Raw genomic sequence first — 72,089 nt, 5'->3', positions numbered from 1 at the left:
AATTAAGTTTATTGAACAAAGTGATATCACATAGCTTGAGTGTAGTGAAAAACAAAGTAATATTATGTAGTCGGAGTGCAGTGTCAAACAATAAACAAACTACATCAACAAAGTGATATTATGTAGTCGGAGTGCAGTGTCAAACAATAAACAAACTACATCAACAAAGTGGTATTATGTAGTCGGAGTGCAGTGTCAAACAATAAACAAAATACATCAACAAAGTGATATTATGTAGTCGGAGTGCAGTGTCAAACAATAAACAAACTACATCAACAAAGTGATATTGTGTAGTCGGAGTGCAGTGTCAAACAATAAACAAACTACATCAACAAAGTGGTATTATGTAGTCGGAGTGCAGTGTCAAACAATAAACAAACTACATCAACAAAGTGGTATTATGTAGTCGGAGTGCAGTGTCAAACAATAAACAAACTACATCAACAAAGTGATATTGTGTAGTCGGAGTGCAGTATCAAACAATAAACAAACTACATCAACAAAGTGATATTTTGTAGTCGGAGTGCAGTGTCAAACAATAAACAAACTACATCAACAAAGTGATATTGTGTAGTCGGAGTGCAGTGTCAAACAATAAACAAACTACATCAACAAAGTGATATTGTGTAGTCGGAGTGCAGTGTCAAACAATAAACAAACTACATCAACAAAGTGATATTTTGTAGTCGGAGTGCAGTGTCAAACAATAAACAAACTACATCAACAAAGTGATATTATGTAGTCGGAGTGCAGTGTCAAACAATAAACAAACTACATCAACAAAGTGGTATTATGTAGTCGGAGTGCAGTGTCAAACAATAAACAAACTACATCAACAAAGTGATATTGTGTAGTCGGAGTGCAGTGTCAAACAAAAAACAAACTACATCAACAAAGTGATATTGTGTAGTCGGAGTGCAGTGTCAAACAATAAACAAACTACATCAACAAAGTGATATTATTAAGTCGGAGTGCAGTGTCAAACAATAAACAAACTACATCAACAAAGTGATATTGTGTAGTCGGAGTGCAGTGTCAAACAATAAACAAACTACATCAACAAAGTGATATTATGTAGTCGGAGTGCAGTGTCAAACAATAAACAAACTACATCAACAAAGTGATATTATGTACCTTGAATGTTTGCAGGGTCTATCAGGAATAGCATGTAACTGTCATGTAACTTGCTTCCAGTACTCACACTGAGGCTCCATGTTGTACCCCTGGCTCCACTCTGACTCCAGACCCTGACTTTCTATCGCTCTACATCTGTAGCTGTGACTGTCCCGGGAACTCACTGTGAAGGTGTAGGGGGAACCAGGGGAGGTAACTGTGATGTCAGTGTTGTCACGCTGCCAGGTGTAGGTCAAGGTCAGACCATGGTCAGCTGGGACAGTGGTGGAGGTGGAGTTGCAGGTCAAGGTCACTTGCTGGTTGTAGACAGGAGTTGTGGACACTGGACGGACAGGTGTTGTAGGCTTGCCTTTTACAGGGATTATTTAATGTTATAGATCATGTGGTTATGTCACAGTGCAGGTGTATATTACAATATATGCTAAAGATGTTAATGAGTCTACTATGTTCGAATGTACCTGAAATACTTTCATATGAAATGTCTTGTGTTAACTTGTGAAATAATATAAACAATTTAACAATCTGTAATGTTAAACAACACTGACTCTGTGCAAGTGTATTAATAAATTCTACAGCCTTTTGAGCAATCTGTGTAACAATCTGTTAAAACGTGACAACACACATGTGACCGACATGTCATGATATCTTGATTTCGGGTGAAATTTCAGAAGCCGTGAAGGTAAGGATGTGACAGCTTGACAGTGTAAACAATCTTGTAGTTACACGATTATCAGATGTGATCCTTGTGATGTGGACTCGATGTTCTGGCCTTTCACACGGATTATTAAATAGGTTATATGTCATGTGGTTATGTCACAGTATAGGTGTATATTAATATATACGCTATATGTGTTGCTGAATCCACTGTGTACGAATGTGCCGGAAATATTTTCATGTGGAATATCTTGTGTTACATAATTTACTTTAGTTTTACTGTAGGTTATCCATAATAATCGTGAATTATGACAAATCATCCTGGAAGTACAGCATGCATTAAAGGAAGCTGAGAAAATACAAGTTTCTCTTACAGACCTAACAGTATATATTTAACAAAACAATCATCCCTTTCCATATCTCTTCCCATTCTCTATCAGCCTATACTCATCCCACTCTCCAGCAGCCTATACTCATCCTATTCTCTATCAGCCTATATGCATCAAACTCTCTATCAGCCTATACACATCCCATTCTCTATCAGCCTATACTCATCCCATTCTCTATCAGCTTATACTCATCCCATTCTCTATCAGTCTATACCCATCCCATTCTCTACCAGCCTATACCCACCCCATTCTCTATCAGCCTATACTCATCCCATTCTCTATCAGCCTATACCCATCCCACTCTCTATCAGCCTATACTCATCCCATTATTTATCAGTCTATATTCATCCCATTCTCTATCAGCCTATACCCATCCCATTCTCTATCAGCCTATACTCATCCCATTCTCTATCGGCCTATACCCATCCCACTCTCTATCAGCCTATACTCATCCCATTCTCTTGCAGAGCTACAGCTGAGAATATGGTTTGTGTTTATCAGCCCATCTTGTAACTGTCCAGTAAACTTTACTCTTTAGAACCAATGTAGCCCAGGTGTGTGCCCACACAGGGATCTCATGTGTAACTGTTAACCTTCTTTAGACAATATACTGAATGCAACTGTGAACTGTTATACTATTGGTAACAACATTAGGGACTGAGACCACACTGCTTTCAATAGACTAACATTTTGATTTATAATGCAGTGGGGTTTAACGACAACACTTTTTAACCAATCAGATCCGAGAACATACCTACTTTTTATGTTACAATCCAGCACACACAGGGATCTCCAAGTTACAGGATGCAAATACTCCCCCATCTCCGAAGCCCTGATGCAGACCATATGTGTAACGGTTGACAATCAAACCCAATGCAAGGAAGAGCTTTAGGCTAACGTAAAGAAGAGATTTAGACTGATGTTAAGAAAACCCTCACTTTAATGAGGGACACATTGTTATACACGGAATAAATACAACCGAGAACAAAACGTGTGTACAATGCAGCAAATATTTAATGTATTTTAGAAAACAATACATTAAATGTTCTCAAAACAAGAACATGATATGTCATGAGATCTCCATAAACTTGCGTTTTTACGGATATAACTTGTTATTACAAATATTGGTTACATAAGTGGTGCCAGGCAGGAAAGTGTGGTATGTCGCGGCCAGGGATGGAACCCCCGACCTTCCGCTCTACATCAAGACCATGGGGGCGGTCCATATATCTCAAGAATGAATAATGTCAAAGTATGCGTGGTGCTCGTGGGCTGCCTATTAACAAATTGACTTACTTTGATATACTTTTCTTTTTTAGGGTTAATTGCTTCTCAGTTGGAACCTGGTCACTCGCAGCTTTTCAGGTAGGGAATGATAAGTATGGCTTATGTTTGGCAACCATAATTATCACACATTGTGACCCTCAGCTATTAAATCCTAACTTTTCTTGTGTTAGTTCTCTGTAAGCCCAGGCATCCTCTGTTTGGTAGCCATTTGCCGACGTCAGCACAGATCGGCACTATGCAGTGCATACTTTGTTTTTATTAGGATGCATTGTAAACCTTGTGATGTGGCTTTCTATTTGCGATATGGTGTATATAACAGTCGCATCCTAAAATAGATACGAGAATTGCGACGTATCCCAGAACAGCATCGTAGTCGTAAATAAAATATTTCATATACATGAACGTCTTATATGCTTCACTATGGTACTTTCTGATAATCTCTTACTTGGGGTCCCTCCCCATTAGATGGAATGCCGGTCGTATGACTAAATACAGAACCATTGGTATGAGCACATAGAAATCATAATCTTGTTATCAGGGATATTTCTTAGTGAACATAACGAATAATGCACTCAAAACTATCATCCTCGAATAAATGTCATTGTATTATGATAAACACCCTGGACTCATTCAGTAACATAGATGTATTTGGAATGTTACTGTAAGTTAGTTTGTTCATACATAGCATGGATACAATCGCTCACTATGAAGAAAATATTTTCTGCAAGACAATTGATAGTTTTATGGCTGACAGGATATGCATAAGGTCGAACACGTGGTATAAAATGGCCTAACATTCCTACGATATATCAAAATTAATGATGTATATTTTGGTATAAAATTCACTTTCACTCTGTGGGATTACGTGTTGCACCATGAAAGAATAGGCGATGTATAGGCCTGAGTGATTTTACAATAATGTGTGGGGAGCATGCCTATACTTTATCATTGACGAAGTAAGACGCATATATGCCGTAATATGTGGGGTTCTAACTTAGATATAAAGCTTACTCGCATATAAAGATGTAACGAATTGCTGTCTGAGTGGATTAAATTAAGGGAGACCATGCAACTTATTAATTATTATTTAAATAGCCACTCACCCAGGACAACAAGTTTCTGTCCACAGTTCTGTATCCCAGCAGTAGCCCCTCCAGCCCTACACGTGTATGTCCCTGCATCAGATGTCTGGATGTTGCTTAGGGTGAAGGTGACATTCCTGGCTGCTATGTTCCCCTGGTACACCAGTCTGTCTCTGTAGCTGCCAGTGGGGAGGAATGTCCCAGTACCTGTCACTATGAACACAGAGACACCAGCAGGACTGACAGTGTAGAAACTGGTACCTGTCCCCAGACCTCCCTGTGGAATCTCCCAGCTGAACCTGGCTGTGTCAGACACTGCAGACAACACTGGACTGGCACTGGGTGCACCTGACACAACACCTGCAGGAAGAAGTCATTCACGAGGTAGGATTCTGCACTACGCCAAGTAGAGTCATGATGTGATGGGTAAAATGGAAAATATTCTTTTTACAAGTACATAAGATCATTACTGTTTCATCTTCAATCATCACAAAATAAAAGATGTAAAATGTGCACCATCACGCATATGTCTGACACGAAAGACGTACCTGCAATCAAATATAATACAGTAGCAGCAACTGTCTTCGTCATGCTGTTGTCAGGCACCTTGGTGAGACCTGGAATGAAGTTTCATCGTTTATCAGGTGGTTGGATACTGTTTTGAGATGTTATTATAACCCCTAACTCCTAACCCATTATCATATAATGTCACAGTCACTTACATACACCGTTACACACACTCACACACACACACACACACACACACACACACACACACACACACACACACACACACACACACACACACACACACACACACACACACACACACACACACATACATACATACATACATATGCATTATGTTTCTAGGTTTGTCAGCATCATACGATCGTCACTGATTATCTCCGACGATAAGGCGTACGGACATTGGACTGGCCCTCTACTCTGCTGGCATGTCCTCGATAGAGCACCAGTGGGATGTTCTCGGGATGAGAGTAAACAGTAGACCCAGCACCCGCCAACGTGGCCGAGCTTGGGTTAACTCTTCAGGTGGAATGGCAAGGGCAATTGTACGCAAATTAATCAACAGTATGTCACCAAGGTGTCAGGTATGCATTAACCAACATGACAGACACTACGTTTACCATTCTACGCGCATGGGGCTCAGAAACAAAAAGAATAACAAGAGTTTGCCACTAACGTGGCTTTTTCCCCCGCCCCGGCCTGTTGCAGAATTTATGACATAATTAAATCTAAACAAACCCTGACCTTTTTTAACCAAGGTGGAACTTGTCATGGAAATTGTGAAAAAAAGAAGACCATCTTGTTGCCATGGAGACGTAAAAAATAAAAAATTCTAAAATTTATAAATAGCAAAAGGCACCAGTTCAGTATGTACCTGACAGACCTGCAAAGTTTGATGAAATAATATTGAACGGTTTATGAGTTATGCTCCGGAAACGAAACGTGACGGACGGACGGACGGAGCCCGTTTCTATATACCCCGCCAACTTTGTTTTGGTAGGGGATAATAATAAGGTGGAATCTGAACATCGAACCACGATCATTGGATGCCTAAGGCATTAAGTGATGCCTTTGACAACAAGGCCCGCTTCCTTACTAGAAAGACAACTAGTCTGATATGAATACATCAGTTGTACAGTACGTACTGGTACAAACATATCTGATCTTTAAGAGGATATTTCTGAATACATTCATCGGTACGTTCTTCTCATTTCACACGTGCATATATTTACTTACATGCTTGTGTGAACAGGAGTATGCGACTTCAGTATTATGGACTAAGGGACACAACTCTGCATAACCCTTAAACCACAAAGGTGCTCCCACTCACATCAGTCTGTGTTCAGTAAGCTGTCAGCACCATACGGTCCTCACTGATTATCTCCGACGATAAGGCGTACGGACATTGTTATAATTTTTACCCTTCACCTAAGATCATTTATACATAGGCGACACATGTGTACAGAGAAAGGCAGGATTGACGTACATGAGTATTTTGAGCTACTGTAGGTTATTTATGTCATACAGAAGAAGCGTTTACAGTTTGTAGGTTCACAATGTAAACACAAATAAATTAGATGCCTTGTGATTAGATTAGAAATATATTTTGTACATACCTGCTGAGACTTCACTTTGTAACGTATCAATCGTTGCTTCAGTCGTCGTGTGTGACCGGGTAGCTCAACACGGAAGTAATATACAAGGTCGTGTTTACATGAATACCAGTCGCTTTAAACTAGTTCAGTAGTGTCTAAATATAGCTGAGTCTCTGGCTTACTGTTACATACGTGATTGAGTGAGTGAGTGAGTGAGTGAGTGAGTGAGTGAGTGAGTGGGTTGGTGGGTGAGTGAGTGAGTGAGTGAGAGTGATTCAGGGGCGATATGTAGTACATTGTATACAGCCATATGCATTGCCGTGATCTAGTTAAGAAGGGATAGTTCCGTTTGTGTACAGCCCAGTTATTGTGTGAAGATGGACTGTCAATACAGATACAACTATATCGTCAAGGTAACATTAGAATTGATTTTGAATATTGAAATAACGTTTATTCATCTGTTTACAATCAGTTATACAAATGGTTTACAAATTTTATATCGAAGCAACATACAACATGGGAAACATATGTATTTTAAAGACTGGGCTATCAGCCAGTTGGTAGAATATAGAAGTAGAATGATATAGGAGAAAGTAGAGTAGTTATAATGAACGATCGTCCAACTCGGTCAATTTCATTCAAGACTGTCACGTTCTTATTTGGGAAAAGCCCAAGTACCACACTGTTGATAATTTAGAGTAATTTCATGGGGAAAATCGCTTATTACAATACAGTTCAAGGATGACTGAAAACGCAAATAACACTTTACAGACAGACATGTGTCGTAATTAACCCTTCACGTACATATAACTCATACACATTACAGAGAGAGTGCATCTCAAAGTACATGAGTATATTGAGTTATTGTGGGTTATTGCTATACATTGTGACACACAGAAGAAGCGTTCACAGTTGCTTGGTGCAACGAGGTAATACAAGTAAACATAGACAAATAAGATGGCATATGATAAGGTTAGAAACATATACTTAGCACATACCAGCGGAGTAAATGGTGTAAATCGTCACTACAGCCGTCTTGTCAGACCGGGTAGATCAACAGGGAAGTAATGTGCAGGTTTACTGTACTGTCAAAGTATAGCCTTGTCAATCCAATCATATACAGAGTTAGTATTACACAGTAGTGATTGAGTGATGGAGTGTGTAAGCGGGTGGTTGGGTGGGTGTGTGGATGAGTCAGTGAGTCCGTCAGTGAGGTGTGTGCGTGGTTGGGTGAGTGGATCAGCGAGTGAGTGTGAATGGTTTAATGCCGCTTAGTAAGTATTTCACTTATATTATGGCACTGCAGCTTGTCAAGCTCAAGATGATACACGTATTTGACCGTCACCACTTTGGAGAAACCCATAGGCATGGATATGGTGGTGACAAACCAAGAGATATAATCAGAGAAATCGATTCCAACCCACGATCGTAGCCTTTGTACGCCTACGTACGTATCTATACACAACGAACAGCAGCGGCTGACGACCCATGTCCCCTTCTATCTACAGACTCAGGGGCGATGTATGTTTTATATGTGTCGCCATCACAGGTTATCCGTGTTCGTTGCTGTATTAGTCAGGGAATGTTATATTTCACCATTCCGTCTTTTTGTAGCTTCTTCTGACCATGGTGGCTGATTAAACTCCATGGTGTAGAGAGATGGATGTTGTTCATTGGCGTGTGGTATACCGTCTTTAAGTTATGCAAACAAGGTTCCGATTGTGTACAGCTCAGCTATTGCATCAACGTAGACTTTTACTATGTTTACATCTATTCAATCAAGGTAACATGTTTATGAAAATAGAAATAACTTTAATGCATCGTGTATCTTGTCTGGACTTCATTAAGAATGTCAATAAACAGTTATACACATGGTTCACGAATAAAAATACATTTATTCTGAAATTTAATAATACTTCTTTCAATACATATTCATGACAATATCTCCTTGCGCTTACGGTCGTGATTCACAATTTCAACATGCAGGATAATGTACAGCGCACAATAGATGTTTGCGTGTTTGTTGGGAGCATGACACTCGTACACGGGGTTTTGTAAGGTGAAAATCCACAATGAATGTTTAGCTATTAGCTATTGGGTGTTCATAAAATCGCATTTGTTGAGTCGTAACTAACGCCCACTCAATGCCACGGCTTGCTGGGTGGGTGTGCTGCTAACAGGAATAGCGCGAAACGAAGTTGGCAGACATTTTAATGTTCATTGAAAAAACAATTGTATCTCTATGGAGACATCCGGGCAACACTCTACATCCAGGTAACACTCATGACTTGCCACGGGCCGGTCGTCCACGTGTGACTTCACGTCAGCAAGTCAACCGTCAGGCACGCCTAGCTTGGTGTAGACAACATCTGAGCTACAAAAGACCGGGACAGTGTAGTCATTACAGATGTGTCCACGTTTCATCTGGAGATCTCCGATGGTCGTTCAAGGTCTCTACAGGCATCCAGGAGAGCGATACGTCGTCAGTATGGGGATGGTTGTGTAAGGGTGGATTCCCAACTCTTTGGAGAACACAAATCATCATTGATAATGACATTTTGAATGGCGTACGCTATCGGGATGACATCATTCAAGATCATGTTCTACCCTCTGTGCAATGCAGGCACGTAATGTGTCTGTACTGCCATAGCAGGCTGTCTTGGATGAGATTATTGAACGCCCACGACAGGATCAGAACCAGTCGGTAACACTAGGTATAGTTTGGTTGACACTTGGAACAACATCCCCAGGCTGTTTTCAATCATCTGGTGTCTTCAATGCGCCGCTGCCTTGCCTGTATCAACGCAACTGGTAGTCACACCATGTATTGACATTGTTAACTGAGTTGTTACACCACCTATTTTAGGGCGTGTCACTCTGTTTCCTGTTACTAGTATTAGTTTGTCAATAACTTTGTCATAATAAATCATTGATCAGGAGAAGGGACAAATAATTTCATACTTTAAAGTTTACACTGTTTCTTTCATGCTGATGGGCTGAATGGGTAGTCACGTGATCGGATATTTGGAGTTCATACACATGTGTACGGACAGAAAAGTTCACACGAAGTGAACATTTTTTCTGTGAAATTGATCGTGTGAACGTTTGCCGGAACTATGTTCTATGGTTTCCCCGAACTCTCGATCGGTATTTACAATCAACTCGTTTTTCTATTTTATTTTTCCTTTTAAATACCTGCATTTAGGGGCATTAAAATTAATTATGGTATTTTTGCATGGTCTCGTTACATTTTATCTGACTTCAAAATACATCAATGCTTTGGTTCTTGTATTTGTTGTCGTCTGCTACATGAAACAAAGTGGATTGTCCTTACGGTGATTTTGATATGGAATGGCTATCTATGAATACAAGTTACGCAAGTGAAAAAAATGATATCTGCAAAACTACCCAGGTGAACTAAATTGATTTATTGAGAGATATTGACTTTTATGCATTGTTTTAGGAAATGACTGAGGAATCTAGCATCAAGACAATTATGACTGGCAACAATGTTGTAGCCCCCTCAGATGTGGCCGCTGACGCAGAGATCAAATTAAGCGACTGCTAGTGAACGACCCCAATCAAAAACCCGATTTCGGAAGAAAACCTCCAACATTTAGAGAAACAGAGGCACAGCAAATCAACCATGAAAAACAGACTAAATGGGCTTTGAAAATGTTCAACGGTAAGCCAAATAAAATTAATAATCTAGCGTTCAATAAATAAGACATTAAAACGTAAGGAATAAATCTTTAATTTACAGTAAATACTGAAAAAAAACTTGCCTACCCGTTTAACAGATTGATAATGGGAGAAAAAAAAATATCCGGAGACTGGATTATATTCTGGTTTGTGAGTTGGCCTACCTTCTCAGTGCATTCTACGCCGAGACGCGGCGACACATGAGGAACCATGGCAAGGCCCCAGTGTCCAATAGAAACACGATGAAGAATATAAGAGCTGCTTTCAACAGAAATATCCGTCTGTTGGGTCGCCACATAGACATAATAAAGGACAAACAATTCCAACGTGCCAATCACCTTCTTAATTGAAAATTAAAATCCAGTGTCCGTAACGGTCTATCTATGCTAACACATGAGCCAATTATTGTCAATGGCGATATGATAAAAATTGAAGATTATCTGTCACACGAGAGTCCACTCTGTGTTCTGTCAAAAGCTTGGTTCCACATCGCTGTTCATTTTGTTTCACGTGGCCTAGAATTTCACTCTCAGTTGAGACCTGGTTCTTTTGAATTTCATTTTGATGACGAGGGTCGCGAATATACCGCAATTTCACACGACACAATCCAAAAAAACACACAGAGGGGGTTTGAATGACGCAGAAAACAACACTACCGACAAACGCATGTATGCTTCTGGTACGTCATAGTATCCCGTCGCAACCTTGAAACTTCTCATGTTAGAATTGCCTCCAAATGCAGAAAAGTTGTTTTGCATTCCCAAATCAAGTGCCATGGTAAATGGCCCTGTGTGGTACTCGAGTAAGCCCGTGTCGGAACCTCAACTTGGTTTGATCATTCGCACAATTTCCAAGGAAGCAGGTCTCAGCCGGGCTATACTCCTCACTGCATTCGTGCAACTGCCATTCAAGCGCTAGCCAATGCAAATGTTGAATTGCTTGTCAGGGCATAGAAATGAAGCTAGCATCAAGTCATACAGTAGATCTATCGCAGGTGACAAAAACACCAGCTGAGCAAAGTATTACAGGAGATCACACACGACAAATCCCAAACACTCAAAACAACACACCCTGACTTTGAAACAAAAAACAGTTTCCAAGCACTCCGTTGAATCCCTACCAGTCCACAAGCAACACCTTCTCAAATCAGTCATATTCCCAATTTGCTCGTGCCATGGGAGGGTTCATGCCTCGGGGTGTTTTCCATTACTGTTCCATTAACTTCACATTAAACAGCAGTAAGTACATTCCGTCCTCGTGATCCCGTTCGATTTGAAATACACCTCTTCACAAACTTCTATGACGTAACTCACGTAAGGTATAAATACACCATTGAAGGTTGACCTTGCCTCAGTGCATCGGGTCATGTTTATATTTATATTCACTCTCCTGTTACATTTTTTGAAGATAAGATTAATTCCAATCATTATTTGTCCATTTGTTCAGAGAATAAAATTATGTTGATGTTGACATAATTTCGGCTTATGTTGTATATAGTCAAAGAACTATTTTTCTTTGCGTAACCGAGTATGAGTTGGGAAAAGTATGTGACCGAGAGCCGGCAAATACTGATCAAGTAACATTGTTGCAATGTTCTTCAACCAGAGAACTTCAAAGTAAGCAATCAATGTGTTCAATATTATTCAGACCAGTAAACTACAAAATATGAAATTATAATGAAAGTTTAACCAGCGCTTTTAAATCGTTCACACTTCAATGAAACCATCCAAACTGGCGTTCAATTCTTAATAACATAACATTCACACCACCTTATAGGAATCAGTTATTTGTTTCGGTTGGCATACATGTGTTAGGCTCGCTGACTTGGTTGATGCATGTCATCATATCTTAATTGCGTGGATTGATGCTCATGATATCAATCACTGGACTGTCTGGTCCAGACTCGATTATTTTCAGACCGCCGTCATATAGCTGGAATGTTGCTCAGGGCGGCGTTAAACAACAAACAAACAAACCAACATGTTTAAATTAATATATGTACATGTAGGTATGTGTGAACGCGGTAATATCCTTATCATAATTATGTGTTAACGCAATATAGTTTCAAGTTAGAAATCAACAAATTTTCAGCTCTGTGTGTCATACACGAACTATAATTCCGTTGTCATGTAAACAAGCCTAATGTGCCATTTCCATGTAGATTTGTAGTGATGGTGGTTCCTGAAAGCATCTAGGCCGACCACAGCTTTGCTGGCGGTGATCTGACGTCCAAGCTTGGTTTTTGAAAACAAACACTGCAGGCTTGTTCAAAGAAAAGTTTTGATATGGGACCGTTTCAGATGGCTGTGGGTTCCTCTATAAGAGCGACATGTGGGCGATGTGATGCCTCTTTTCTTGACTTGAATATTTTCTACGTGCAATATGCGGTTTTGGATGCATATCTGTTAACACCAAATTCCCGCCATCTTACAACACCATTCTGGACTCAAGAACAGAGACAGGCCTCTAGAACCCATGTAGAACTGTAGAATCCACTAGACATGACCCATTGTATTGACTTTTCTTAATTGTAATCCTAAAACTGTGTCTTTCAGTGTTGTGTTTTATTTTGTGTTCATCGTGTGTTGTCCTTTACTAATTTCGCAAGTTAGTTCTGCATTAACCGATTTCTGGGTTAACCTCTGAGTATCAGTTTGAAGGTCACATTGTAACACAAGTGTACCGATGACACTATGTCTTATAGTGAAACGATAAGCGTAATTTAATGTCGGTTGGAAATGTTTTCTATACTGGTGAAATCAAGGGGCGTTGGTATGATCATGACAAACTAAGAATCTTTATAAGGACATTTCTTAACTTTGGGTAAATCACTTTTGAAATGAACCATTGAATGTTAATATTTTCCAAGTAGCAATTCATATAATAAGAGATGTATCTAATTAATAATACACACATACACACACACACGCACGCACGCACGCACGCACGCACGCACGCACGAAGACACACACACGCACGCACGCACATACACGCGCATGCAAACAAACGCACGCACGCACACACACGCACATGCACGCGCATGCACACACATACGCATACGCGCACTCAAATGTGACGGCAGCTAACACGGCAGTGACGTAATACACGGGGACTGAACGAGAGGTGACGTGTTCACCATCAGCTCCATCCACAGCACCATAGTGGCGGATACGTGTCAGGGGAGTGATAGGCGCGATGGATCTGCATCTTTACCAGTGACACTGGAGGTTCAGCGTAAAAGTGTTCATAAACCATGGTTTATTCTCCCTGTAGTGTTCTACTGAGTAAACAACTCACACTCGTCGTTCCTTTCTTGACTATACTATCTACCTGGTACTTTGGCGGTATTATATACATGTATGGAGTACGATGTACGTTTTACTGTTGACAGCATTTTGCTATCTGAAATAAAACCCTTCGTGACATCGTGATATTAAGTAATTAAGTAATCAAAGTCGCTGTTTCGTGCATTTATAAACAATTAGTAAATCATCAGCGCTGGGCAGCCAGTAAGATTATGTATCAACATAATTCCATCATATTTACATACATCAGCAGGATTCGAATATGTGAATATGTACAGTAATGTTGAAACTCACGTTGCAAAAGACATAGTGTTGTTTAAACGTTATAACAATATGATGCTATATAAACAACTACTCCAGACGGGGTCAATATGCGAAAACAAGGACCTGAGGAGCCGATTTGAAGACCCGACCTGAGGACCCGACCTGACGCATGCGGCCTCAGTCCTGTCCGGCCACCTCAGGGGTCGGGTCCTCAGGTCCATGTTTTCACATATTGACCTCGTCAAGAGTTATCTTTCGTTTTCTTCTACCGAAATTCACTTTAAAGTTTATAAAGTCTTTAAACCGTGTTCTGTTTCATTACAGTAACTCAGCTGCGAACCGTCAAAAGTTTGTACCAGACGTCATCTTGTTTTCTAGCAGACTATTCAATATTCATCACGTGACAGGTCTATATTCGAGGTCAGTGTCAGTCACATGATTTCGGGATCTACATTGAAATGAATTGTTTCGTCACGTGGTAAGACTTACCAATGGAATTATCTTAACAGAAGTATAACAACATGCAATAATACACATGAAAAATGAAAGTTTACGTGAACACGCAAATAGTTTCATTATATGGCATATGTAGTCTAGAAAGAAACTGAGCATTTGTGACTGCAGTTGTGACCAGAGTTGACTGCATGGCACTTGCCTAGTAGCATGTACTGACATACTTAATATACAACATGTACCTACTCTATGAGATATACATGCATACAGGTCACTGTTGTAATTCATAAATCTATCTAAAGGAATCCCACTTTCAACGAATATTAGTAGAAACGTTTAACGTTGAACCAAACGATAAAGAACGCACTTTGAATGAATTGACAACGCATGTAATTAATATTCACTTACTCGTGTTGATAAAATAGCACCAATGCATGATAGACTTCATCATTATTCATGCCTACTGTACATAAGGGATACGTCAGACACAAACACGAGGAACGTGGAGACTGAATTCAATGTTTATTTAAACCTGATAAGGTGATGGAGCAACATGAGAACATTCAGCTGTGTTGCTGGCATGAATTGCACAGAGGTACAATATATACATTTACAAATATGTACACTATATACAGTGAAACATCTGTGTGTCCTCATGGTGTACAAGGAATATATATATATATATATATATATATATATATATTCATCGTGAATTGGTATACCTACATATGTGTATATATGTAGGTATACCAATTCACAATGATTAAAACGTAGAAAGTTTTCTCAATATACCTTTATTTTGAACTGTTAAAAAGGAGATTTATTTTGTACCTGTGAATATGTATGTGAAGGTATCTAAGGATTAGCCATTGTTTCTCTGTTATAACTATTGGACAGACAAAAATATAGTGGCCACCGACATCATTGAGGGTCATAGGACTTAAACAGGAAAATGTTCCATCACGAATGGCTTCAGCAAACAAGCAACTACTTGTGAATGTTTCAGTGGTTAAAGCACATCTGAGATCTAAGGGAACGTTATGTGACGCAGATGTATAGGGACTGAAACGTACGCGTCATTCCCAGTTACTTGAAACATGTGTCATTGTAGCCAATATTCTGGTAATATTCCCCCATCTGATTAATGGAGGGCTTCTTGACGTAGGAGAAGTATTTAAATTAACGTCATTGATTTCATGCGTTCACATATGGAGAATCTGAAACAGAAACAACTCAATTTTCAGTGAGATGGCACATGACTCTTCATATATCAGTATCCAAATATATTACTAGGTAAAATGTTTTAATTCACATTTTAATATAATCATGGTTCGATGTTTTACATCGTCAGAAATATTCACGGTGACTTGCATGAATTATTTAGTCTAGGTCACACAAACCGGTGGCTGATAGCATGAGCCATCGGGGTGTAATGCGATGTAAATTATTGTAACCACCCGACCATTACGAGGAGCATGGGTTGGCGGGGATTCATTCTTTCCTTGATTCCTTCTCGGAGATATGTTTTACGTTTAACAATACACGTCCCTTGTTTAAAATGTAATGCCATGTAAATTTCCGTCACAACCCGACCATTACGAGGAGCATGGGTTGACGGGATTCTTTCCTTCCTGGATTCCTACTGGGAGATTCCTACTGGGAGATATGTTTTACATTTAACAATTTATTTCCCCTGCTTACGATTGTTTCCACCTTGATCATACCTTTGCTAGTGTAATCAGCATTCACATACGTGTCAAGTTTGACCTGTTCATAAGGTTGTCCTGATGTCCGGTTAAGCTCTTCGTAGGTATTGGCACTGTCTGAAAATAGTTTTCATTTGCATAAAATAACCACAAGCCTGCAGAGATTACAACAACGCAAATGGAAAGACAGGGATCGAAGGGTATGGCTATTTGATCATTGTCAAAAGGCATTTTGAATGTTTAAGGGAATAGCTATGCTTCACAAAAAGCTACAATGCTCGCAGAATTCAACTGTGCAATTGCATTTGGAATACATTGAGATGGTGTAGATTAAATGATAAATACAGATGAAAAGTGTGATACAAGTTCTGTCGTCAGTTTTTGAGAGCTTGAGATCTATACTTGTTAGCTAGTTGAGTGGAATACCTTTGGAGTGAATAAATCCTGTATTTTCGTACTTCTTCAGTTCGGTGTAAGTCTGTTTGTCATCCACTCGATCTTGCAGGCCAGAGTACGGGTTAACACCTAAAGTACAGCAACAAAAGGCGTATTACTTTAATACGCATTATTCAGCTATGCTAATGCAAAATATGTTGTAAAGCTTCAAATTATTTTCCTTTCTCATATATACATGTACAGTAAACTACGGTTATAACGAACATGCTTATAACGAACTAACGGATATAACGAACTAATTTTTTAGTCCCGACTATATGCTGTAGTTATGTTGTATATATACTTATAACGGATTACGGTTATAACGAACTAAAATTAGTAGTCCCTTTGAGTTCGTTTTAACCGTAGTTTACTGTACTTTGAACATAGACATACCTTCGAAATGCGTCTGTTCAGTCTGATTGACTTGGATCCCCGTCCTGCAGCAGAAACAACACTCTCAAAAGGGTATGGAATCCACACACACACACACACACACACACACAGACACCCACACACACACACGCACGCACACACACACACAGACATACAACACAGAGAGATATGAGTGAGAGATGAGAGAGAAGATAGGGTAGGAGAGAGAGAAATTTAATTACGATCAGAAAGGTAAAATTATATGTAGTTGTTAACACTGACAAGTACATTTGTAAATGAAAACTTAAAAGTGAACTTACGCATTCTGTGTGTCTGTTGAGCCTGTAGAGGTAAACAAGATGATGTCATGCCACTTCCAAGCTTATCATTGTGCCATTTTCATATGATAGAGCAAGTTAAAATATGACATAGGTTTGCATGTGTGTTGGTGTGGCATGCTGTGTTGCTCCAAGAGACTCTGCATTAATAAGACAGTGTTGATATCTTGTGATAAGGTTACATACCTGTGTTAGTTTCCATATCTTCATCTTCGGTGTTGTCATGCAGCAACTCTTTTTGTTTTGCTTTTGTGGACTTACCTGATTTCTGTAACGTGCAATTACATATGCATGTGTATCCTTTCCTGGACATGACGACAACAACGACCACAACGGCGCCAGCCAGCAACAACACACCGACTGTGACTCCAGCTATTAGTCCAGCTGGTGAAGAGGGTGCTGGGGTTAACACAGAAATAAACATATAACAACACTGATCCAGTGGATGATAGTTAGATGACTGCACGCAGTATCAGTTCTGTATGTAACGCAGATGCGCATGCACCCCATATTGACAGAAACATATGTGCTATCCGATTCGGAACTGTTAATGTATGCGTTTTACGAAAACGCCTTGGTGACCCCGATTGTCACACATTTGTATATTTAACAGACATACTATGCCTTCAAGAGACTAAGACTGATGATTTAGATGACTCACTGTGTTCGGTTTAAGTGATCTATATTTTATACTGATAACGATGTCTTCATTGATGTGGTTTATTTACCCCCAGAAGGATCTAGATGTTGTATGTTTTACACGTTGGGACACTCTACACTTTCTATGTCTGATGCATCCAAACATATCAGGAGACTTAAATGCCAGAACCAGCAGCCTGTGTGACTACACTGCATTTGATAAACACATGATAAATGAGTAAGGGATGAATGTCGATGACTAAACGTCGGTTTACGAACCCGTCGAATTTAGAGCATAAAAGAAGTTGTTATCTATAAATTGTGTCTACTTTGTCTTCCGTCATTCTCTAAGTAATGACTATCAAACAATTAATTTCACGATACATTGATATAAGGAGTATATGTGTCGAATGTGTTTGGGTGTATTTCGATGATGTAAAAGGTACTATATCGTTTCTCCAAGACATTCACTTTGAACAAAATGCAAATATCTTCAGAACATCAGCACATGCTGACACTCCTGTCACACATCGGACACAGCAACATCCTTAACCTCCTGTTGACCAAGACGACGTTCCTATGTATTTAAAACCACTGGTTCTTGTGTTGTGTATCTTCAGCTATTGTTATGTTGTTAACATTAATAAAACATGTGATGCTGCCTCCAAATATCACTTGACATTATTATTATTTGTTGGGTCATCTGATGGCCTGTATTGACACCTAGGTATAATGGGTGTTCAGAAACTGGTTTCATAAGGGATCCTTTCTCGGTTAGAATAAGTCGGCTATTTACCGTTTTAGGTATGTGGGCAGTAAACAATCAGTTATATGTTTTATGTTTAGTACACAGGCGGATATGCAAACTCATGTTCACGCCAGTCATGCTACAACTAGGGTATGAATATTGACATAGTCAGCAATATTCCAGATATATCTTTGCGCCATGTCAATTATGTCATGAATCCAATCACTGAAAACACCATGACACACAATCAACCAAATAACAGAATCTGACCAACCGATTCAAATCAGTCATGTGGTTGGGTGAGGTGAGGTGAAATGGGGTTTAACGTCGCGTCTAAGCCTATTGCACCTGTATAGCGTCGTGCATTCACGTGTATGTGTGTGTGTGGCTGCTTGTACTAGTCCGGACTGACGCCGATTTATAGTACTAGCCGACTCAGATACAGTATACTGACTCCGATCCGACCAATCCTTGTTTTAGCCCCTCAATGTCGAGCGCCAGACAGGTTAACAACAAGTACCATCTTTGAACGTCTTTTGGTATGACGCGGCCAGGGATTGAACCCCAAACCATCCATATCCGGGCGGACGCTCTACCATTAGACCACGGAGGCGGTCCATGTGGTTGGGTGGTGATGACAAGTTCTACAGTACTTTCAAAGTTTCTTCATGAATACATCATATGAGTACGAAAAGGTAATGAAGAAACATAGTCTTACGTAAATATTGTTACAAAGTATTAAAGGGAAAGTAGCATTGCTCATAGCATTATGAAGACATAAAAGATTCAAACCATTCAATCACACCCTGCCAAAACCACAAACGCAGGTTTTCATAGTCTGGCATAGATGCTGGGTGTTATTTTTTCGGGGATGTATATGTCTCAAGTAGCAGAAAACTCTTCAGCGGCGACATTAACAGAACAAAAAACAACACCTCTTGAATAATAAATAGTATCAAATATGCAACAAATGTAACTTCTTGAGAGATGACGACTTGAAAGTTAAAATGAGACTGTGTCAGACCTACGTTCAACTCTCTTCTCCGTAAGTCCAGTGACATGTTCAGTGTAGGAGCTGTTCCCAAACTTGTTGCTCGCCACAACCCTCACATAGTACACAGTGCAAGAACTGAGATCCCTGATGACTGACGTTAAGTAATTCCCCCTTCCTGTCTCTTCATGACTTTCTGCTGTCTTCCAGTCTTCCTCGTCTGTGCTGTACTCTACAGTGAATGTCTGAGTGGCCCCGCCATTGAACTCCTCCTTCCAGGAAACACGTAGAGAGAAGGGGCCTTCTGGGTAGACGCTGACGTTTGTTGGGGTACTTGGTGGTCCTGGAAACAATCACAGTTGATGCAAATATATATCATGCCTGTGTTAACAGTGTGATGTATGTACAGCCATAGTGTACCAGGCTATACTCAAGTTGAACAGAAAATACATTATTCTAACCATGCCCTTTACAAAACTGTTCTCAGTATGCATCCGAAGGTTTATATATGTAATACACTATGTCAGTTTGTGAAAAAATTCAAAACTCTTCAATGGTGCACTTAAATAGGGTCAAAGGTCAATAGGGGAAAAACGTAAGGCGGCATATTGAAAATAATGGTGGCATATGTGTGAAAGGTGAAGTCGAAGTGTTCTTCCCTGAACTTTACGTAGATTGTGATATCAATTTACAATATTCGTAATATGAAACAAGGATCATGGTTAAATGGCAATATAAAGCCTATAAAGAAAATGGATGGGTGTTCCTGTGTGTGAGAGAGAGAGAGAGTGTGTGTGTGTGTGTGTGTGTGTGTGTGTGTGTGTGTGTGTGTGTGTGTTTCTGTGTGTTTCTGTGTGTCTGTGTGTCTGTGTGCCTGTGTGTGTGTGTGTATGTGTGTGTGTGTGTGTTCCTGTGCCTGAATTAGAACGTCGATCTGAATCTGTTCAACGTGAATGGTAGGGTGACAATGCAGATTCAACAACGCATAATTGATAAATAGAGGTTATCACGCGAGTGTGTTTGGGGATGGTAAATATCCTGCATTAGGAATAAACATTGTATTTAGCGAGCCTTGGCGAGCTAAATACATAGTGTTTATTCCTAATGCAGGATATTTACCATCCCCAAACACACAAGCGTGATAACCTCTTTATCATATAATGTCATTCTTTAATTCTGTGTTTCAATATATCGCTTTCCCCCTCTCACAAACATTACCGAAACATTGCGAGTTTTCCTGGAATGCGCGCATTAATATTTATTAGGTCACAGGGTAAGTGATGTGTCAGTCGGACAGTGACAGTAGCCAGTATAACTAAAATCTGTTTCTTATACAGTGGCGAAGCAACATATACGCAAAACAACAGTTGTTTTAAATTGCCTTTCGCGGCAATCCATCGGTCTATTCGCTAGAGTAACTGCCCTTTGTCAAAGGGAAACTACTCTAAACCTAGTCTATGAGACGTCACGGCCACAGTCAGATGTTGTTGACAGTCGGTCTGTTCTGTCATAACGTTAAGAAGTGTAGTCAGATGTACACACGGTGACAAAACGAAACAAGGTAACAATTCAAACATATTTCGTCCAAATTCAACTATTTTAATTTGGGGAGAAGGTTTCAAGCCGCAGAGGTCTACAAGCACAGATATGGCTACTGATCCCGCTTGGCTCGGCCTCGTGCCCTCGCAAAATTGTTTCGAAATTTATATCTCCAAAGTTGCCAAAACTTATGAAATGCCTTAGCTACGTCACAGTAAGACACTGATTTTCAGAATGTTAGACTGTTTTTTTGATAATGATAGCAATTATCCCTGTAGTTTATCCAGATTCCCGATGGTTAATTCTGACTCAATCGCCGAATGACGAGGGCGACGCTATGTTTGTTTATAAACAGTGAAAGTAGTCCTACTTCACCTTTGATATTTGCATCTCTATCCGCATATGACCCCAACGGATATCGTTTTTATCCGTTGGCTTTATCCTGTCGAGAAACCTACCCATTATATGATAAACGAAAATATCCTTCAGGCACTGCAGTTGCAATGTGTATGCAACTGATGTCCCTGAAGTCCTGCTGTTTGAAGTTCGTAAGGTGTAGACCATTACAATGCTAGACAATTACATGATATGTTTCACACCCATCTCTTACCTTCAGACACTATGCTGAGTGTGTATGCCACCGATCTGCCTTCACTGTTGTCCACTGTAAGCCTGTAGTCCCCGAAGTCCTGCTGTTGGAGGTTAGTAAGGTGTAGTCTGGCAGTGACTGAGATGTCGGAGACAGGGCTGGAGGAACCAGTCAGGTCCTGGTTGGTGCTGGTTGTTCTACTCCAGGTGAATGTAGGAAGGGGGTAGGCCAGGACTGATACAGACAAGTCCACGTTACCACCCAGTCTAGAGGCGTACTTTAGTTGCTGGGGCAATGTCTCATCTAATCGAGGTGAACCTGAGAAAATGAATGGAATTTCAAACATGAATAAAAGGTTTGTGAGCTCAACAACAACATATTGTCGTAGTCGACTCCTTTTCTAATGATATTGTCATGTCCTTTTGGCCCGAGTAATGCAACATTCTTTATGTGAAACGTGGCAATATAGAAGAAAGAGGATCGGTCAATGTTCTTGGGGGAGGATTTATTGACTATCAGACGAGTGACTACATCCTCCAACAGGATACCCAGACTGGGAAACCCAAAGGAGTACAATAAACACAAAGAATTATGACAAGGTTTATTATATGTAGAGGTAGACGTAATACAAGGGAAAATACGGATTCCATAGTGTTGACAAACATGTTACCACCGAGTGGCGATTTGAAAGAGAATAAGTTGGCTTGAGAAACCAAGTTGGTCAACAAGCATGCAATCGTGCGTGACGCAGATGTTGGGAGGTGACCATGGTGATGTTAGGTGTGTCCGGGTGAACTGATTTTAGAAGTTGGAAATCCTTGCCTAGACACGGTTCCACTTAAGATCGAGAGATGAAAGAGTAATTGATAGTGTGAGATAGGATAAGTTTAAAAAATCATCAAATTAAATCTTGTTGTTACCCGATTCGCTTCCTACATATAAACACCTTTCCTGATATGTGAACTTATATGAGAGTCGTTTGTCTTTGTGTCACCTAAATGTCAGATATTTGCTAATGAAACCTGTACCATATTAAAATGAAATACCAGGCTTGAGTTTGTAAACTAATCACCATTAAATCAGTAATTACTTTTGCAGGACATTCTCAATTCATAATGAATGATGTTAGTGTCGATGATCATTGTTAATAATGCAGATAGGCAATGACTTATGGCAATCATCTTGAAATAACCCATTTGAATTATAAATATTTATTTTTAGTATATGATTTCAATTTGCCGCAGCCCATGCTCATAAAGTTTAGGAAGCGTCCTACTTAGTAAACCATATTACAGCAAATGTTTATTTGAATTGTCAGATACATTCACATGTATATGTCTCAAATGCCTGAAATAGTATGCATGTTCTAATTTTCATTAAGACATCTTTTACTGGTGCTGTTCCAAATTTACCCCGGGTTAGGAATTAGAAGATAAAGGTGACGTAAACATAAATGACTGCAAAACAAATTATTAATGAATTACAACATCTAAGGCGTTTGTCGATAAAGTGTATGACATGATGATGTGGCATTCATATGTTGTTAATCGCATTCTGCCCTTAGACATGTGACTTTCAGTTGCTGAAAATGAAATACTTACATTTGACCAGCAACTCCACCCACTGGCTGACAGGTGCCCCGATGTTGTTAGTGGCAGTACAGGAGTAGTTCCCTCTTTGTCTACAGTCTGCTGACTCCAGTCTATATTCTGCTGTCAGGGAGTTATCTGCCCTTGTCAACTCCTCAGTTCCATTCAGTAACCTGATGACTGACCTTGGATTACTATCAATCTGGCATCTCAAGGTCACTGGATCAGACTCGTTAACTGTCATTGAACCACTGCCAGAGTTGGCGGTAAACATACTTACATTGGCAAGATCTGAAATTTAAGATGAACATAAATGAAAAAAAGTAGAAACTGGAAGACATCAGGAAATAAATGTGCAATGTCAACTTAATTACGTTCTTGGGTCAACTTAATTACGTTCTTGGGTCAACTTAATTACGTTCTTGGGTCAACTTAATTACGTTCTTGGGTTAAACTAAGTTTACTGATTTTTAAATAACTTGTTAAAATATCTACAATTGCCGTTCGAATGTAGTCATATAACGCAAAATGTTCACTGAAATAAACCACTTCGGCAATTGCGTGAATATACAATTCTTGTTGTTCTGATTTGCGTTGATGATATTGCAGGAACATACATTTACAATTTACCATTTGTAGTGTTACATTCACCTGAATGATTGTCTTCAAAAACGTATTTCTGAGGCTTTAAATATTCACTTTCGTTTTCAAAATGCCTAAAATCCTCGAAAGTGAGACATTTTCCTAGTTTGTATCAAGCTGTCATGCAGGTACATTTAGACATAACAGCAATATATGTTGAACTGCAAATGATTGCAAACTAAAATTGGCATTAATAAACCATCACATTAAAGTTGGAAATTGTATTACAAGTATTTTGAGTACTTTAGCTTTGTGGTTGTATCAGATAACAGGAGTGTGAAAGTTGCCCAAATACTTTATACATTAACATTATTTTCAGACCACCTCAAAAGTGTACAGTTTTCCATGTTTCAGAACTTTTTGCACGTCAGTTATTCGTGTTCAATATTTACACACAGAATATCCCAACACCACCAACAGTAAAACAATAATGAGAACTATTAAGCACTTCTAATGGTGGCAAGGTTAGGAACAAATATCTTTTATTTTAAATAAACCATGGCCTAACATTAAACAAGCTTCAAAGGATACACACAACGTGGTGATTAGAAAGCTTGTTAATTTGCTTATGTCAGATTGAGTGAGTGGCGGGTGTTACCGCTAGAGCATGACATATCGACACCTCTCGCAATTTTCAGTGACCCATTCAAATAATTTCCATCACAGATTTGCCTTTTACATCCCTTGGAATCTGTTTCAGCAAATAATTCGAAACTGATTATTGGTTTGATTTAAACATTTTTTATTCAGAAGAGATGAACGGGTTTGGGGGACAAGTTCTTCCATCTTAGATTATTGGTGCAGGTTACACTTCATCTTTCAAACTTTAGTTACTTCTGTACACCGTTTATAAAGACGGAAGGCTTGAAACCTCCACTTCGGCCTCACTTCCAACTTTCGTAAAGATGTTTTAGAATAAAGAAACATTGAAAGCTCGAATTTTCTGCCAATTTTCAACTAAATTTATATAATTTCATAGTTTGGAATCTAACAATTACGGGGCGTTTGTTTCGCTTGTTTACTCTCGGTTTGTTAAAATTATTAATTACAATTGCTCTTAACTGGTTCTGCTGTTGATACCCGCAGTTAGCTTAGCACAGTGACTTTTAGTCAACATCCCGGCGTTCCCCAAAATTCACTCCTTTTGTTGAACTGCCATTAGGACAAAATGAGATATATGAAGTTGTTCATAATTAAATCCTCCCAGGGATAAATCGAGGTATTCACACGCACGCAAGCACGCAAGCACGCAAGCACGCACGCACAACACACACACACACACACACACACACACACACACACACACACACACACACACACACATAACCCCACCTTCTGCATCCACACCTTCTCAAAACACAACAGAGAAAGTTGCTGTTGATGCAAGTACATACAGTAGTTTAGAAAATGACATAATAAGAATATTGTTTAAACGTAATCAATACAGGTTGTATCAGCAAGATTGCTCAAATTTAATGTATGTGGCCTATTTGGGTATATTCCACCGAGAGTAGCTCATATATTTATTTTATATGAACGGATACTGTTGTACAGGTTTGAAACATATTTTTGAAAGTTCCAACAGCGACAATCTTCAACACTTGGCTATTTGGCTCATCCGTGAGTGAGTGAGTTGGGTTTAACGCCCCTTTTCACAGTATTCCAGTTATATCACGGCGTGTCAGCTTAATGTGGGAGGAAAGCCCGAAGTGACGCAGGTCTCAGACATTAACAACTTCGGTGAAACCCACGAGCACGACGGGTATGGTGCTGACAAAACTAGAACATAATTGGGGCGATCCGGAATTCGAATCCACAATCATAGGTTTCTGGTGTGCCCAAAGGACGCAACTCTGCACAGCGCCTTAGACCACTGGGCCACCCGTGCCCCCTATTTGGTTAAAGTAAATGGGACATTTGCTTACATTATGTTTTAACATCAACAACAAGTTTTGTGTTTAATAACAATAAAAAGGCATTTTAGTAAATGATGATAGCACTTATACGTGTCTTTTAGCTTGCAAAAAACTCAATATTTATAACATTTCGTAATTTGGGTAGCAGCATTCAAAGGGAAATAAATTCAAAAGACAAGAGTCATATTTGATAGTTGTACAATAGAATATAGCCAAGTTATCCACATTTCATTCGTTAGTATACGTTGAATTTAGTCATTTAGAAATGTCATTCGACTTTCATTAAATTTCAAGTATTCTATGAAATGTTTGGTGTTATCTCTTCATAATTGATATATCATAAAACCAGAGCAGATAGTATTTTAGCATCTCGATTCACTTTGACAATACCCAAAAACCTCCAAAAATCGTACTATGGTGAAGCTCACTGTGCATAGAGACAACTAACAGAGCTTTTGTCATTGTAAAATAATATTCCTGATGGCTTGTATACCATTAGTAAGAAATTTCCAGGAAAGTGCATTGATAACAAAATGGAACTTGCAGTCGTGTACAGTTTCATATATATGCGATGACTGACAAAATGGCAGATGCAGATCGCGCATTATTTTCACTTTCTAGTACCATATTAATATTTAAATAACGTAACTATTGTCCATTTTATGCACCAAAGAGAACTAAGCCCTCACCTGTCTACTTGTTTATTTTAGACAGGAACTCAGTCTATTATAGCTCGTCATGTGTGAATTAAGCTTTAACTGATTGACATATATATTACCCGATGCAGAATTAATAAAAAGTGTTTTGACTTAGAAGACAGTAAACGTTTGTTCGGAAATTTTCATTTCTGATATATGATATAAATGTTGCCAATACTGCAATTGCATTTATATATCAAAGCACATAAACTTAAGATACCATCGAGTGCCGTAAGGGAATGTATGTCGTAATAACCAATTTTCTCATTTCTGACAGTAGGTAGTTCATAAACGAAAGATTTGACCACCATAACATAAACTTCCGAAACTATAAAACATAATAAAAAGTAAGGAGCAAATTAAATCTTTTTTAAGTTTCCTTTTTTCTGAAACATCCTCACGAAAGTGGGAACTTTGACGCGAAGTAGATCTTTCGCGCTTTCCATCTTTACAAAACGGTTAACAGAAGTAAGAACTTGGAAGCAGTGGTGAGTTTTCAAAATACCATCTTCAAAACAGATTTTGGAAATGAGAAGTTGGAAGCTGAGCTTTCGCGTTTCCATCTAAAAGAAATAATTTCAGAAGTGAGAGGTAGGAAGTGGTGCAGAGCTTATGTTTAAAAGATCAATTGTCAAGTGTTACCCGGACCATTATTCTGACGTTGACGTTTCATATGTTCATACACTGAACATCTCAGCCACCTCAACAGAGTCAAATATCACTACAGATGTCCCCACACTAGGACTTGCGGTGTTCGTAGCTGGACACATATGTGTCCAGTATTCTAATAATGACACTTACACTGTACATCCACTGCCACCTCCACAGAGTCAGATCTCACTACAGATGTCCCCCAACAAGGACTGAGGGTGTTGGTAGCTGTACACACATATGGCCAGTATTCTAACAATGATACTTACACTGTACATCCACTGTCACCTCCACAGAGTCAAATATCACTTAGAGATGTCTCCACACGAGGACTTGCGGTGTTCGTAGCTGGACTCACATGTGTCCAGTATTCTAACAATGATACGTACACTGTACATCCACTGCCATCTCCACAGAGTCAGATCCTATTACATATGTACCTACGTTGGTAGCTGAACACACATATGTCCAGTATTCTAACAATGATACTTACACTGTATATCCACTGTCACCTCCACAGAGTCAGACCCCACTACAGATGTCCCTACACAAGGACTGAGGGTGTTGGTAGCTGTACACACATATGTCCAGTATTCTAACAATGATACTTACACTGTACATCCACTGTCACCTCCATAGAGTCAGATCCCACTACAGATGTCCCCACACAAGGACTGAGGGTGTTGGTAGCTGTACACACATATGTCCCTGTCTGTGATCTCTGTATGTTACTGATGGTCAGAGTAGATCCTGTCTGAGGGGTAAAGCTGCTGTCATCTTTCCTTGTCCATGTCACAGCTGCTGTAGGTTTGGAGTCCACAGAGCAGGTCACAGTCAGAGTCTGTCCCTCTGTCACAGTCTGAGTGGAAGCGGCAACTGACACGGATGGACCGTCTGGGTTAGAAAAGGTGATATTAGGATGTAGTGAGCACTCACACAAACATATGACCGTTTGTTTATGTTATATTATTGGTATTAAGTGGTCGACACATAACATAATGTTTACAAACATTGCAAGACCCCTCCTTAGTTTCATGCAATTTAAACAAACACTGAGTATCACACAGGCTCGCCACCATCTTTCCTCATTGACAAAGAATCCGCCAGCTACTGTACTACCAAATAAACATTGCACGAGCCACAGTTGTGAACGAGTTACTAGTGAACATAGCTGATCAGTACGATTTCTTTATTCACTGCATAACATAACTTTATCATATCGTCATGTCAGAATGATGTGATCAAATTGGCTCACGTTATTTTGGAGGGAGATACTTTTTGGAGCGGAAGAATAAATCCTTTATACCTCGCCACGAAGAAGACATCATGAATGTGGAGAATTAATCCCTTATACCCGCTTCCCAGCCTCACTCTTCTCCCTTGGCACACGTTAACTGACATATCGGTAAGCATGTCGGTAAGGCAAATTCCTTGAAGCAGCATCACTCGGGATACATATGGTTTTATGCGTCCCTAGTTAGATGTTATACCACTAGCCTCCGTCTACAATTTACATAATCAATCTGTCATTTTATATACGCTGTACGACTGTCATCATATTTCATACGTTATACTCTTGAGGTGTCACACATTGCAATCACTGTAAAATATATTCAATTGACAAAAGGGGGCGGGATCAGCAGTGAATATTCTATCATGAGAATGGAACACCGACTGTTGAACTAAGAATTCCAAAATGTGAAGGGTGTTTGAGTATATATATCATCTCAGTGTAGAGGGTATTTGTGACACTGTATGCGTATTGCGCTTTGGTTGATGGGAAAATATTTGTCATCATTCGAACCTGACTGCTCAAGTCCTGGGGGCACGGGTGGTCCCAGTCGTCTAAGGCGCCAGAAACCTATGATTGTGGGTTCGAATCCCGGTTCGCCCCAATTATATTTCTAGGTGTGTTAGCACCATACCCGTGCTCGTGGGTTTCACCGAAGTGATTAATGTCTGAGACCTGCATCACATCGGATTTTCCTCCCACATTAAGCTGACACGAAGCGATGTAACTGGAATACTGTTAAAAGCGTCGTTAAACCCAACTCACTCACTCACTCACTCCAGTACTAATTGAGTCTGTTAACACCATCCGCAGGAAGAGCTGTGGATGCTCAACATCTTTCGCGCCCCTAATTAGGAATTTAATGCTGATAGTTTGTATTGATCTCAAAATGCTTGTCCCTATCCAACTGTAAATACTACAACCATAATTGTTACCGGCTTACTGCAAGATTCATGAAAAATTGGATCTGTTTCACTGACTTTGCAACCATTGCATTTAACAATGGCACACTCCATACACATTGCTAATGTATACATTGTGATTATTTAAATCGGTGCATGCAACAAACTCTCGTATTATAAAGGTAATCGATGCAATCACTGAACGAGTATATTGTGAAGATGTTGGATACGATTGTAACAAGTTACACTCATTTTCTGAACCTCCCATGTCACTGATGAATTATTGTTACGCTGATATCGTCGTTCTCCTGACAGCTTATTAAACACCACACTTACACTGGACCTCCAGTATCACCTTCAACGCAGTATACTAATTGATATTCTTCCACTGAAAATAAGCAACACCTTTAGAATTTAATATTAGTACGATCTTTGCCGTAGGTCACATTCCATGTTTTGTAAAATCCAACAGGATAAGGAACGAGCCACTAACCTAAATGTGCGAGCTAATACACAAGTATTCACGAATGGCAGGGTTTTTAATAATGTGTTCAGTGACTTTGTTACAGGAAAGTGTGAGAGAGTGAGTCGATTGTTTATAATTACTGTGAAAGATAAATATAACGAGTAAACGTGGATTGGATGGAGGTCCCTCTGCAGTTTTCTCTTGGCAATATATTCGACACCAAACTTCTTTGCTCTTCTGTCTTACCGTTTTTTGTCTTACAAGTAAAGAATATCATATTTGTAGGTCCTTGTTCTCCCGTCCAGTGCATGATTCTCGGTACGTGCGCGCGCGAACACCTGCTGTCATCTCATTTTTTAAAATTTTCATTTCACATTCATTTTTATCAAGACTACTTGAAACAAATCAATTATAAATTACCATTTGACATTCGATACTAGCAGTTCTCTGATGATTGACGAATTACAACATTTAAGCTGAACCTCCAGTGTCACTGGGGAATATTTTGATCCCGCCGAGGTTATTGTTACCCTGGCAACATGTTGACTAACTAACGTACTTACACTAAACCTCCAGTGTCACTGGTCACGATGTGGATCCGGCGAGGCTATTGCTCCCCTGACAACATGTTGACTAACACACTTACACTGAACCTCCAATGTCACTGGCGAAGATGTGGTTCCACCGAGGCTATTGCTCCCCTGACAACATGTTGACTAACGCACTTACACTGAACCTCCAATGTCACTGGCGAAGATTTGGTTCCACCGTGGTTATTGCTCCCCTGACAATATGTTTACTAACATACTTACGTTGAACCTCCAGTGTTACTGGTAAAGATGTGGATCCACCGAGGCTATTGCTCCCCTGTCAACATGTTGACTAACATCCTTACACTGAACCTCCAGTGTCACTGGTGACGATATGTTTCCACCGAGGCTATTGCTCCCATGACAACATGTTGACTAACATACTTACACTGAACCTCCAGTGTCACTGGTGACGATATGTTTCCACCGAGGCTATTGCTCCCATGACAACATGTTGACTAACATACTTACACTGAACCTCCAGTGTCACTGGTGAAGATGTGGATCCACCGAGGCTATTGCTCCCCTGACAGGTATAGGATCCTCCACTGGTCCTGCTGACGGAGCTGATGGTGAACACTGCACCTCTCGCTGATTGGATAACAGAACTGTTGTGAGTCCACGTGTATGACGTCACTGCCGGGTTAGCTGCCGTCACTCGACATGTCAGCTGGACATTCTGCTGACCTACATAGACTCTGTGTGGCCGACAGGTGGCGCTCCCTTGTGTCTCTAGAACCACCTCTGCTGGATCTGTGCAGCAATAAACAAGTGACAATCTGACATAGTCTAACAACAAAATTGCCACCTCAAAGTCACTTATAGATAATGAAAGTCTGGGAAATATGAGTTATTAAGATATGTGGATCATCAATAGTATGGCAAACACTATCACATGTGACATGCTTGACAGATACGTGTGTAAGAAACACTCGTTGTTTCAAAAGAACGATGAAAATATATCAACTCACGAGACATGCACAAATTAAACCAGGCAGTTAACATTACAGTTTAATCGCAAAGATTTGTCAATTGAAACTACATAGGAAGTGTCAGTATTGTCAGTTTGTGGTAATAGTTCATTGCTGTTCATATGACTGGAAAGTTTGTACAGATAAATGTAATGACTGGATCGTTCAAAATGAAACGATCGTTCAACGTGCATTTACTAAAATAACATGGTCCTCTATCTAGTATTGTAAAAGGAATTCACATGTAGATTTCTGTTTAGCTGTATATAGTCTTATAATGTTATTTCGGGTTGTTTTCAAAGGCGTGTCTTGTTAATGGGTAGTAAAAACATGTGAGTGATGACATCACAAGTGGAAGTACAGTGGGAACTTATGCAATATGAACAGATTACAGGACAAAGGTCAAGGTCGGGAGACCTCAGTCCCGTGTGTCCATTATACATGCCAACCACTGCCTGTAAGGTCCTGTTCACGGTCGAAATCATTGTAGGGAAATGCAGCTCACGCGACCCGAAATGCACGTGCAAACTGTTGTCTGAGGTTCAGGATGATGCTATCATACGTGACGTTCCAACTCTTCCCATTGGTGTTCTATGGTGTTCAAATCTTGATGTAGATTGCCACGACAGGACATGTTCATGATGTTTCCGTAGGAATGCTGCTGTTACACATGCGGTATGCGATCCTGTTTAAAGATCAGTGAGACTGATTGAAACAGTAATCACTCATATCACAGCATGTTAGCTTTATGTGGGAGAACCGCCCGAAGTTATGCATATTTGATTGATGATTACCAGTTCATGGTTCGTGATAAGACTGAAAAGTTGCATCACAATAGCATCAGGCCCTAAAGTTGTCTGGCACATGCTAACGTCGAGTTCCACCTGAATGGGAGACTGTCGCACACATTCAAGTATAACTGGATAAATGGCACTTTCCAAAGGGCATTGTGTGTTCATACCTTTCTGCAATGGGAGTCTTGCCAATTTACACTTGTCAGAGGGGTACACAAAGTATGTGATCCAGACTACCAGTTGTCAGAATGTCATTTTTGTAGAGGCATCGGTAGTTGAGTTGGTTAGAACGCTGACTTTGTGCTGTGATGGCGATTAGGTGCCTCACTCTGGCAGTGTTGGTTCGAATCTGTTCTTTACTAAGAAAGTATTTTCCAAAATATAACATTTGTTAATTTGACCACTTCCTAAATGGCATTGTGTGTTTATATATCTGCACTAAATATCAACATTGACCAACACTGTCCCCTGTGTGGTCCATATACTTACATTGAAAATCAACACTGACTGTAACACTGTCACCATTGTAGACTATATACTTGCACTGAACATCAACACTGACTGTAAGACTGTCGCCAGTGTAGCCTGTATACTTACACTGAAAATCAACACTGACTGTAACACTGTCACCAGTGTAGACTATATACTTACACTGAACATCAACACTGACTGTAACACTGTCACCAGTGTAGTCTATATACTTACACTGAACATCAACACTGACTGTAACACTGTCACCAGTGTAGACTATATACTTACACTGAACATCAACACTGACTGTAACACTGTCACCAGTGTAGTCTATATACTTACACTGAACATCAACACTGACTGTAACACTGTCAGCAGTGTAGACTATATACTTACACTGAACATCAACAATGAGTGTAACACTGTCGCCAGCGTAGCCTGCATACTTACACTGAAAATCAACACTGACTGTAACACTGTCACTACTCCCATGTGTATTAGAAGGCTGACATCTGCAGGAGCCTGTCTTAGATCTGTCAGCTTGTCCCTGGAGCATGGCTCCATTGCTGAAGGCTGTTCCATTGTGTAACCACCTATAGCTACATCCGGGTCTACAGAGGACGGAGCACGTGATTGATGGAAGAGCCTGATGTTCTGTCACAGTGTAGGAGGAGGTAGAGGGGGTCAGGGAGATCTGGTAGGGTCCATCTGGAGTACATAGTTATGTCGCATATCAGAAATATTCAAGCCTGTATCTTAACGCGCTTGGGACAGACAAAACCTTTGTTGACTCTACCTGCTTTTTGCCAATTCCATGATAGTTCAAAGAAGGAAACAAATATTCCGCGAATCAATCTGACAGAATTGCCACCTATTAAATATGTTATGAACAATATACCTTGTACAGCCGACTGAATATTTTCTATCGGTTCATTTCTTTTTTTGAGTGGTGGGGTAGCCTAGTGGTTAGCCTTAATCAGCCTTATCGGTAAGAATGAGAAATGTTTAAAATCTGATGTTGCCTCACGGACTCGTCTGATATTTGATTTGAGATCTATAAGACATAGAATATACAATCTCCCAAACTTTTGTAAATAAAAACAATTCCTGGAAGATTGAGTGCCAGTTTCCCCTGTAGTTCCCCTTATTAAGTAGTAGTGACTTATAGATCTTGCACTGTTGTAAACTGCATCCACATAATATGAGCCAAATTAAATCACATGGCTGGTGTGCCGTGTCAAACAATAAACAAACTATACAAAGAAAGTGTTATCATATCGTGGGATGTCACATGATCAACAAAGTATATGAACAAAGTGCCATCATGTAATGAAAAAAACAGTCTGTTGAGACGAGACACTATTTCACAATAAATTATGTTCAACATGCGATCAATAAATCAGATTATATCCGAGTATAATATTAAAACAAAGATTACACAAGTGAATATGAATATAATCAACTAGGCCCCCTAACCGCCGATGCCATTTCAAAATATCATAGTTTAAAACTGCTTCCTATCTCTTGAGAGCACTCGTTTTTCATGTTTGCAATTACATGTGTTGAGACTGACCATTCGAGATTCATTAGAGTGAGACATGAATAAGCAACGTGTTGACAGTACTCACACTGAGGCTCCATGTTGTAGCCTTGGCTCCACTCGGACTCCAGACCCTGACTTTCTCTGGCTCTACATCTGTAGCTGTGACTGTCCCGGGAACTCACTGTGAAGATGTAGGAGGAACCAGGGGAGGTAACTGTGATGGTAGCGTTGTCACGCTGCCAGGTGTAGGTCAAGGTCAGACCATGGTCAGTTGGGACAGTGGTCGAGATGGAGCTGCAGGTCAAGGTCACTTGCTGGTTGTAGACAGGAGTTGTTGACACTGTAAAGCCAGGAGTTGTGGGCTTGCCTGTTACAGGGATTCATTTCAGGAATGTATTATTGTTCATGCGGTTATGTGCCAGCATAGATCATGTTAATATATACTACATATGTTGCTCAGTCTACTGTGTATCTGATTTTTTTTCCTATGGAATATCTCTCGCGTTATCTTGGCATAGTTCAGGCACCTGAAGTAGTACAACATACTTATTTTCAACTATCTGTAATGCTATACAACACCAACTCTGTATCAGCGTGTTCCACAATCGTACAGACATATGCTCATTCTATGCAATACTGACTTTCACAAATGTGTGAAAACGTGACAACGTGATTTGTGACCGACATGTCACGATATTTACGTTGCTTTAGTTGCAGTTCACTGGATTGTATCTCGACGATTATAAGTTGTCAGGAATTTAATATAATTTACTGTAATTAGTGAGGAAGTTATTATATTCAGATGCTCAAATTATCTGTAGAATTCCAGAATGGATGTTTTTCAAGCGATTTAGAAAGAAGTGACACTGAACTTATATTTTTGTCCAGGTTAATCTGGCCTAAAGCTTGTGAAACTATTTCATCACAAGCTAGAAAGTCATGTTCTCCGTTATTTCAACTTATATATCTTTGTTCCTTTGTTTGGTTCAAAAATTGCATCCATTCTATATTATTGTAGTGAAATTTGGGGATATGCAAAGTACAAAGTTTATTCTTAAAAGATTTTTGAACCATGGAAAACAAGCACCTTCAAGTGCCGTTTTGGGTTAAGTTGGCCGTTATAATCTATATATACTGTTTTTAAACAGGTGTATAACATATTGGTGTAGACCTATTCGTTACCCCTATGCCTGTTATAAAATGTTACAGTCACGCGATGCGATTGGGGCTTTGACCTGGTTTTCACATGAAAGGATATTTTTATTTCTAACAGGATTTGCTTATGTTTGGATTGCGAAGGGGTTTCATAACTATATGTAAACAGAGAGGTGTTGATTTGGAGATACAGAAATGGTTTCAAAAGATTACCAGCTCACATTGCCTGTCACATAATAATTCATACAAGTCATAACTATTGCCAAATGTATATCACATCGGATGTTTCAGATAAAGACTTGATCTGTGTTTTGCTAAGTTCCGCACTCTTGCTCATAGTTTGAAAATGCAAAAACTGCGTTATAGTAAAAATAATGTGAAAACAAATGTTGATAAGCTGCTACTGTGACTATTGTGATGAATTAGTTGTTGAGGACGAGTACCATTTTGTACTAGTCTGTTCATATTATAAGCAAAGAAGAAATGCATTTATTCCACAATATACCATAAACATCCCTCTCGTCCAAAATTATTTGAACTAATGTCCTCTACAACACATTCAACGATCAAAGCTCTTGCTTTGTATCCGAAGAGAAATTTGAAAAACGCAACAAAAAAAACAAACATAATTATGTATTATGTATTACGTCACATATCATGGCACAATTGTAAATCAATTGTGTGAGATCCACAAATAAATTAGATACAAATATGTTGTACTCTGTGCCACGAGGCCTCCAATACTGAAATAAAGAATCTTGACACTGAACTGGTATGGCACCGTGTGGAGAGTGCTTAAAGCTGGTTTGACCAATTGAATGGATAGGGCGCGTGCCTGTCTCATGTCACACTCCATCTCACATTACATCAAGACCAGATGTCATGTGAAGAGCACTTTTTACCTCGGTTTCTCAGCTTAGGCCTATCTCGGAAGCTTGACTATGGGCGGTATCATAGGTATCTATGATCATCACTGTATTTGTTGCCACCACCACTGCCATCATATTTTGTATTTGATACTGCCTTTAAAAATTGTACTATCACTCTATTCCATACTGCCATTGTAATTGCTGTGCAGTAATTTGTATTGATTTGTGAACCTAGTTAATCATGTAATACATTTGTTGACTGTATACTTTTTGTTGGTTGTTTGTTGGTTTCACGCTAAATTATTTTACAAACAGATTTCTAGGTTAACTAACCGTTTCAATTTGGGAATCGACACGTAACACAAGTATAAGAAATGTCTTGTCAGTTGACAAACATCTTTCCATTTTCGACAGAGCTTTGACAACAAGTTATAGATAATGAGTGTGAATAATATCAAATAATTGATATTGCAGTTCAGCATACATTAAAGGAAGCTGAGAAAATATTAATCGCTCCTACAGACCCCTAGCCTACATCTGCCATAACAATCACCCCAAGCAATTCCCCATCACAATCTCTATCGGCCAATATTCATCTCATCTGTATCAGCCCGTACTCATCCCATTCTCACTTTCCTTCCAGCCTATATTCGTAGCCAAGTTGTGTGCCCCCACAGGGATCTCCAGGTTACGGGATACAATTGTTTACCTATCTCAGGATCCCTTATGCAGACAATATGTGTAACTTTCTTTACATTGATGTAAGGAAAGGCGTTAGATTAATGTGAAGAACAGGTTAAACTCTTCCCTTATTGAGAAATTAGTTGTTATAGCCGAAGCAACTACAACAGAAACCAAAACGTGTGTGAAATATACACCGTTTATACGATGCAGCAAATGTTTAGTTTTCAGAAACAATAATTGCTCTTTTCCCAAAACAATACCCTGTAAAGACGAAATAAATATTTCATTTTGTGGACTATTATACTGTTATTGAAAGAGATATATAGCTTGGAATATTGGATACAAAATTAAACCTTATTTATCATGACATTTTCGAAACCGTGCAATTTCACGGATATGACTTGATATTACAAATAGTGGTTATACAATTATGATTCTTCTTTTCGTGTTGATGACCTTTCGAAATAACTGCCACACATACAGTACAATTTATACAACTCAAAACAGAACAAGCTGCCACCTGTACATTACAATTTGACAACTCTGAACAGAACAATTAAAACAACTGCCACGTACCTGTAAATTTAAATGTGTACAACTCTGAACAGAACAAACTGCCACCCGTACAATCAAATGTGTACAACTCTGAACAGAAAGAAACTGTAACCCATACAATACAATGCGTGCAACTTTGAACTGAACACATTACTATCCATACAATCAAATGTGTACAAAACTAAACAGTACAAACTGCCACCCGTATAGTACAATGTGTACAACTCTGAACAGAACAAACTGTCACCCGTACAATCAAATGTGTACAACTCTGAACAGAAAAAACTGTCACCCGGACAATACAATGTGTACAACTCTGAAAAATACAAGCTCCCACTCGTACAATACAACATGTAAAACTCTCAATTAAAACAACTGCCACGTACCCGTACATTCAAATGTGTACAACTCTGAAAAGAACAAAGTGCCAACCGTACAATCAAATGTGTTCAACTCTGAACAGAACAAACTGTCACCCGGACAATACAACATGTAAAACTCTCAATTAAAACAACTGCCACGTACCCGTACATTCAAATGTGTATAACTCTGAACAGAACAAACTGCCACGTACCCGTAAATTCAAATGTGTACAACTCTGAACAGAACAAACTGTCACCCGTACAATACAATGCGTGCAACTTTGAACTGAACACATTACTATCTATACAATCAAATGTGTACAAAACTAAACAGTAAAAACTGCCAACCGTACAATACAATGTGTATAACTCTGAACAGAACAAACTGCCACCCGTACAATCAAATGTGTACAACTCTGAACAGAACAAACTGTCACCCAAACAATACAAAGTGTACAACTCTGAAAAAAACAAGCTCCCACTCGTACAATACAACATGTAAAACTCTCAATTAAAACAACTGCCACGTACCCGTACATTCAAATGTGTACAACTCTGAACAGAACAAACTGCCACCCGTACAATACAATGTGTACAACTATGAACAGAACAAACTGCCACCCGTACAATACAATGTGTACAACTCTGAACAGAACAAACTGCCACCCGTACAATACAATGTGTACAACTCTGAACAGAACAAACTGCCACCCGTACAATCAAATGTGTACAACTCTGCACAGACCAAACTGCCACCCGTACAATCAAATGTGTACAATTCTGAACAGAACAAACTGCCACCCGTACAATACAATGTGTACAACTCTGAACAGAACAAACTGTCACCCGGACAGTAAAATGTGTACAACTCTGAAAAAAAACAAGCTCCCACTCGTACAATACAACATCTAAAACTATGAATTAAAACAACTGCCACGTACCCGTACATTCAAATGTGTACAACTCTGAACAGAACAAACTGCCACCCGTACATTTAAATGTGTACAACTCTGAACAGAACAAACTGTCACCCGGACAATACAATGCGTGCAACTTTAAACTGAACAAAACAAACTACCACACGTACAATCAAATGTGTTCAACTCTGAACAGAACAAACTGTCACCCAGACAATACAATGCGTGCAACTTTAAACTGAACACATTACTATCCATACAATCAAATGTGTACAAAAGTAAACAGTACAAACTGCCACCCGTATAGTACAATGTGTACAACTCTGAACAGAACAAACAGATACCGGTACAATTAAATGTGTTCAACTCTGAACAGAACAAACTGTCACCCGGAAAATACAATGTGTACAACTATGAAAAATACAAGCTCCCAATCGTACAATACAACATGTAAATCTCTCAATTAAAACAACTGTCACGTACCCGTACATTCAAATGTGTACAACTCTGAGCAGAGCAAACTGCCACCCGTACAATACAACATGTAAATCTCTCAATTAAAACAACTGCCACGTCCCCGTAAATTCAAATGTGTACAACTCTGAACAGAACAAACTGCCACCCGTACAATACAATGCGTGCAACTTTAAACTGAAAACATTACTATCCATACAATCAAATGTGTACAAAACTAAACAGTACAAACTGCCACCCGTATAGTACAATGTGTTCAACTCTGAACAGAAAAAACTGTCACCCAGACAATACAAAGTGTACAACTCTGAAAAAAACAAGCTCCCACTCGTACAATACAACATGTAGAACTCTCAATTAAAACAACTGCCACGTACCCGTACATTCAAATGTGTAAAACTCTGAACAGAACAAACTGCCACCCGTACAATCAAATGTGTACAATAGAACAAACTGCTACCCGTACAATCAAATGTGTACAACTCTGAACAGAACAAACTGCCACACGTACAATACAATGTGTACAAATCTGAACAGAACAAACAGTCACCCGTACAATCAAATGTGTACAACTCTGAACAGAACAAACTGCCACCCGTACAATCAAATGTGTACAACTCTGAACAGAACAAACTGCCACCCGTACAATACAATGTGTACAACTCTGAACAGAACAAACTGCCACCCGTACAATCAAATGTGTACAACTCTGAACAGAAAAAACTGTCATCCGGACAGTAAAATGTGCACAACTCTGAAAAAAACAAGCTCCCACTCGTACAATACAACATGTAAAACTCTCAATTAAAACAACTGCCATGTACCCGTACATTCAAATGTGTACAACTCTGAACAGAACAAACTGCCACCCGTACAATACAATGTGTACAACTCTGAATAGAACAAACTGCCACCCGTACAATCAAATGTGTACAACTCTGAACAGAACAAACTGCCACCCGTACAATCACATGTGTACAACTCTGAACAGAACAAACTGCCCCCCGTACAATACAATGTGTACAACTCTCAACTGAACAAACTGCTACCCGCACAATCACATGTGTACAACTCTGAACAGAACAAACTATCACCCGGACAGTAAAATGTGTACAACTCTGAAAAAAACAAGCTCCCACTCGTACAATACAACATGTAAAACTCTCAATTAAAACAACTGGCACGTACCCGTACATTCAAATGTGTACAACTCTGAACAGAACAAACTGCCACCCGTACAATCGAATGTGTACAACTCTGAACAGAACAAACTGCCACCCGTAAAATACAATGTGTACAACTCTCAACTGAACAAACTGCTACCCGCACAATCACTTGTGTACAACTCTGAACAGAAAAAACTATCACCCGGACAGTAAAATGTGCACAACTCTGAAAAAAACAAGCTCCCACTCATACAATACAACATGTAAAACTCTCAATTAAAACAACTGCCACGTACCCGTACATTAAAATGTGTACAACTCTGAACAGAACAAACTGTCACCCAGACAATACAATGCATGCAACTTTAAACTGAACAAAACAAACTACCACACGTACATTCAAATGTGTTCAACTCTGAACAGAACAAACTGTCACCCGTACAATACAATGCGCGCAACTTTAAACTGAACACATTACTATCCATACAATCAAATGTGTACAAAACTAAACTAAACGTACCCGTACATTCAAATGTGTACAACTCTGAACAGAACAAACTGCCACCCGTACAATCAAATGTGTACAACTCTGAACAGAACAAACTGTCACCCGTACAATACAATGTGTACAACTCTGAACAGAACAAACTGCCAACCGTACAATCAAATGTGTACAACTCTGAACAGAACAAACTGCCACCCGTACAATCAAATGTGTACAACTCAGGAACAGACCAAACTGCCACCCGTACAATCAAATGTGTACAACTCTGAACAGAAGAAACTGCCACCCGTACAATACAACGTGTACAACTCTCAACTGAACAAATTGCCACCCGTACAATCAAATGTGTACAACTCTGAACAGAAAAAACTGTCACCCGGACAGTAAAATGTGCACAACTCTGAAAAAACAAGCTCCCACTCGTACAATACAACATTTTAAACTCTCAATTAAAACAACTGCCATGTACCCGTACATTCAAATGTGTACAACTCTGAACAGAACAAACTGCCACACGTACAATACAATGTGTACAACTCTGAACAGAACAAACTGCCACCCGTACAATCAAATGTGTACAACACTGAACAGAACAAACTGCCACCCGTACAATCAAATGTGTACAACTCTGAACAGAACAAACTGCCACCCGTACAATACAATGTGTACAACTCTCAACTGAACAAACTGCTACACGCACAATCACATGTGTACAACTCTGAACAGAACGAACTGTCACCCGGACAGTAAAATGTGTACAACTCTGAAAAAAACAAGCTCCCACTCGTACAATACAACATGTATTACTATGAATTAAAACAACTGCCACGTACCCGTACATTCAAATGTGTACAACTCTGAACAGAACAAACTGTCACCCGTACAAGCGAATGTGTACAACTCTGAACAGAACAAACTGCCACCCGAAAAATACAATGTGTACAACTCTCAACTGAACAAACTGCTACCCGCACAATCACTTGTGTACAACTCTGAACAGAACAAACTGTCACCCGGACAATACAATGCATGCAACTTTAAACTGAACAAAACAAACTACGACACGTACAATCAAATGTGTTCAACTCTGAACAGAACAAACTGTCACCCGTACAATCGAATGTGTACAACTCTGAACAGAACAAACTGCCACCCGTAAAATACAATGTGTACAACTCTCAACTGAACAAACTGCTACCCGCACAATCACTTGTGTACAACTCTGAACAGAACAAACTATCACCCGGACAGTAAAATGTGCACAACTCTGAAAAAAACAAGCTCCCACTCGTACAATACAACATGTATTACTATGAATTAAAACAACTGCCACGTACCCGTACATTCAAATGTGTACAACTCTGAACAGAAGAAACTGTCACCCGTACAAGCGAATGTGTACAACTCTGAACAGAACAAACTGCCACCCGTAAAATACAATGTGTACAACTTTCAACTGAACAAACTGCTACCCGCACAATCACTTGTGTACAACTCTGAACAGAACAAACTGTCACCCGGACAATACAATGCATGCAACTTTAAACTGAACAAAACAAACTACCACACGTACAATCAAATGTGTTCAACTCTGAACAGAACAAACTGTCACCCGTACAATCGAATGTGTACAACTCTGAACAGAACAAACTGCCACCCGTAAAATACAATGTGTACAACTCTCAACTGAACAAACTGCTACCCGCACAATCACTTGTGTACAACTCTGAACAGAACAAACTATCACCCGGACAGTAAAATGTGCACAACTCTGAAAAAAACAAGCTCCCACTCGTACAATACAACATGTAAAACTCTCAATTAAAACAACTGCCATGTACCCGTACATTCAAATGTGTACAACTCTGAACAGAACAAACTGCCACCCGTACATTCAAATGTGTACAACTCTGAACAGAAGAAACTGTCACCCGGACAATACAATGCGTGCAACTTTAAACTGAACAAAACAAACTACCACACGTACATTCAAATGTGTTCAACTCTGAACAGAACAAACTGTCACCCGTACAATACAATGCGTGCAACTTTAAACTGAACACATTACTATCCATACAATCAAATGTGTACAAAACTAAACTAAACGTACCCGTACATTCAAATGTGTACAACTCTGAACAGAACAAACTGCCACCCGTACAATCAAATGTGCACAACTCTGAACAGAACAAACTGTCACCCGTACAATACAATGTGTACAACTCTGAACAGAACAAACTGCCAACCGTACAATCAAATGTGTACAACTCTGAACAGAACAAACTGCCACCCGTACAATCAAATGTGTACAACTCAGGAACAGACCAAACTGCCACCCGTACAATCAAATGTGTACAACTCTGAACAGAACAAACTGCCACCCGTACAAAACAATGTGTACAACTCTCAACTGAACAAACTGCCACCCGTACAATCAAATGTGTACAACTCTGAACAGAAAAAACTGTCACCCGGACAGTAAAATGTGTACAACTCTGAAAAAAACAAGCTCCCACTCGTACAATACAACATGTAAAACTCTCAATTAAAACAACTGCCATGTACCCGTACATTCAAATGTGTACAACTCTGAACAGAACAAACTGCCACCGGTACAATGACATGTGTACAACTCTGAACAGAACAAACTGCCACCCGTACAATACAATGTGTACAACTCTCAACTGAACAAACTGCTACCCGCACAATCACATGTGTACAACTCTGAACAGAACAAACTGTCACCCGGACAGTAAAATGTGTACAACTCTGAAAAAAACAAGCTCCCACTCGTACAATACATCATGTAAAACTCTCAATTAAAACAACTGCCACGTACCCGTACATTCAAATGTGTACAACTCTGAACAGAACAAACTGCCACCCGTACATTCAAATGTGTACAACTCTGAACAGAAGAAACTGTCACCCGGACAATACAATGCGTGCAACTTTAAACTGAACAAAACAAACTACGACACGTACAATCAAATGTGTTCAACTCTGAACAGAACAAACTGTCACCCGTACAATCGAATGTGTACAACTCTGAACAGAACAAACTGTCACCCGTAAAATACAATGTGTACAACTCTCAACTGAACAAACTGCTACCCGCACAATCACTTGTGTACAACTCTGAACAGAACAAACTATCACCCGGACAGTAAAATGTGTACAACTCTGAAAAAAACAAGCTCCCACTCGTACAATACAACATGTAAAACTCTCAATTAAAACAACTGCCACGTACCCGTACATTCCAATGTGTACAACTCTTAACAGAACAAACTGCCACCCGTACATTCAAATGTGTACAACTCTGAACAGAACAAACTGTCACCCAGACAATACAATGCATGCAACTTTAAACTGAACAAAACAAACTACCACACGTACAATCAAATGTGTTCAACTCTGAACAGAACAAACTGTCACCCGTACAATCGAATGTGTACAACTCTAAACAGAACAAACTGCCACCCGTAAAATACAATGTGTACAACTCTCAACTGAACAAACTGCTACCCGCACAATCACTTGTGTACAACTCTGAACAGAACAAACTATCACCCGGACAGTAAAATGTGCACAACTCTGAAAAAAACAAGCTCCCACTCGTACAATACAACATGTAAAACTCTCAATTAAAACAACTGACACGTACCCGTACATTCAAATGTGTACAACTCTGAACAGAACAAACTGCCACCCGTACATTCAAATGTGTACAACTCTGAACAGAGCAAACTGTCACCCGGACAATACAATGCGTGCAACTTTAAACTGAACAAAACAAACTACCACACGTACATTCAACTGTGTTCAACTCTGAACAGAACAAACTGTCACCCGTACAATACAATGCGTGCAACTTTAAACTGAACACATTACTATCCATACAATCAAATGTGTACAAAACTAAACTAAACGTACCCGTACATTCAAATGTGTACAACTCTGAACAGAACAAACTGCCACCCGTACAATCAAATGTGTACAACTCTGAACAGAACAAACTGTCACCCGTACAATACAATGTGTACAACTCTGAACAGAACAAACTGCCAACCGTACAATCAAATGTGCACAACTCTGAACAGAACAAACTGCCAACCGTACAATACAATGTGTACAACTCAGGAACAGACCAAACTGCCACCCGTACAATCAAATGTGTACAACTCTGAACAGAACAAACTGCCACCCGTACAATACAATGTGTACAACTCTCAACTGAACAAACTGCCACCCGTACAATCAAATGTGTACAACTCTGAACAGAAAAAACTGTCACCCGGACAGTAAAATGTGTACAACTCTGAAAAAAACAAGCTCCCACTCGTACAATACAACATGTAAAACTCTCAATTAAAACAACTGCCATGTACCCGTACATTCAAATGTGTACAACTCTGAACAGAACAAACTGCCACCCGTACAATACAATGTGTACAACTCTGAACAGAACAAACTGTCACCCGTACAATCAAATGTGTACAACTCTGAACAGAACAAACTGCCACCCGTACAATCACATGTGTACAACTCTGAACAGAACAAACTGCCATCCGTAAAATACAATGTGTACAACTCTCAACTGAACAAACTGCTACCCGCACAATCACATGTGTACAACTCTGAACAGAACAAACTGTCACCCGGACAGTAAAATGTGTACAACTCTGAAAAAAACAAGCTCCCACTCGTACAATACAACATGTAAAACTATGAATTAAAACAACCGCCACGTACCCGTACATTCAAATGTGTACAACTCTGAACAGAACAAACTGCCCCCCGTATATTCAAATGTGTACAACTCTGAACAGAACAAACTGTCACCCGGACAATACAATGCGTGCAACTTTAAACTGAACAAAACAAACGACCACACGTACATTCAAATGTGTTCAACTCTGAACAGAACAAACTGTCACCCAGACAATACAATGCGTGCAACTTTAAACTGAACACATTACTATCCATACAATCAAATGTGTACAAAACTAAACTAAACGTACCCGTACATTCAAATGTGTACAACTCTGAACAGAACAAACTGCCACCCGTACAATCAAATGTGTACAACTCTGAACAGAAAAAACTGCCACCCGTACAATACAATGTGTACAACTCTGAACAGAACAAACTGCCACCCGTACAATACAATGTGTACAACTCTGAACAGAACAAACTACCACACGTACAATCAAATGTGTTCAACTCTGAACAGAACAAACTGTCACCCAGACAATACAATGCGTGCAACTTTAAACTGAACACATTACTATCCATACAATCAAATGTGTAGAAAACTAAACAGTACAAACTGCCACCAGTATAGTACAATGTGTACAATTCTGAACAGAACAAACTGCCACCGGTACAATTAAATGTGTTCAACTCTGAACAGAACAAACTGTCACCCGGACAATACAATGTGTACAACTCTGAAAAATACAAGCTCCCAATCGTACAATACAACATGTAAATCTCTCAATTAAAACAACTGTCACGTACCCGTACATTCAAATGTGTACAACTCTGAACAGAGCAAACTGCCACCCGTACAATACAACATGTAAAACTCTCAATTAAAACAACTGCCACGTACCCGTACATTCAAATGTGTACAACTCTGAACAGAACAAACTCCCACCGGTACAATCAAATGTGTACAACTCTGAACAGAACAAACTGTCACCCGTACAATACAATGCGTGCAATTTTGAACTGAACACATTACTATCCATACAATCAAATGTGTACAAAACTAAACAGTACAAACTGCCACCTGCATAGTACAATGTGTACAACTCTGAACAAAACAAACTGCCACCCGTACAATCAAATGTGTTCAACTCTGAACAGAACAAACTGTCACCCGTACAATACAATGCGTGCAACTTTGAACGGAACACATTACTATCCTTACAATCAAATGTGTACAAAACTAAACAGTACAAACTGCCACCCGTATAGTACAATGTGTACAACTCTGAACAGAACAAACAGCCACCCGTACAATACAATGTGTGCAACTTTGAACTGAACAAATTGCTAAGCGTACAGTACAATGCGTGCAACTTTGAACTGAAGAAACTGCCACCCGTACAATACAATGTGTACAATTCTGAACACATCAAACTGCAACCCGTACAATACAATGTTTTCAACTCTTAACCAAACAGAATGCCACCCGTACAATTAAATGTGTGCAATCCTGAACAGAACAACCTGCCACCCGTACAATACAATGCGTGCAACTTTGAATAGAACAAATTGCTAACTGTACAGTACAATGTGTACAACTCTGAACTGAACAAACTGCCACACGTACAATGAATTGTGTACAACTCTTAACAGAACAACCTGCCACCCGTACAGTACAATGTGTACAACTCTGAAAAAAACTGCCACCCGTACAATACAATGTATACAACTCTGAACAGACCAAACTGCCACCAGTACAATACAATGTGTTCAACTCTGAACTGAAAAAACTGCCACCTACCCGTACAATCAAATGTGTGCATCTTTGAACAGAACAAAATGCTATCGGTACAGTACAATCTGTACAACTCTGAACAGAACATCCTGCCATCCGTAAAAAAATGTGTACAACTCTGAGCAGAACAAACTGCCCCCCGTACAGTGCAATATGTACAACCCTTTACAGAATAAACTACGACACGTACAATAAAATGTCTGCAATCCTCAAGAGAACAACCTGCCACCCGTACAGTATAATGTGTACAACTCTGAACAGAACAAACTGCCAAAAACAGATTTCAGAGTTTACAACTCTGAACAGAAGAAACTGCCACCTGTACAATGCAATTTGTGCAACTTTGAACAGAACAAACTGTCACCCGTACCACACAATTCCACAACTCTGATCAGGACAAACTGCCACTCGTACGATACAATGTGTACAACTCTGAATTGAACCAACTGCCACCCGTACTGTACAAAGCGTAGAACTCTCAACAGAACAAACTGTCACCTGTACAATACAATTTGTGAAGCTTTGAATAGAGCAAACTGCCACCCGTACAATGCAATTTGACATTTCGTAACTAAACAAACTGCTACCCGTACTATGAATTGTGTACAACTCGGAACATAATAAAATATCACATATACAATCAAATGTGTGCAATCGTGAACAGAACAACCTGCCATCCGTATAGTACAATGTGTACAACTCTGAACAGACCAAACTGCCACCCGTACAATAAAATGCATTCAACTCTGAATTGAAAAAACTGCCACGTACCCGTACAATCAAATGTGTCCAACTTTGAACAGACCAAACTGCCATCGGTACAGTACAATCTGTACAACTCTGAACAGAATAAACTGCCCCCCATATAATAAAATGTATACAGCTCTGAACTGAACAAACTGCCACCCGTACAATACAATGTGTACAACTCTGAACTGAATAAACTGCCACCCATAAAATACAATGTGTACAACTCTGAACTGAACAAACTGCCACCCATAAAATACAATGTTTACAACTCTGAACAAAACAAACTGTCACCTTTACAATACAATTTGTGAAGCTTTAAATAGAGCAAACTACCACCCGTACAATGCAATTTGACAACTCCGAACAGAACAAACTGCCACCCGTACAGTACAATATGTACAACTCTTTACAGAATAAACTACCACACTTACAAGAAAATGTGTGCAATCCTCAACAGAACAACCTGCCACCCGTACAGTACAATGTGTACAACTCTGAACAGAACAAACTACCACGCGTACTAAACAATGTGTACAATTCTGAACAGAACAAACTGCCACCCATAAAATACAATATGTACAACTCTGAACAGAACAAAATGCCAAAAACAGATTTCAGCGTTTACAACTCTGAACCGAACAAACTGCCACCCGTACAATACAATGTGTACAAATCTCAACAGAACAAACTGCCACCTGTAACATAAAATTTGTCCAACTTTGAACAGAACAAACTGTCACCCGTACAACACAATTTCACAACTCTGAACAGAACAAACTGCCACGCATACAATACAATTTGTGAAGCTTTGAATAGAGCAAACTGCCACCCGTAAAATGCAATGTGTACAAATCTCAACAGAACAAACTGCCACCTGTAACATAAAATTTGTGCAACTTTGAACAGAACAAACTGTCACCCGTACAACACAATTTCACAACTCTGAACAGAACTAACTGCCACCCGTACAGTAAAATGTGTACAACTCTGAATTGAACCATCTGACACCCGTACAGTACAATGTGTACAACTCTGAACAGAACTAACTGACACCCATACAATACAATATGTACAACTCTGAATAAAACAGGCTGCGACCTGTACAATACAATGTTTACAATTCTGAACAGAACAAACTGCCACGCGTACAATACAATGTGTACAATTCTGAATAGAACAAACTGCCACCAGTACAATTCAATTTGTGCAACTTTGAACAGAACAAACTGTCACCCGTACAACACAATTTCACAACTCTGAACAGAACTAACTGCCACCCGTACAATACAATGTGTACAACTCTGAACAGAACAAGCTGCCACCCGTACAATACAATGTGTACAACTCTGAACAGACCAAGCTGGCACCTGTACAATACAATTCGTGCAACTTTGAACATAACTAACTGCCACCCGTACAGTACAATGTGCACAATTCTGAACTGAACAAACTGCCAGCTGTACAGTGCACTGTGTACAACTCTGAACTGAACAAACTGCCAGCTGTACAGTGCACTGTGTACAACTCTGAACTGAACAAACTGTGACCCGTACAATAAAATGTGTACAACTCTGAACAGAACAAACTGCCACCCGTACAATACTATGTGTACAACACTGAACTGAATAAACTGATTACCATACAAAACAATCTGTACAACTCTGAACAGAACTAACTGCCACCGTACAATACAATATGTACAACTCTGAACAGAACAAGCTGCCACCCATAAAATACAATGTGTACAACTCTGAACAGAACAAGCTGGCACCTGTACAATACAATTCGTGCAACTTTGAACATAACTAACTGCCACCCGTACAGTACAATGTGCACAACTCTGAACTGAACAAACTGCCAGCCGTACAGTGCACTCTGTACAACTCTGAACTGAACAAACTGCCATGCGTACAGTGCACTGTGTACAACTCTGAACTGAACAAACTGCGACCCGTACAGCACAATGTGTACAACTCTGAACTGAAGAAACTGCGACCCGTACAATACAATGTGTACAAATCTGAACAGAACAAACTGCCACCCGTATAATACTATGTGTACAACACTGAACTGAATAAACTGATTACCATACAAAACAATCTGTACAACTCTGAACAGAACAAACTGCCACCCGTACAATACAATGTGTACAACTCTGAACAGAACAAACTACCACACGCACAGTACAATGTGTACCACTCTGAACAGAAGAAACTGCTACCCGTACAATACAAATTGTACAACTTTGAACAGAACAAGCTGCCACCCGTACAATACAATTTGTACAACTCGGAACTGAATAAACTACCACCCGTACAATACAACGTGTACAACTCTGAACAAAACAAGCTGCAACCCGTACAATACAATGTGTACAATTCTGAACAGAACAAGCTGCCATCCGTACAATACAATGTGTATAACCCGGAACTGAATAATTTACCACACGTACAATACAATGTGTACAACTCGAAACTGAATAAACTACCACCTGTACGATACAATGTGTACAACACTGAACAGAACAAACTGCCACCCATACAAAACAATGTGTACAACTCTGAACAGAACAAACTACTACCCGTACAATACAATGTGTACAACTCTGAACAGAACAAACTGCTACCCGTACAATACAGTGAGTACATTTCTGAACAGAACAAACTGCCATCCGTACAAAACAATGTGTACAACTCTGAACAGAACAAACTACTACCCGTACAATGCAATGAGTACAACTATGAACAGAACAAACTGCCACCCGTACAATACAATGTGTACAACTGTGAACAGAACAAACTGCCTCCCGTAAAATATATATATATTACCGGTAGCATCAAGGGGGACTAAGACCATGCTGCTTATAACAGACTAACATTTTGTTTGTGATGTGTCGTCAGTTTTGCTTTAGATGCATTTATAACCATATTTTCCTATCTCAAGTAAGTATTGATGAAATTACAGGAGCTATCTCTACTATCTCTATCGCTTGACTAACATAAAGTCCCTGAAACGAAATTATTTAATTGTTAATTGGACATGTAATATGTTTTTTTTCAGAGACGAGAGAATATCGTTATGAAAGGTGTGTTGAATATTTTACCATGAATTTCGAAAATAGTCGATTTTGATTGGTCAATCTGAGATATAAAATCACAATAAACCGTTTTATTTAAACAGCCGATTTGACGGCCGCATCCCCACGAAAGCTAATATTTTTAGAATTGTACTTTTTTTACAGTCTTTGTCATGATGCATATTTAAATCATTACAACAACATTAAAAGGATATGTTGCAATACATTTCGTGCAAAAAACACGCTAGAAAATCTACAAAGAGAATGTATTTCAACTTTTCAAGTTTTGAGAGAAGTCAGGCTGCTATCTCACGCTTTTCTATATACGCCTATGCCGTCATATGTTTTCGTCACAATGAGCGTTATGACGTCTTATAGCTAAAATGGATAGAATTATCATTAAACCGCCCGCACGTTATCAGAAATAAGCGGGCCACTGTAACTTGATAATGCCCTCATATTGCTTGACGACGGGACATTATCAAGTCCGTTGTTCGGTGACGTCATAGGGTAGAGAAAATGACGTCACGTATTATAGTGACGTCATCTGGTTTGTTCTTGACGTTTCCATATTTGTAAAATGTGGTCAGTGACATTCGTGTTGATTGCAGTAAATGTTTCAAAACCGATGTTGTTGTTTCTTTTTATTTGATAACAAATTCCATCCATTTCAGCTATAATAACGGTAACGCTCTTTTTCAGGGCATTATCATTTGCAAAAGCCCTCGGTCTTTTCAACTGCCCTCCTTCGTCGGGCAGTTAATGGAAAACCTCGGGCTTCTGCAAATGATAATGCCCTGAAAAAGAGCGTTACCCTTATAATAACAGTGACTGGCGGCGTAGAACGAAACCTTTGCAAAGCTTTACTAGTTTTATTTAGGGGAGCCCACCTCATGTTAGCCGTGCTACATGCGTTCAATTGCTTTCATGGCCTGTATAAGTTCGAATGAAGTATTACCGTGTAAACAAACTGTTTAAGCATACACAGCGCGGTATTGTGTCTAAAGGTTGTTGTCGGTGATTCCGTAAATTCTGATCTACAACCAACACAAAACACTGGACTCAACCCACGCCCCTTCACTCCATATATTCCCAAAGAGTTCCCGTTTTAATTAGTCATGGTAGAATGCGCGTTCGGTTCCAAATCCTGACTGGATTATTTACAGACCGCCGTCATATAGCTGGAATACTGATGAGTGCAGCGTTAAACAACCAACCAACCAACCAATCAACCAAATCTACAGGTAACCTAGCTATACATTGAAAACACTGTCTGTTTATCCCCTAATTTGTAAATTGTTGTTAAATTGTGTAAAAAGTGAGAACAAGGTAACAAGGCTGGGCACATGACCGCGAAACGGTAACATTAACGTCAATACGCGGGGCACCCTGGTGGATAAAGCGTTCGATCGTCACGCCGAAGAACTGGGTTTTATTCCCCACATGGATACAATATGTGAAGCCCATTTCTGGTGTCCCCCGCAGTAATATTGCTGAAATACTCGCTCCTAAGTACTGAACCATTGCTTATGAGCACATAGAAATCACAGTTGTGTTATCAGGGATGTTGCATACACTGTAAACAAGCCAGCGTCCGTGACAGAACATCCCTGATGTGATAGATCTTACTGAACAAAAAGAAGGATGCATTCAAAGCTATCATCCTCGATTAAATGTCACTTTATTATAATAAACACCCCGGACTCATTCACTACCATACATGCGTTTTGAATGTTACTGTTGGGTACTTTGATCACAAGGCGCCGCGATTCGCTGTGCAGAGTCGCGACCCGTGGACACGCCAGAAACCTATGATCGTGGGTTCGAATAACCCGGTTCGCCCCAATTATGTTTCTAGGTTTGTCAGCACCATACCCGTGCCCGTGGGATTCACCGAAGTGGTAAAAGTCTGAGACCAGCATCACTTCAGGCTTTCCTCCCACATTAAGCTGACACGCCGCAATATAACAATATAAAAGCGGCGTTAAACCCAACTCACTCACTACTTTGATCACACATTGCGTGGATACAATCGCTCAAAAAGAGGACACCGTGAGACAGTTGGTAGTTATATCGCTGATAGGACACACATTATGTCAGACATATAGAAAAAAATGAGAATACCAAATAGTAATGTATATTCATATTCATACACATGTATGTATGAATATATAGGGATGTTATAAACATTCACTTTGACTTTGCGTGATCATGTGTAGTGATCGTATGTTAAGGCTGGTTTGATGTCAACATAGTGTGTAAAGTATACCTATATATCTTATCATTCATGTAGCAGTGTATGGAGAGAAGTAAGCACATAACTTATCTAGCAAGTTGGCATACGAAGATGTAACGAATTGAGATACCGAGAGACAGCGCTGCTTATTAATTATTAATTAAATAGCCACTCACCAAGGACAACAAGTTTCTGTCCACAGTTCTGTATCACAGTAGCACTCCCTCCATTCCCACACGTGTAGGTCCCTGCATCAGATGTCTGGATGTTGCTGAGGGTGAAGGTGACATTCCTGGCTGCTATGTCCCCCTGGTACACCAGTCTGTCTGTGTAGCTGCCAGTGGGGAGGAATATCCCAGTACTTGTCACTATGAACACAGATGTATTACCAGCAGGACTGACAGTGTAGAAACTACTCCCTGGCCCCAGACCTCCCTGTGGAATCTCCCAGCTGAACCTGGCTGTGTCAGACACTGCAGACAACACTGGACTGGCACTGGGTGCACCTGATACAACACCTGCAATATAAATACTATCATAACAGCTCATTCAACAGGTTTGATCGTACATCACTCGAACATACTCATGTCCTGTTCGTTTTGTAAAGTAAACATCAACATCAAAATAGGTTTGGGTACATGTATATTATGTGTATTTGTAAACTTAAGAGATCGTATTGATGTAAAGTGTGATTAAATATTATAACTTATTTGATTTATATAGGAAGGAATTTCATTCGTGCAGACACACCTGCAATCACAGATATGATGGCAGCAGAATACAACATGTCTGTTGTGTGACTCGTCGGTCCGATCTGAAATAAAGCCATAATATAACAGTTCATTTGCATACTACCTGGAACAGAGAGTAATCATGACGAATGGCTGGATGTAGGTTTACATAACGATCATATAGGGTACCCTACCTTGATGTATCGTTTGTGTGTTAGCTGTAGAAGCATGTGTAGTGATATTGTTTTCTAATGTTAATCAGACAACGAGCGACAATATTTTAAACAAATCATGATATGTGCATTCAGCATGATATTATCCAATGTAATTCTATTATTCACAGGTCAGTATATATCACGTTATCTATACGTCAGCATTTACCATGATCATTTTAGGTGAGCCGGTCGTTCTAAACTATTGTTTTGAATGTGGTGTCTATCTAAATAACGTACACCTTGTGTATTTGTTATTTAGAAATGAGAAAGTGCACGTGGAGTTACCCTGATATGCAGCGAATGGTAATCTGGTAGTGGATGTAACATATATCTTTATTTCTTGAAGGTTGTCTGTAGTAGAAAGGCCCAGAGTGGTGTGTGGTACATAGTTGAAAAGATATCCAAATATGCGGGCTCTGTTTTTGTATTTTGAATGCTTATGCACCTGAATATACACACAAGATCTTTCCCCGCTTAACGGCTCTTAAAGGTGTAAGGCGACACACAACCGCAGTATAATAGTGGGAGGCATAAACACATTGTGGTTTGAGAGCACAATATACATTGAACTACCCAGGGACATTTTGAAAGTTTCGAGTGTCACTTATAGACTAAATATTGTTCATCATCATCAACATTGTAATAATAAGCATACAGAGCCAGTCAAGATGTCATGATGCAATTGTTGAAGATGCGAACTTTAGTGGTACGCCCCAGTTTGGGGTGAGTTCTCTCCCTTAACTGCGACCCCTGAAAAAGCACATGTGTATTATTTGTAAAATCATGTTTTGAAAACGCGGGTAAAATCAGCAAAAGCGTATGGACACTAAACACATTCTCAATGTTGATAATTCCAGGTGAAGTATGTATCAAAAGCACCGAGCACACACTTATTGATAAGCGTTTTTGTGTCCAATTATCTTATAAACAAAAATACCTCAGTTCAGTCTTCCTTTGGCATGTCCTCCAACGGCGAGCCGCTTCACGTCCACAGCCGTCGATTCACGTTAGTACCAATTGATGGTTACAGTATCATGTAGTGCAACCAACTCGGTAAGAAAATACCTCAACTTACAATAAACAGTGACACATATTTACATGTGTTAGCTGGACTCCATAATGCTCTTGTGGAATGTTTCGCGCCGCCTGATTAAACTGAAGCTAATTTTAATAAAAACGTATTGTTGCATGAGATTTTGCATAATCACACGCTCAACAGATAATAAAGTATGACTTCTTTAACCCTAAAGTACCTATTATATTTTTTTATCATGAACTACCATTATATCATAATACATATGATAATAGTGCTAAGTTTATTACTTAAATCAATAGCATAACAATAACTAAGATGTTTATGCCGGATATCCATCTCATATTAACAACTGATGGCTCCATAGAAGATCCTCGGAAGGTGAGTGTTTGTTACGTCTATGCACCATGTATTGTTCTACCATCTGTCAAGCAGAACACGCTACTCATGACTTCATACTTTCCTCCACCACAGTTATACCCAAACACATTGTTGATTACACCACTGCGATGGCGGGGCTTCAAGGTCTGTACAGGTCGACAGATAAACCTGCACGAATAACAACACACATCTGACAGTTACACGCATGGTCTGATATGAGCTCCGTGGCATGCCCGGAATGTGTCATAAAATTGGTCTGATGACACTGTGACGTTGGTATTGTGTTGGTTTGGGCATTTAAACCTGTAAGGTGTGGATAATCTGAACAGTGGTCTGGCTGGAGATCCTGTCCTTTTGATAGTTCCTCCCCAGCGGTGGTTGTTGTTGGTTTGGTTTGTTTTTTGTTTAACGACAGAATTATTCAGCTACATGACGGTGGTCTGTAAATATTTGAGTTTTGAGCAGACTACCCAGTGAATGACGTCCCGGGCATCGATCCACGCAGTTGGGATACAGTGACATGCACCATCCAAGCCAACGAGCCTGACCACCCGATCCCTTTAGTCGCCTTCTACGGCAAGCATGGGTTGCTGAAGCCTCATTCTCTACCCGGATCTTCACGGGTTGGCAGTGGATGTATACCGAACGCTTGCTGCATGTGAATGCCTACAGTTTGAACGATAATTTTAAAGTTCCCTGTGGTTGTGTCTTCGTGATTTATGTCTGTCGCCATCATTACAGACTCATTATGCATTCTGAACAATCCTCCTTGTAACGTTTCATTTTTCGTAGGGCATAATCACATACATGTCAAAGTATGCATTATAACTCGTTATGGTCAAAGGGACGCAACTGCGTAGTAAATGGACTGCTGGGGTACTCGTATCCCGAACTACGTTAATGTCTATCGTCTTACCAAACCGCCATTACATTCATTAATATGACACCTGTATCAACATTTACCACCATTGTATACCATGTCACATTGAGGGCTTTGTTTGCCGGCGATTCAGTCTATATGAAGTATGTATAAAGTACTATAGTTTGTATCGTCAAGGTAGTGATACAACGTATTGATACACAAATAATATGTCATGTGGTACGTCAGAAACATATACTTTGTACTTACTATGTATAATCCCTTGTTTCCACGGTTACAGTTATTACTACAGTGTCTGACTGGAGTGGTGTATCTAAACACGGAAGTAAAATGTAGGCTAAGCCAGTCATACAAACTCGGTTGTGTCTAAAAATAGCTATCTACCTCGCACGCAGATGAATAAGGGTGCAGTAGGTACATGGTGTGGCGTTCAAATTCTAACTGGATATAGAAATTACTAAACGAGTGCTTTACGACTCAGTGTAAGGCAAATGGTATGGCCGACAGGCACGAGTGCATTTACATGTTTCTTAGGCACCACAACATCGCATCATGCTACCTTGGAATTTGTGCGTGCTTGTTTTATTCTCATAAAACACAATGCACAACACATCGTTCGTGATTGTCGTCATCCGGCTGATTACTACCCATATCTTGTGTGACCTCCACAAAAACATTACCTGTGAATTATCAAGGTGATAATGCAAACAAAGCTCAGGGGCAAACAAAATTCAAACTGAGTGTGAATGTCAGTCAAAGGAAAACAAAGAGAAATATCACTTTTAACTCTAACGTAAACAATTCGGTCATCATCTGATTGTGTCACATTGAAATTAGCAATCAATACGACACAGTAATTCACGTGGAAAAGCACCCTGAGCATACATGGGGTCACAAAATCCCGTTTCCCCCTTGACAAGGAAATATACGCTTGCTATTTACTATTGAAAGTTAGCTAAGCTGCAGTAAAGTCAAAACACAGTCGCTACGTGACAGTGATCCAGCGAACCACCAAGACATTATATAACTGGAAGTGCAGGGCTATGCAAAAACTGACACCCGAACACAAAACGAAATCATCAACATGTGATCAAATGGAAATTCAGATCACCGGTCAAAGTCTGAGTGTCTGATAACAACTGAAGCGTCAGAAAATCACGACAAATAACTATCCTTAGTGCGTATGTAATCCACGGGATGTGATCACAGACTGCTCATGCTCCCAATATGACTGGATGGTTGCCAAGGGAAGATTGTTCCACTCCTCAGAGTTAGGGCGATCTGCATTCGTTTAATAGGTGGTCGATAGGGTTGAGGTCTGGTGACCGGGCTGGCCACTCCATTCGGACAACGGTCTCTGGTTTTAAGATGGTGTTGTGCGTTATGAAGATGAAGTCCGGTCCCATTGTACAAGCGAACGGTCTCAAGTGCACATCCACAATTGACTCCTAGTAGTTGCGAGGTGCTATCTTTATATGTGTACGTGGATGATTCAAGGGAGGTAACTCCTTCATACATAATCACAATGTTAAAGTGCAATGTGAAACGCTACATCTCTCCTCCTTGGATTAATTATTGGCGTTAACAATAATTATAGCACATAATAATTTGGGCATTTTAACATGCAACATATTTACTTTATATTAGCATTCGTTATATATATGAAAATATATTTGTTATATTTTAACATTGAAATGACTGATTTAAAGTCCATCAAGTTTCATGTAAGAAACTGTCATAATGCAATTACTGCAAACTAAAAGTCCTTTTTGCTGAAATAAAACATTGTAATTGTTCAAAATAAAGTTTCTTTGCTGAAAGAAATCAATACAATATGTTTAATGACATTAAAATATTTCAGATGACACAAAGTCTTTGTTGTTGTTTAACAAGTCTTTGGCACATGTGTGATAACACAGTTTGTTTATAGAGTGTTTTTTTCTGACATATTAATACATTTCACACATTTCACTTCCACTTTTACAATGATATTTCAAAATGCATCATGTTTTAGATAATGAATAGTTTCACACAAAAATTAATATTCAAAGCTTAAAAAGCACATATTTTACCTGATATGATCCATGCTGTTTCAGTATTCTTAAAACATGTCTTTATAATGAGGAATGTGTAACTTGATCTAAAAAGTCGTGTACATCATGTGACAAATGTTAATATCCAATCTGCATTGTACAATGGGCCTTGATGCCTCAATCACTGAATAAACTGTCTGTCTGTATTTTGCACATATTTTGATTTTCACTTCACTACACAGCGAACAGATTTAATGTTTGTATTAAAGTCACAATGTATAGTCTTTGGATTTGCGTTGTAGTTTTCTCTTTCCTTTGTGGGTTTCTGCGTGTCGGTACAACAGGTACTGTTGGTACATTTTATCGTTGATCTGTGTCATTGTCTATATCTGGGTGTATGGTTGTCTTGTGGATTTCAGGAATGTCAATGTTGTCCTGGATATTGTCTTCAGTTGGATACTGAGGAGACTTTTTGAAGAAACTACTGTTTCTTGTTATCTTTCTGTCATCAGTTATCATGGAGCCTTTATTTGTTACGACCTGAAATGGCACTGGCTCGTTAGGAGTGTTAGATTTCTTGAGTGAAGTCGTCTTCACAAGAACAGGATCACCTTTCTGAAAGTTGTGAGGTTCTGTAGGATGGCAAGAATTTATACATTTCCCGCTTTCAATTTTTCCTTTGCGCTATTTCTCCTTTAATTTTCTTTTTAGAGTCGCATGAATCTTTCAGTTTCAGCGTTTGCTGAAGGGTGTTATTTTCCAGTGTTTGAATTTGTCGTTATTTGCATATGTTTTGAAGTCATATCCATTGAAGGGTGGACCATTGTCTTTTTTTAGTTGATCAGGTTTTCCAAACTCTGAGAAGATATTTTCAAGTCTAGGAATCACACTTCTGGCTGAAATACTCGTAAACAATTACATATCTGGAATATTCATCTTGCACAACAAGAAGATATTCTCCTGTTGAAATTTGTCCAAAGTCAGCACTAAGCTCTTGCCATGGTCCATTGGGCAGTGTTGACACTTTCAATGGTTCACGGGCTGGTGGGTCTGTTGTCAATTGACATGTTTTGCAGTTTTTCACTACATTTTCATCCATTGAGTTCATATGAGGGAACCACACATTTTCTCTTAACAAAGCAATCGTTTTTACAATACCCTGATGACCTGTGTGAGCTAGATCAGCAGATTGCCTCTGCAATTTTTATGGTAACACAAGTTTAGTCCCTTTCAAAAGAAGTCCATTCTTTGTCACTGACAGTTCATGTTTACATTTGAACAGAGTGTCATACACTTTGTTATCCGTGTGTATTTTCCAGTGCCCTGATTTCGCAGAGTTGATCACTGTTTACTAATATAACAGTGTATTACTTTCAGTTGCAGATTTTACATGAATTTTGGAATAGAGGCAAGTTCTATGTAGTTTATATATTCCTCTGCTGTACTGCTTTCATTTTCGGAGCTGTTCACTAGATGACGATTATTAATCCCTGGTCTTTAGACTATCTGAAATTGATATGGTTGGAGTTTTAGAGTCCATCTCTCTATTCTTGGATTTCCAAGCATAGTTGTTGACGGGTTATGATATCTGTAGATAGTGAATGAAGATCCAAACAGATCTACTACAGTAGTGAACACCTGTAATCGTGCCCTGCTGTTGAATATGGAGATCCACTGTCCCAGCTCTACTGATCCTATCCAAAATCATGATTGAGCAGTCATGTTCAGCTACGTTTGAATCCTTAAATCTTTCTTTTTTTTCTACGCAACACTCAGGCAGGACGATCTGTGAAGTCTAGACTGTGTCTCGATTTATCAGTGAAAAGTACAGGAGCCCAGTCCTGGTCTGTCCAGACGTGCCTGCCTGTGATGTGGGGTCAGTGGGATGCGAATGCATAACCTCCGTAACCAGAACCAGCCTCATGGAGACGATGAGGCACTATCTGAGTAGAAACGTTAACACCATTTGCGTTCTGCAGTTCATTTCTGAGTGTTGTAGAAGTCACTAAATGATGACGTCATGATACAACCAGGAGAAATCTGTCTACCCACTGTGTGATGGAACGCAGTCGACCATCTGCATGCCTCTGGGTAGCTGATCCAAACGTCTGGTGTCGATTCCATGCCCTTCTGATAACACTTTGTCTAACACTAACGATGCAAAGTGACGTTGTGTTGACCCAGTTTCAACACGCCTATGTTTAATTCTTCGGTCATCAAACGACGTTTTTGACGTTGGCGTAAATATATTCGATTGTTGTAATCATCTGTGCGAAATGTTGTTGTGCTCTCTGATCATGATGTGCAACTATTCTCTCATGATATATCCGAACACATGTTTGCAAGAACCTCTTGAACATTGTGCCCATGACTGCATGTCCCTATCCGTTAATCATGAAATGGAGGTCCTATGGAGGTTATCCAATCAGTGTGCCCCTAGATATTTCAATCTTTAGTTGTTGGATGAGTTTGGATCATGAAAACCTGATCCTCAGTAACCGACCATGTGATATTCCCAAATGGGGGATGTCTGAGATTTAGTATTAACTAAACAGCTATATCTACAAAACTAGGTCCTTTTTTCGGAGTATAGGTTCAAATATGCGTGACTCACAAATTATCATGAAATTGTTTTGAAATCAAATATTTGCATAATAGTATAGTTTTATATATTTATCAGGATTGTTTACATTATAACATAAGCTTACATACATGACAGATAATAAATCAAAAGTGGCACCGTATCTCAGAATACCCAACTCAGTCACTGACTTCGACACAACCAGTTAATGCCGAGCACGTGGCAGGGTAACTATATCTACAAAACTAGGTCCTTTTTTCGGAGTATAGGTTCAAATATGCGTGACTCACAAATTATCATGAAATTGTTTTGAAATCAAATATTTGCATAATAGTATAGTTTTATATATTTATCAGGATTGTTTACATTATAACATAAGCTTACATACATGACAGATAATAAATCAAAAGTGGCACCGTATCTCAGAATACCCAACTCAGTCACTGACTTCGACACAACCAGTTAATGCCGAGCACGTGGCAGGGCAACAACAAGTACAATCTTTTCACGTCTTTTGGTATGAGGCAGCCGGCGATCGAACCCCCGACTTTCTGCCCTCGGGCAGCCACTCTACCACTAGACCACGGAAGCGACCGTCAGGTTGGGTGAATTTGGGGTCACCGGGAGAATCGGTCTTCTGCATTTTCTTTGGTACGTATACTGCAGGTGATATCTGCTACCTCCATCACTTCGGGCTTTCCTCCCACATTAAGCTGACACGCCGTGATGTAACTGGAATACTGTAAAAAGCGGCGTTAAACCCAACTCACTCACTCATATCTGCTTTGTGACGCTTATTACGAATTTCCTGAAAATCCTTAGTAAACTTGGTCAATACGAGTCAAAGCATCCGAGTCCTTCATAGAATGTTCAGTGTTAATATTTACTTTTTCACATTGTAGACCTCAGTTTTTCATCCATGTATTTTGTACAGATTTCAATGGGAGCAAGTAATATCACTACTACAGTGAGTTAGTGTGTGGATAATAGAATCAGACAGTGGACTCTACTGGCTTAGCGTATTGTATACAGGTGAGGGGCGATAACTCTTCCCACTTTATTTAAGGGGACCTTTCCTTGTGACGAGACGAATGGCTGCAAGATTCATGATGCAGCGTAAAATATTTTATGTGCTCTTCATATATGAGGGTGGAGTGAAGCAGATGTAGATCAGGTCAGATTGCTATGGCTAGGTAGGGTGCCGCTCTAACCGCCAGCACGCACTCGTCTTAAGCCAGCCTGTATTTATTCTGACATAAGGCGATGTTAACAGGGCAGATGATATTCAACATTCGAGGCTTCATTACACAATTGACAAATGAATCAAACTTATCCGAAATTCCTGACCAAAGCAAATATAAAACACAATGCATACAATTAGTAAAGTACTGTCAGAAATGCTAGAAAACTGCTTTTTGCCTTTTGTTAAAAAAGGATATACATTTTCACAGACTGTTGTTATTGAAATATTGATTAACTACCGATAGCCCTACATGTGGTTTGAAGTATTTCAGTCAAAATCTAATCCACACACAAATGTCATTTTGAGAAAATTCTTGATGTGCATCTTCTAAAATGACAAAATGACGCTGCGTTTGTTTTGTAAACATTGCTCCCATGATGCATGTTACATAACACTTGCAGAGCAATAACCATGGTACACGATATGGAGTCTGTACTGGGAAATGTATACAAGTTCTTTACACAAGAGAGATAGAGGGAAACCATTTATTCATTTAGATAGGGTGAGTTACCCAGCTGCCCAAGCTAAGGTGTTTTCAATTCACACCATCAAGTCTACGGTATGATAAGAAAACAAAACAGTTATAGGGGTGGACTCAAAAACAAAACTGGGACGTAAAAGGATATGAGACAGCTTTGATACAGGGTGATAAGGCGTATAGTGTACAAGATTTATGAGCAGAAGGTAACCCTGACTTGTAGTAGAATTTGAGAGGTATTAAAATATTCTATCCTGTCTATGAGGCCACATTATCTCCGAACCATTCATAACTATCACAGTCAGGGCTTCCAGATAATTTACCTTGATGAATCGTTCCACTGACAACATGTGGCCATAGGCAGGTGGACAAAAAGCACCCACGGCACCATCAGGTAAAGGTAATCGTGTCCTTATTTTGCATGCTGCAACCTATGATTTGGGGCTTATTGATGGATGTGTGCCAGTTTTCGTTGCGATAAAGAAAACTGGTGATTTTCATAAGGAAATTATAGGAGGTGATGTGTTCAGAGACTGGATGGAACTTCAGCTATTGCCCATTTTAAACAACGCCAGTGTTATTGTCATGGATAACGTCAGTTAATATAACGTCCGGGAATCAGATACTGTCGCCCCAACAATGAGTAGTCTGAAGGCGACCACCCAGGAATATATAACATTGTCGACTTCAGACCATAAGAAACAAGTAAAGTACAAGACATGTGTCCTGGCAGCACAACACCGTCACGTTGTCTTATATACGGCAATCAGACATTGTGAGCTCAACCTTGTTTTGCCTATCTTGGCTAAGTGCAATGAGATCGTAGCTAGACATAACACCACATTCAAAAGTACAGATTCATATACGTCATCAGCGGAGATAAATGCTACCTCAAGAAACCATCTGCAGAACAACAAATACTTCTGGATTTCAAAACCGCAATCTTCCAATACTCATCCCGTTTCATGGCTCTTAACTAGTCCATCATGTTTCCAAGCAAATATAATGCAGTACATATCCTAAATTGCTACCCAATCAACGCATGTGAATTAAGTACAATAACAGCAATATTGAGACCATCCCCATCTCGGTGACATTTGCACCTGGGAGAATGCACGGGACCGTGAGGTCATCACCTCGGGACAGGTGTTAGGTAATTACCTCAAGGTTATAGGCCATTTCATACATGCATGACAACACACGAATATTTTCTAAGTTTATCATCATTTTACCTGTAAAAGTACATTTTAAGTGTAATCACAATGTCAGTTAGGACAAGCTAGATTAGAACAATTCGAGTTATTTTGATATATGCTCTTTTTATAGTCCTATGACTCGTATTTATCAAAGAATCCAGAAAAGCAGTTTTCTAGCATTTCCGACAGTACTTTAGTATCTAAAACTTAAACAAGTATTTAAATACATAAACATATTATGTTAATATACTAACAGACAAAAGTAACGGTACTTCATCTATAGTTGTGTAAATGTTATGTCATTGAAAATAACAACAATTTATATATAATTATTCGTCTGTCCAATGTTTTATCATAACACATTCATTGACAAAACCTATAGTCTGGTAACATGAGACAGAGCGCACATTAACAATGTCAATATCGGGTGTAACCACCAATTGCACCAGCATGAGGACAACAAGATCATTGAAAAGAGCCTGAGGGAACGTTGTTCCAACTGTCAACACAAGATTGGCCCAACTGAGCTGGTGTTACCGGCTAGTTCTGGTCCTGTCGCATGCGCGCTCAATCTCATCCCAGACATGTTCTATGTATGGGGCAGAGGTCTGGCGAAAAAGCGGCCATGGCAGAGCACAAATGTCATGTTGCCTGGAAAAGGCTGTTAAAAGTGCAAAATGGGGGCGGGCATTATCCTGTCACAACGTGATGTTGCGTCCCTGTAATTGCACAAACGGTAGAACATCATCTCGAAAGACGTCGTCCCATTCAAATTGCCGTTAACCATGATGGGTTTTCTTTTCTCCAATGAGCTCTGATGCCATCCGATACAATTCTTCTTCAACCCCCAAAACTGACGAAGTTGAGGAACGCAAGCGTTGCCAAACATTTCTCCTGACGCATGTAGACCCTTGCACTACCATCAAAGCAGTCCAGATGAACCATGGAATCATCTGTGAACATCTGTCTACAAGGTATGCCTGATTGACAGTGATGTGGAATCAAAATTGGGCATATGGCTTGATGTCGGGACCAGATGTTGTGCTCCCTCAAATGGTTGCTTACGGTTCTGCCACTAATTAGTCTCAACTCAGGAATTGTCCACCGAATGTGGTTGTCTTGTTCACGAGACGTCATATGTGCACGATCGTCACAAACGAGAACCATTGTGAATAGTGTATAAAAGGTCATTTCTTATGAGCAAGAGTGCAGTGTAGCGAAAAGCGGATTATCACCAGCCTTTTGTCGACCATCTTTTACAGGCTGCAGCACACCAATTCGGTAGGCCGCAGTGTTCCACACGCATCATTCTTGTCGTCGAATAGTTCCTGAAAATGAGTGGGCTTAGTGAAATAAGTGTCCATATACACATGATAGCCCTTACCATACAATAGTTAATACAATAACAACCTCGAAAGTCAGACAATGACTGTTGTCTTCGTCCTTAGCTATCACCCAGGGTATTTGGTAAGGCTTTGATTTAGTTTCAATATGAAACCATCAACAAAATTCACATGCTTGTACCCACTAACGATGACACCTGGATCTTTATCAGTGACTCAAATCTGATTCCAGTATGTCCCCCAATGACAGACATATTCAAAAGACGATTTATGGTCACTAATCCATTATTGTTCAACATGGATTTAGAATTTGTGAGTTAATAGTCAGATTTGTTTGTCGTGACTATGTGTTTTATCACAATGGACTTTATTAATTGTAATGTAATATTTGTTGCGTTAGTTTTGTTTGTCGTGATACCATACATTGTCTCCACCCGTGAAGACCCTGGGTAGAATAGGTTTTTAGCAATCCATGCTTGCTTTAAAAGGCAACTGTGCTTGTCGAAAGAGGCGACTAACGGGATCGAGTGGTCTGGCTCGCTGACTTGGTTTAAACATGCGATCGTATCCTAATTGTGTGGATCAATGCTCATGATTACAATCAGTGGATTGTCTGGTCAAGACTCGATTATTTACAGACCGCTGTCATATAGCTGTAATATTGCTGACTGAAGCGTTAAACATACACAAACAAACGAATCATAAATTGTCACAGAAATGTTTCTGCTCTCTACCTTTTATCTTCTCTTCAGAAACTTCAGAAACTTTGTTACCACCAATGATGACAACTTGTCTAAGACGTTCGATTCCAATTTTTTATGGTTTGTACGGTTAGTTAAGGTCATTTTAACTATGTATTTAGTCATAATGAACTATATTAATGAGCAACGAGACATAGACCCTTTTTGTTCGTAAACTTATATGTGCCATAATTTAACTGACATATTTTGTTAAACCAGACGTGACAAAATCAGACTGGAAGATGTCATGACATGTACAGCCAGCTAAAGGTGTGGCGTGATCAAGTAGAATTGGTTTGAACTTAGGGATATTTGTCTGGGATAAAATCTCTCATTGTTGCTTGTTCTGATTGTAATTTGTAACACAGTACACACTTTAACAGCATATAACCAACATTTCAAGTGTTTCTATGAAATAAATAAAAGCCCCATACTTGAATATTATCAAGTTTGATGAATAAATGATTTTCATCCTCATATAATGTTTACTTGATGACCTTTTGACGGGTGAAAGAAGATATTCTCACGCGTGGCGTCGCCACAAGTGAAACTATCTCTTTTTCCCTGTCACGAGATGAGAGAAGCATAATATTATTTCACGACACTGCAAACACGAAAACGTCGTTTTTTTTTCCGTATATGGTCATTGAACGGAAAAACGACTAAAAATTCATTAAAATTGATTAATTGGTGAGCGCCTAGAAAGTGTACAGAAAAGGGTTGAGTTTTTCAAGCGTAAAATGGACGGAAAAACGATGCTTTTTACTCCGCCTTGTACAACTGTTAACGGCCAATCAGATGGCGCTGGTCCCCCGACGCACGTGATTCCTAAGGCTTCCTTTTGGAAGCTTTAGGTTTCGTATTTCTGGCATGCCTTGCTCTAGTATCTGTCGCGCGCAGTACAGCGAGATTTGCTGACAATCTAGTTTTAGGATATGTAACATGTTAATGGAATTCAGACACGCGCCAAGAAGTCAAACCAAACAATGTTACCAATTTTATTGTGGTAACATATCCCTCGGCTATGAACAGTTACCCCTATCGGATAATGGGTTGTCTTTCATTTGGTTATAACAATAACTAATCTTTTAATGTGAAGTTTACAAGAAATAATGCTTGGACGAGAGGTCGGTCACATGACGTTCTTCACGTGACTGTATTCTTGAAATGGCATAAACACTGACTACTTCCACATTCCTGGGTAAACCCTTGGAATTCCATGGTACGAATTCATACAGAAGCGTGGTTGCATGCCCGTTTAAGGATACCCTCGCTACAACCCATCCCAGAGGGGAACAAACCAAACTATCGTAGTGACAATCTACAACAATCTATGAATTTACCTAAGTATCTATTTGACACATCTTTACAATCACCTTTCAACGATCGGCCAATTGATCAGTGGTGACAAAGGCTTAAAATAGCCACAGGTTAAATTAACAACTTTCTGAAATATCTCCCGTCACGTTTATCGTGTCGGCCATTTTGACGTATTGTACTTGATGTAAATGTATAACGACGCTCTGTCATTGTAATTGACTTACTGAGGTTATTCTGTAAAAGATCTTCTCATCTAATAAGGATATTATTTGGAATATTTTTTTGTAAACATACTAAAACATATGTTCCTCGCTTTGGGGGGAACTTTTTTATTCCGGGATGGCCTATTAAAGCTAGCAGTAAGTCAAGGCACCATGTGTTTAAATTACGGTTTGGGGCGTTAATAACATACACTGACGCAAGTATGTTCTATTCAAATCAATTGGATAATTGAATATACTTTATTTTACATACTACATAACATCACTGCACACAATTTGAACAGTTGCAGTAACACAGTACGGTAATCGCATTACACAACATTTTCAACTGTACAGTATGTCAGTATGTCACAAACACATGCAAGGACAAGTCAATTGTTCACCTGAACAAAGCACGGAAACACACAATGATGCCCGTCCTCACATTTACCGAGCATGTAAATTATATTGTCCGTCAAAAACATGGACGAGTCCGTCCGTCCGCGAGTCCATTACGTTTTTTTGTCTAAAAGTGCTTAGTGTTTGACTCCGCGTTCCAAACACGTACTACCTCATCTACAATCGACATACCTCTAGTGCAGTGGTCTTCCGGAAGATCTTACTCTTGACCGTATTAGACAACTTACGAGTGCACGCCTGACCCGTGACCTCGTTGCAACCCTCATGGGGTGTTTGCCGAAGGGAGAGGGATAGGAAATGTGTGCTCCAGCCCAGCGCAGAGCTCGCGACACACTGTATACTGAATGTTGTATACAGTATATTGCAGTTGATATACTATATACTGCATGTGATACTTATTTGCGGAAATGTTACAACTTTCAAGATTCAAGATACAATTTGCATTTATTTCATATACAACAGACCGCCGTCATATATCACTGGAATACTGCTGAGAGCGGCGTTAAAACAATTTGTTTTCATAATGGAGCGCTGCAGTCATTTAAAATAGAACCGTATACATATGTAGTACCAACTCAATCTGTTTCGAATATTCAGCAGAAAATATATTATTAACCAGGTCTTTGGGAAGAGATATCAGATTTTTATAAGCAGTCACATAGGGATGATAAAGGACCCCTCGCTGATTAGGTTCTTGTTTACTTAAGAGCAGAGTTGGCCATGTTAGATGATATAACCAAAATCCAGGAGCTCCGACGGGGGGCAAACTGGTCTTGTTAGTGTCTGGTATGAGCTGTGACGTTGACCCAAGAGAATAATGTAAAAAATGAGACCAACTCAAGTCTATAATGATTGGGAAAGTCTAGATTTCCACAGCTCTAGCCTGAAATTAAGAATTGTTCTTTGCTCCATTTTAATTGTATTATTTTCATTTTGTAGACATGGATGGACCAACCAGGAAAGAAATTGATGGAATATTAATATCACTTGTTACCACTGATCCAGTTAAATTCATCACACAATAATATATTAGTATTTGACATTACGGCATCGGATTAATAGAGCAGGATCATGTACATGTTCACTGTAGTAATGTACACACCAGTCAACTTGATTATAATTTTTATTATAGTGTAGCGCGGCATCAACGATTACTTTATGATATCCTCACTTATCATCGAACAATGGACGACAATTCGAAATTCTTATAAATAGCCGCAATAGGGACAGCGCCAGTGTCAGTACAATTTTCCTAATTAAAAATATGTATCTACAAAATATAATCTGAAGCAGACAAGAACAATATTTTTTTTATTAATGCTTACTTTCATGGATAGAATTGAGGCAATCTAGGCTTGCCAAATCGTTCTAGACTTGAGCTGGATTCCTTTTAAATTTATTCTCAATGGTCAGGGAGACGAACGGGCGTCAGTATCGCATGGAGAACTGGGACAGCCTGAATCAGTGTAATCGGATATGTTGTGGAGTTTCGGTTTGGGGCTGTTTGCTGAATAGAACAAGGGCTCACGAACAAGGGCACAATGTAGAGATTAAATCATTACCACTTCTCTTTATATCAGATATGTTATTGTGATTTGAAATCTCTTTTGGAGAATTGCGAGTTATGTAAACTCTGTATTCTTTCGTCATGGTAGCATATATATTTTCTATGTTGCTTTTTAAATTATCCACAAATAATGAGAACTACAATGTAAACCTCTCTCTGGAGATATACAATAATACTACTTAAGGGCATATCTGAAAAAGGGGACTTATCGACAAACATTTCTTTCTTAAATACTACCCGTTACAGGCATTCTGATCATTATATTATACTTTGTACAGTTTTAAAAGTCAAATAATGGCAAATTGTGTATCTTCCTACATTTTGAATTAATTATAATTTCTGCAATAAAACCTTTGCATCAGATAGTGATATAAACGAATATGATCTATACTGTGATAAATGAATTATCAATTTCGTATTATGAATTAGATAAACAGAAATATGATAGTAAAACAAATTATTTTAATCTGTTCGTGTAGGTAACGAGAGATCTAGGCAACTCACTAATGTAGCCATTTGTAAAAAATGAAATATTAAAAGTTTAGGGGTTTGAACATGTACATTGAATGACAGGGAAGAAAGCAACGCAATAATTAAATTATGAATCAAATTATGTTATAAATATAACAGAATATATAGAAAATATAAGTTTAATTTCTTATTGTTGGAAGGTGTTTAATAATAGATTTTGTTTCATTGTTTGTTGTTTAACGCCGCACTCAGCAATATACCAGCTATATGACGGTGGTTCGTAAATAATCCAGTCTGGATCAGAAAATCCAGTTATTATCACCAAGAGCACCGATCTACGCAATTGGGATACGATGACATGCATCAACCAAGTCAGCGAGCCTAGCCACCCGATCATGTTAGTCGTCTTCGTACAAGCATGGGTTGTTGAAGTCCTATTCTAAGCCCGATCTTGAAGGGTATTTTTTTTAATAATAAGGTACAATGAAATTATGTATATGTCCATAATAAGTGTGTATAAGTAGATGGATAATATGTCCATACACGCCAATTAAATGGGTTAGACTGCATATTGTTCAATGATGAGTTCTTTCACAAGTCCATATTCATGTATTTGATATTCATAATAACTCCACAAAAGCTACACAATGGCAACAAAACGGTACCAGCATCACAGATACCAATAATACATGAGATCCATATAATTACTTTAAAGTTAAAACATGTATCTAAATAGAAAATTAGAAGGATACACTTCCGACATTTTTCGTATTTTGTTTTCGTTTGGAGAGAAAAGTTGTGATTGGTATCTGATGGGTGCAAACAGGTGTTCCCTTCCGCCCAGGCCTTACACGTCAATGCTATAGCCCAAAGTGAAACAAGCCTAGATGTTCAACAGGTTCAGGCTGAAATTTCCATCCCACTTGAGCTCCTTTTAAATTTAGATATAGTTTCTCGTGTCGATATGTGTCAAAAGAAATGAATTAAATATTACGGCACTGGTGAATAGGTTATATGCGCATGTCAGCGTCGTTCCTACAATATCCTTTTATGCAAAATACATATATACTGATGAATCAACGTAGTAATACTACGCAAATATATGTCCAGATGTATACATAAGTATCATCTCGTGATCTTTATTCGTGCTTTAAGCTCTTTTTCTACCGGAGATTCTGGGGTGTTACATCACACCAGAAAGCATGGTCCAAATTCAAGTAATAATTTCATGGTCCGTCTTGTATGTTGGAAACCAATATCGCAGTATGTCTGAATGTTGCTAAACGTGGTATTAACCCGATTACTCACATAATTATTCCATTTTCTACGGTCATCTACGAACACTATCTTTAAGGAGGTATATCTATATCATCCAAATGTCCATACATATATGTCCACATATATATGTATAAAGCAAGTCGTCCTGAACTCTTCCTTAAAAGATAAATGCTAAGCATTTCCTCTGTATGTAGGCATTAGAATAACATCTAATTTCTGAAATGAACATATTTTATAGAAAAAAAACCGTTGTTAAACAATAGTTATAAAATATAATAACAAGGAGCCAAGAGACTTTCTTCATTTTGCCAAATGTGTTGGATATATTTGTTTTGAGGTCTGTATGGCAGACATACCTGATGTCTTTAAGTATAAAGATAGTGAGTGAGTATGGTTTTACGCCGCTTTTAGCACTATTCAAGCTATATCACGGCGGGAGACA

The 72,089-nt window shown here is 39.3% G+C and overlaps 2 protein-coding genes across 2 annotated transcripts in view; both read right to left on the bottom strand.

Annotated features, from left to right (window-relative positions):
- Positions 1 to 5,137, bottom strand: part of LOC139457100 (protein turtle-like) — a 16,668-nt gene extending 11,531 nt beyond the window's left edge. The window contains exons 1-3 of the mRNA XM_071238537.1: positions 5,095 to 5,137; positions 4,568 to 4,906; positions 1,202 to 1,483 (exon numbers count right to left, since the gene is read on the bottom strand). Of these exons, the coding sequence (XP_071094638.1) occupies positions 1,202 to 1,483; positions 4,568 to 4,906; positions 5,095 to 5,137 (664 nt within the window). The remainder of the gene's footprint in view (positions 1 to 1,201; positions 1,484 to 4,567; positions 4,907 to 5,094) is intronic.
- Positions 5,138 to 15,595: 10,458 nt separating this feature from the next.
- Positions 15,596 to 62,034, bottom strand: LOC139457099 (contactin-5-like). Its single transcript, XM_071238536.1, has 13 exons — positions 61,933 to 62,034; positions 54,288 to 54,351; positions 53,714 to 54,055; positions 34,363 to 34,644; positions 33,185 to 33,442; positions 23,355 to 23,633; positions 21,775 to 22,071; positions 19,663 to 19,968; positions 17,509 to 17,515; positions 16,931 to 16,974; positions 16,526 to 16,624; positions 16,095 to 16,216; positions 15,596 to 15,610 (listed from the first exon to the last, which is right to left on the bottom strand). The coding sequence occupies exons 1-13, from the start codon at positions 62,032 to 62,034 to the stop codon at positions 15,596 to 15,598; spliced, it is 2,217 nt and encodes a 738-aa protein (XP_071094637.1).
- Between the last annotated feature and the right edge of the window lie 10,055 nt (positions 62,035 to 72,089).

This window comes from Haliotis cracherodii, unplaced genomic scaffold (genome assembly GCF_022045235.1).
Source record: "Haliotis cracherodii isolate W230 unplaced genomic scaffold, xgHalCrac1.p SCAF_12, whole genome shotgun sequence".
Classification (NCBI taxonomy): Eukaryota; Metazoa; Mollusca; class Gastropoda; order Lepetellida; family Haliotidae; genus Haliotis; species Haliotis cracherodii.
Note: the sequence above shows the minus strand (reverse complement) of the source record. Positions and strands in the feature narration are given on the sequence as shown.

Excerpts from the sequence above, each read along its gene's own strand:
- LOC139457099 (XM_071238536.1), bottom strand. The coding sequence starts at position 62,034 with ATGCAGAAGACCGATTCTCCCGGTGACCCCAAATTCACCCAACCTGAC. Across the intron at positions 54,352-61,932 it reads CCGAGGGCAGAAAGTCGGGG|ATCGGACCGACGAGTCACAC; the intron begins GTTCGATCGCCG and ends GCTTTATTTCAG. Across the intron at positions 16,625-16,930 it reads TGAACAGACGCATTTCGAAG|GTGTTAACCCGTACTCTGGC; the intron begins GTATGTCTATGT and ends GCTGTACTTTAG.